The 60,206-nt window shown below is 36.2% G+C and overlaps 5 protein-coding genes, 2 non-coding genes and 1 pseudogene across 7 annotated transcripts; 4 read left to right on the top strand and 4 right to left on the bottom strand.

Annotated features, from left to right (window-relative positions):
* The first annotated feature begins 25,364 nt into the window (after nucleotides 1–25,364).
* Nucleotides 25,365–27,692, top strand: LOC110635129 (CBS domain-containing protein CBSX5). The gene is made up of 2 exons (XM_021784344.2): nucleotides 25,365–25,908; nucleotides 26,583–27,692. Exons 1-2 carry the CDS (start codon nucleotides 25,562–25,564, stop codon nucleotides 27,412–27,414), a joined length of 1,179 nt encoding a protein of 392 aa, XP_021640036.2. The 5' UTR covers nucleotides 25,365–25,561; the 3' UTR covers nucleotides 27,415–27,692.
* A 309-nt stretch (nucleotides 27,693–28,001) lies between these two features.
* LOC110635103 (uncharacterized) lies at nucleotides 28,002–32,286 on the bottom strand. Its single transcript, XM_021784315.2, has 4 exons — nucleotides 31,871–32,286; nucleotides 30,120–31,699; nucleotides 29,806–29,896; nucleotides 28,002–28,672 (listed from the first exon to the last, which is right to left on the bottom strand). The coding sequence occupies exons 1-4, from the start codon at nucleotides 32,178–32,180 to the stop codon at nucleotides 28,482–28,484; spliced, it is 2,172 nt and encodes a 723-aa protein (XP_021640007.2). The 5' UTR covers nucleotides 32,181–32,286; the 3' UTR covers nucleotides 28,002–28,481.
* Nucleotides 32,287–34,442: 2,156 nt separating this feature from the next.
* LOC110635134 (E3 ubiquitin-protein ligase AIRP2) lies at nucleotides 34,443–38,765 on the top strand. The gene is made up of 5 exons (XM_021784352.2): nucleotides 34,443–34,704; nucleotides 36,229–36,379; nucleotides 36,487–36,553; nucleotides 36,650–36,884; nucleotides 38,270–38,765. The coding sequence occupies exons 1-5, from the start codon at nucleotides 34,625–34,627 to the stop codon at nucleotides 38,478–38,480; spliced, it is 744 nt and encodes a 247-aa protein (XP_021640044.1). The 5' UTR covers nucleotides 34,443–34,624; the 3' UTR covers nucleotides 38,481–38,765.
* Nucleotides 38,766–40,139: 1,374 nt separating this feature from the next.
* LOC110635114 (sphingolipid delta(4)-desaturase DES1-like) lies at nucleotides 40,140–42,902 on the top strand. The gene is made up of 2 exons (XM_021784328.2): nucleotides 40,140–40,542; nucleotides 41,934–42,902. Exons 1-2 carry the CDS (start codon nucleotides 40,363–40,365, stop codon nucleotides 42,762–42,764), a joined length of 1,011 nt encoding a protein of 336 aa, XP_021640020.1. The 5' UTR covers nucleotides 40,140–40,362; the 3' UTR covers nucleotides 42,765–42,902.
* Nucleotides 42,903–43,150: 248 nt separating this feature from the next.
* LOC110635128 (uncharacterized) lies at nucleotides 43,151–45,231 on the bottom strand. Its single transcript, XR_009146074.1, has 4 exons — nucleotides 44,073–45,231; nucleotides 43,908–43,989; nucleotides 43,630–43,823; nucleotides 43,151–43,432 (listed from the first exon to the last, which is right to left on the bottom strand). It is a non-coding gene; the product is annotated as an uncharacterized LOC110635128 (transcript).
* Nucleotides 45,232–45,337: 106 nt separating this feature from the next.
* On the top strand, nucleotides 45,338–45,410 carry TRNAV-UAC (transfer RNA valine (anticodon UAC)). The gene has a single exon. It is a non-coding gene; the product is annotated as a tRNA-Val (tRNA).
* A 402-nt stretch (nucleotides 45,411–45,812) lies between these two features.
* Nucleotides 45,813–51,867, bottom strand: LOC110635124 (general transcription and DNA repair factor IIH subunit TFB2-like; annotated as a pseudogene).
* A 1,071-nt stretch (nucleotides 51,868–52,938) lies between these two features.
* Nucleotides 52,939–58,355, bottom strand: LOC110635130 (uncharacterized). Its single transcript, XM_021784345.2, has 5 exons — nucleotides 58,280–58,355; nucleotides 57,590–57,643; nucleotides 53,733–53,836; nucleotides 53,501–53,539; nucleotides 52,939–53,246 (listed from the first exon to the last, which is right to left on the bottom strand). Exons 1-5 carry the CDS (start codon nucleotides 58,353–58,355, stop codon nucleotides 53,094–53,096), a joined length of 426 nt encoding a protein of 141 aa, XP_021640037.2. The 3' UTR covers nucleotides 52,939–53,093.
* Nucleotides 58,356–60,206: the final 1,851 nt, after the last annotated feature.

The raw sequence follows: 60,206 nt of genomic DNA, 5'->3' as shown, positions 1-60,206 counted from the left end.
CCCTGAAGAAGGCGCATGCCTTGATGATGTCACTTGTTCTCGAGCTGGGACGGAGACTCTAGGAGGTTCAGGTCGCGCCCTTGGCCCGACCACCTCTACTTCATCAGATGACCACGAGAACTGGATGGAAGGAGGACTCGCCGCTCTCTGACCTTCGGCGCCGCTCATTTTCAAAGGAAATAAAGAATTTAAACTAAAAGAAGGATCAAAACCCTTACCGGAGCTTGATCGGAGTCGGAAGAGCTTGAGAAAACGAGAGAATTTTGAAGTTGTTCACAAGAAGCTGAAAATGACACAAGAGAGCAAATGGCTAACCCCCACCCCTATTTATACTCGTCCGAGCATTTAATGCTCACGGCATCCCAGGCGGTGCATCGGTCAGCGAGATCTGCCAGCTGTTTCTGACACGTCTCATGAATATTCCGGAAATTCCATAAAGAGATCGGCTAACTAGAGATCGGCAGATTAAGATGAATCTTTTGAATTACGGATCGGTTTAGGGTCATTTAAATTAAAGGTCAGATTGGATAAATACTTCAGAGATCGGAAAATAATTAATGCAATAATAATAAGATGATAATTGACAAATAAAATCTTTATTTCCAAAAGATCGGATTACATCATTTGGGCGATCTCTAGGGATCGGATTACATTAAAATTGGACTACGTCATTCGGGCGATCTCTAGGGATCAGATTATATTGAAATTGGACTACATCATTTGGGCGATCTCAGAGACTGGTGGAACATCCCATCTAAAAGGGGGCCTATGTCAAAGTCAACATTGTGACTAATCCAAAGGATGTCATCGACCGGAACCGAGCCGCTGTCGGAACACCCAATGTGAAGGAAAGCCGCTGTCGGAACACCCAATGTGGTGAGAAGCCGAATAAACTTGGAAGAACAACCGCTAAGGGTCGACAGAACATTAGTAGTCTTCTCGGCTGAAATCGGTTCACCGATTATATCGATCGAACGACTCGAGATCGGCACGATCAAGGTCCGCAATCCAGATTGGTTAATTGATCCAATTCTCTCACCATCATTAGATAAGGTTATTCGAGCACCGGGGTCGTAAATTTTCAGTCGGGGAATAAAGAGGTCCATCAGAAAGGGATCAACAGCCAACAATCATGGCCGGAACATCTGCCGGAGCAGCTAGAACTGGAAAGTAAGAAGGAAGAGAGGGAAATCGAATGAAGAAAGTCTCCTCTGTCAGGGGGTATATATAGGGAAAATTGGACATTTATTGCTAAGCAGAAAACGAAGCGGACGCTTTGGGAATCGAGGGGAATTAATGCTTTGACCGGACCGGGCCTGATTAAGGGAAATATCGGAATAACAGAGATCGGAAGATGGGAGAACGGTATGCAAGATCGGAGAACGACCTCATTAAAAAGACCGAAAAAGAGGGGAGATCGGGAGACAAAGAGAATAAGACGGCTCCTGGCAAGTATCGTCATAATCAGAGCCAAGGTAGTTAAAGCGTTGCAGGAGAAATCTCAATCGCACGCCCCAGAATCGCCCGCATTTCTGACATGCGTCGCCGAGACAATTGTACATCCTAATCTCCACCATTGATCTTACTTGTAAGGACGAGCTCGGAGCCCTCGGATCGAAGAAGAAAACGACAAAATCAGCGCCCTTCACTCCCAGCCCTCGGATCGCCCTGGACAAGAAAATTTAGGACCGTCAGATTAGAAGAAGAAAATGACAAAATTACGAAGGATCTCGGTAGTCGCTCGATCCTCTTTAATTCCTGAGCCTCAGATCATGTCCTTCGAAATCCTGACCCTCCATCTCCCTCAAAATAGATCCTGACCCTTCATGGGGAGCACCCGGTTCCTATAAATACCTGCATGAAAACTGGACGAAAAAAGAAAAAAAGGAGGAAGTTACTATAGCGGAAGAACTCTGAAACTTAATTCAGATCGTTACTCTGCTTTCATAAGAAGAACTTTTGGAACCAGTTTTCTGAAGTGTTTTCTTAAAAGATTTTGAACACTGAAACTCTCCATTTTCAGCTCGTTCATTATCCCGTAGCGTTTACATTTTTCAGTTCCTTGTTATCTTTATTTTCACTTCCATCGCCCATGCTCAATCTCATTTAAACTCGGGTATAATTCTGACTCGATTGCATTTAGTGAAGCACTCTTTGTTCAAAGGCGAACCTTAGTCTCCCGGCTATCAACTTGCAATCTTATTGCGTTTTGTGATTCTCGGTTAGTTCACTAGAATCGACTCCTTACAGGTCAGTATTCATGTTGCCATTTTATTAAGTTTAGTTCTTGTTTTACGCATTTCCATTTTTCTTTCTTTACGTATGTTATTTTCTTTAAGTTAATATCACGCTAGAAAGATACAGAGAAAGGTTGTGCTCTAGTTTATTTCCGTGTCGATACCTTTGTTAATCTTTATTATTTCTGAGCGTAAGTCATCTAGTTCCAAGTGATACATAAGTGGTTGGATGAGATGTGGGTAACGACAACTTAAGAGTCCTTTTGAAATAATGAAAGGTCTGAATAATAAGCCTGGAAAATGGTAAAGCTGAGTCACTAGAATGACTCAGTAGGTCATAGGGCAAGACATCATAAGACAGAGTAAAACCAAACCCTGGATAACTAAATGGAATAGATCGGCTATCAAAAATGCTGGTGAGGCGACCATATAGGAAGGTCGGAGGATTCGGTTTGGAATCTCCTGCCCAGTCCTAAGGTACCAATAAGTTAAAGAAGTCTTGCGCTGACCCCCTGACATCTTTGAACGTCAGAACCCTTAGCCTTAGGCCCTCTCGATAGGTAAAATTTAGAGAGATCGAAAAAATCCTTATCCGACTACCATTTAATTAAAAGAGGTCGGAGGAGAGTTCTTATCCGATTCTCAATCTAAAATTTTAACAAATAAATATTAAAAGAGATCGGAGGAGGGTTCTTATCCGGTTCTTAAACTTAAAAATTTTAATAAATATTAAAAGAGATCGGAGGAGAGTTCTTATCCGATTCTCTATCCAAAAATTTTAATAAATATTAAAAGAGATCGGAGGAGAGTTCTTATCCGATTCTCAATCTAAAATTTTAACAAATAAATATTAAAAAAGATCGGAGGAGGGTTCTTATCTGGTTCTCAAACTTAAAAATTTTAATAAATATTAAAAGAGATCGGAGGAGAGTTCTTATCCGATTCTCTATCCAAAAATTTTAATAAATATTAAAAGAGATCGGAGGAGAATTCTTATTCGATTCTCTATCCAAAAATTTTAATAAATATTAAAAGAGATCGGAGGAGGGTTCTTATCCGGTTCTCAAGCTTAAAAATTTTAATAAATATTAAAAGAGATCGGAGGAGAGTTCTTATCCGGTTCTCAATCTAAAATTTAAATAAATATTTAAAAGAGATCAGAGGAGAGTTCTCATCCAATTTCAAAAATTGGATTCTAATAAAATAGCCCTTCAAACAAAACTAACATACAACAGTAACTCACTAAGGTTGTCTCATTTACTTATGTATCTGGGTAATCCGAATTAGTGAAAAATCAAATATTCCTTTTGTCAAAAGAATTAACATTTCCATTCAAGTCCTCCTAACTAATTTATAAAGAGTGCGAAGTTAAATCTACTTACCCTAATTAAGGGACGAGGTGGGGTGCCTAACACCTTCCCCACCCGTTTACGGACCCCGAACTTAGAATCTCTGTTTTGAAGTGGTTTTATTTCAATTTATCTTCATAAATGGTTTTCTTTAGTTTCCCTCAAAACTAAAGTGGCGACTCCTCATTCTTTTCCACTTCGGTGAGGGTTCGTTCAGGCGACCGCAAAACCCCTTGCGACAGCTTGGCGATTCCACTGGGGAAGTATTTTTACTTAACCCCGGTCTAGAGGTCCAAAAGTAGATCTAATTTCTCAATCAAATTATAGTTAGGTGGGCTCACCCGGTAATATTTTTATGTGTTGTTTATTCCTACTAACTGTTCCGCTTGTTTTGCTTGTTTTACTCCTTGCAGTGCTCTTCGTTTAAAAAAAAAAGAAAATAAAATAAAATAAAATCCCCCTGAATTGGGAAGAGGTAAAGGTGTCCCTTCACACACTGAACACTCACACGATGTCCTCACACACTTCAGCCCTATACTCAGGCTTTCTTACCCTTTTAGGAAAGTAGGAGGGGGTCATGTAGCGGTACCCGTGGGTTCTACCCCGTTAGTATCCATGAAGGCTTCTGCTCAAATTGAAACTCGTTCTATTCACTGTGATATCCGTGGAATTTTCCCGACAATATCATAGGGATAGGATGAGGCTCTACTGTTTACAGTAGGGGCAATTTGGGGACCTGTGGCTCTTAGAAAACTAGATTCTGAGCTAAACTATCACGATAGCTGAAAGCCGTAGTAAGCTACCTTATAAGATAAAACTATCCAATTAGGTATCACTCATCCGGTATCAGGAGTCTCCCTATCCTAGGACAAAAGGGGCATACTTACTCTTAACCTATTCTGTTTATTTTATCTTGTTCTTATTTTTAAAGGTAGTCTTGAATCATATTGTTAAGAAAACCTACACATTTTCCTACTTTGATAAATGTGTAGGTACCACTCTGCCAACAATATAATACAAGATTACCTTAGTTTATCCTGCTAACGAGTTTTTCCGCTGGCATCGCCAAACCAAAAGTCTGTAAAAAGGATAGACATCATTTTTATCATGGCATCCTCGAGTCAGTCGGCAGAAGAAGTTCAGAATGCTAAACTTTGGTCCAAATCAGCTCATACTCCAGTACCCCCACAAAATTATGTTTCCAAGGCACATGCTAGCTTGCTACCTTCATTGGATCTGAATAAAATTGAGGTCAGAATGAACAGCTTCGAGGGTCTGTCTAATGGTTGGAGGTCGCTTCCCGATCAGGTCAAGGCACGTTTTGAGAAGAAGTACGGGAGGATTGCGACCCTAATGCGAGTCAAGGTCCAAATCGCGGCATTAAAGGCCATGCTGTCGGTTTGGAGTCCTAAGTACGGAGTATTCTCTTTCAATGATATTGATACAGTTCCCACTATGGAAGAATATCAGACATTACTAGAGATTCCTTACCTGACCCAAAATCGGATCTACCTTCATCTCGAGCATAGGCAGGCTTGGAAACGATTGACACATATGATTGGTATTTCCCCAGAAGAAGTAAAGTCAAAAGAAATCGTCAAAGGAAACACGCATGGTTGGTATTGGACACATCTCAAGAAATGGTTAGATCAATACATCCAAGAGAAACAGTGGGATCGAGCTTCAATGACACTCGCCTTGGGAATCTATGGTCTGATTTTGTTCCCGGGACCATCGGGAATCATAACCCACAGCACGGTGGAAGTATTCTGGGTGGTAGAAAAGTAGGAGGTCAATCCAATACCGGCAATTCTTGCGGAGACCTTATTAACCCTTACCTACTGCAGACAACAGGGCAAAGGGTCCATTAAGTGTTGTTCTCAATTGTTGTACCTTTGGATTATCATTCACATGTGTCCTATGGAGACAAAAGGATTGACTTGGTACCTTGACCAGCCTCCCATCGAGAAGATGACCCGGTTGGTAATCAGTCCGAAGAATGAACAGCAGTGGCAGGAACAGATTTTGAGTTTCAATAGCCATGATTACTGTTGGAGGAAACTGTGGGCGTCAGGCCAATCCGTTTTGATCAGCACGGGAGGTAATCAGTCGGTATCCCTAATCAGAGTGACTGGATACACAAGTTACACTCCGGCATTGGTAATGAGGCAGTTTGGCTCAACACAGTCCAGAATCAACATTGAAGAATATCACCAAGGTCATTTCTACCACGAGCTCAAGGAAGAGGAAGGGTTGAAAATGGCTCGCAAATCTTGGGAAAACATCTCTCTGATGGAAAGGTCGCCTAAAGGTCCAAGTGCCACACGCGATTATCTTGAATGGAGGGCTGACAGGGATCGAGAACACTCAACTACAGAATTCGAAGACAGCGACCCTCGCCGAAACATCCTATTAGAAGAAGCTGATAATCGTCTGGCTGACTCACTACAAAAGGCAAATACCGAGAACTCACAATTGCAAGAACAAGTGAAACAGCTGGAAAACCAACGGCAAAACATTAAAAGGAAAGTGAGAAGGCTCAGGGAAGAGGCAAGGGCCGAAAAGATAGGGTTCGAAGAGCAAGAGGAACAATGGGAAAAGGAAAAAGACTCTCTCCAAGTTATGGTAAAAGAAGTAGAAATACAAAATAGTAAGCTTCAGGAAAAAATAAAATACCAAGAAATACTCGTTGAGGAGTATAAACAAGAAAACAAAAAGAAGAAGCTCGAATTGAAAGAACAAGCACTACTCATCAATGATATCTTGAAAGAATGCGCTAAGAAAAGGAAGGAGAAAGAAAGATAAGCTGCTCTTTATCAAGAACTGAAAGAGAATGTTGACCAGCTGGAGAGAACGATAGCACAGGGAAAACAAGAACTATTACCTGAATCCGAGTATGCTCTGAAAGCATTCGACCCTGCCAAACAAGAAGAAAGGTTATATGAGTATCTCAAAAAATGTCATCTCATTATAAAAAACCTCCCAGAGCCTAGGCTGATGTAAAGAACACGGTGTACAAATTATTCGGTTAATGAAATGATTTTTGGACCATTGTTTAGCAAATTTGTGAATGAATAATATGACTCCCGTAGGAACTCCCTCGCTAGGGTTATGTGAAAAATTGAATGCGCTACATAGACAAGTATCATAAATGCGCATTCAATCCAGTCATTCACAGTCAGACTATCGAATGATGCCATGATAAAGTTGATGCAATTATCCTTTTATATTCTGGCTCCCGAATGCCACTGTATCCTTCGTCCAGACCAGGGCTTTTAGTTTTTTTTTACGAAATTCGAAATTCATTAAAAATTTTTTACTCCTTACAGAAAGTCAACATTGCTGCAAACAAGGCAAGCCTGACCAAGCACACGGTTCAACCTAAAAGAGTGTACTTAACAAGATCTCGAACAAAGAAGATAATGGAAGATCAGGAACAAGTACAGAACCTACAAGGGCAGGTTTCCGAATTGAAGGATCAGGTCTCGGAACTTATGAGACTAATGAGAGAAATGTCCCAGAATAAGCCTGCTTCAGAACCTAACTTACCACTACCTCCTCCACCTCCTACAACAATGGATCCTCACCAGGCTTCAACTTCTTTTACCTTTCAGTCGCCTATTCCGGACCCGACAATCACTGTCAATCCGGCTACCATGAATAATGACCTACCTTACTCTCATTACCCAACCGTTTCAAACACCGACCCATACCCTTCAATTCTAATCCCTCCAGTCCACTCTACCCCTCACCTCCCAATTGGGGGAGCATTTCATGCAGTGGGAGGAGAAAATAAGACGAGAGAAAACGAAAAACTATTTGCTCTAGAAGAGAGATTGAGAGCAATCGAAGGACTGAATATGTATGGTTCAGTCGATGTGGCATCACTTAGATTGGTTCCTGATGTGGTAGTGCCACCTAAATTCAAGGTCCCGGATTTCGACAAGTACACCGGGAACTCAGATCCCCGCATTCACCTGGCAACCTACATTGCCAAAATGTCTGCCTTGACAGAAGATGACAGGCTTCTCATCCACTTCTTTCATGAGAGCCTCTCAGGAGCAGCCCTGAGATGGTGCATACAATTGGACAGGAGCAAACTGCGCTCCTGGAAGGATTTAGCTGACGCCTTCTTAAAACAGTATAAGTTCAACTGTGACGTGGCCCCCACAAGGAGAGATCTCCAAAATTTGGTGCAAAGGGACAGGGAAAGCTTCAAAGAGTATGCCCAGAGATGGAGAGAAAAGGCTGCAGAAGTATATCCTCCGGTGACCGACAATGAACTCTGCTCCCTATTCATCGAAACACTGAAGGCTCCTTACTTCAACTTAATGATTGGGAATACTTCCAACAGCTTCTCTGACATCATTCAGGCCGGTGAAAGAATAGAGGCCAATTTAAGAATGGGACGACTGCAGGAGTTGGCTGAGAACCCTGCAAAGAAGGCTGCCAATTTTGGCAAGAAAAAGGAGGGTGATGTGCATTCCATCACTCGGCAGAATAATTACTCCCCACTTCCCCAAAATAACTATCGACCATACTCTTCTCCTCCTGGCCAAACCATCGCAAACATTCCGCCTCCTTTCCCGAATTATCCACACCCGCGCCCACAGTATCCCCCACCTACAAATTACCAACCTAGACCACCTCCTCCTCCCGCTCAACCAAGACCACCACAAAACAACCCAAGACCCCCGAGAACCCTGATCCACCTCTTCCCCTCCCACTCAGTGAAATATACCGATACCTTGTCGGTATAAACCAGATTGTACCAGTTCCCCTAGACCCAATTCAGCCTCCATATCCTAGGTGGTATGATACCACTGCCCGTTGTGAGTATCATGGAGGGGCACAAGGGCATTCAACTGACAATTGCGGAGCACTTAGGGGGAGAGTGCACGCTTTAATCCGAAACGGATGGCTGAAAATTGAGGGAAATGGTTCCCTCCCTAATGTTACCTCAAACCCATTGCCCAACCATAATGCAGGCAATGGTGTAAATATGATAGAGTCGGACGGAGAGAGGTCAACACCGGAGGTAGACAAGATGATTCCTCACTTTGGGGATATTTTTGCCGTGGCAATAAAGGAAGGCTACCTTTGCCCTCGGGCATCAAAATCAGTAAAGGATGCGGGATGTCCTTACCATGGAGGGGCAGCTGATCATGAGCTGCAGAACTGTGAGGAATTCAAGCAAGAGGTTCAGAACTTATTATCCCTCAAAGTTCTGAGGTGCCGGACAAGGTCGAAAACAGAAGGGGGAGTGAACACAACTAGATACAGCCAGAATGCTTCTACCTCTAAACCCAAAATCACCTTCTCACCCCCAGTAGCCTCACCGCCAGTGACGGTTATCCGAACTCCTCCTCAGCTCCCTGTCACCAATACTCACGCTATTCCTTGGAACTATAATTTCCAAGTTTTCACTCAAGGAGCGTCAAGCAGTACATCAGCTCCTAATCTTGCCTCACCTCTGGCGCCACCAAAACCATGTTTTACTCCTCATGAGCATTTTAAAATGACTTATGCCGGACCTACCGTCAGTACTACTCCCCAGGTTAATCTTCAGCCCGTTGCTGCCACAAAATCCTCCCCACCTGAGCAAGAAGTCGAGTTTATAACTCGAAGTGGGAGATGTTACGGGAACGAAGAGAAAGAAAAGAAGAAGGGGAAAGTAAAAATGGGAGAGTCACCGAAGGATACAGAAGAGGAGGATGAGAAGACAGGGGAAGTGGAGCCTGCCGGACATAAAGAAGAAGAGGAGCTGCTGCTCCAAATAATGAAACAAAGTGAGTATGATGTGGTGGAGCAGTTGAGAAAGACACCTGCCCGAATTTCACTGTTATCATTGATCCTGAGTTCAGAAGTGCACCGACAAGCCTTGCAGAGAATCCTGGGTCAGGCCTTTGTAAACCCCGACATCACTCCGGGGCAATTTGAGAAGATAGTGGGACAAATCCAGGCATCCAGTTTTGTTACTTTCTCGGAAGACGAGATAGATCCTGCAGGCCTGACACATACTAAAGCCTTACACGTGACAGTGAAATGTAAGGGTTGTATAGTAGCCAAGGTACTGATTGATAACGGATCGGCTCTCAATGTACTCCCTAGTGCTACCTTGGCTAGGTTGCCAGTTGATCAATCAGATATGCGTCAAAGTGCTATGGTGGTAAGAGCCTTTGACGGTACCAGAAGAGAAGTGTTGGGAGATATTGATTTACCACTCCAAATTGGCGCATGTACCTTCAACGTCACATTCCAGGTGATGAATATTGAGCCGGCCTACACTATGTTGATGGGGAGGCCTTGGATCCATTCTACGAATGCCGTTCCCTCAACTCTGCACCAGAAGATAAAATACATTATGGACGGCAAAATCATCACCGTAAGAGGTGAAGAAGCCATTTTGGTCACCAAGCCACAATCACTCCCTTATGCGGAAGCGGCCGAGGAGTCGTTAGAAAGCTCCTTCCAAGCCCTTGAGTTACAAGAAACCAGAAATGAAGGGGCTCTGGCTATGGTAGCCAAGATAATGTCGAGGAGTGGGTACAAAGAAGGCAAAGGCTTAGGCGCCACATTACACGGAATCGTTGAACCCATACCAACTATCCAGAAGATAGGCCGCTGCGGTTTGGGAAATGAGGAAGATGCCCTTATGAATGGATAATTCTGGATGAGGAAAATGCTTCGGGATCAAAGATATGATCAGAAAATGGGAAAAGGGAAGGTAGTCCCGAGAATCGCGGAGATCTTCACCGAACCGGTCATTGAAAATCCGACAGAGGTTGAAGAATCACCTGATGAACCATCCATTGACGTCATCCACCTAGATTCCTTGTATGAGGCTCTGGTCTTGCCGATAGCTGAGGGGCAAGAGTTGGACAACTGGACAGTGGAGGACATCCCTGTACTTAATTTCGAGTAAAGTACCTTTGGTTATCTGCACTTGATCATTTTGTCCATGATGACAAGTGTAACATTGTAAATGGAACCTTTTCTTATGTCATAAATTTTTAATGAATTAATAGTGCATTTATTTCCAATTCTTTTCTCCATTTGAATTCCATCCTTATAATATATTCTATTTTCGTTTATTCAGGACCGTTCATCAATTAACACCTAATAATTCAATAGACTCGGAAATTCTTCTGGTTAATTTTGAAACCCCTATAACTGCCATTACTTCAAGTGATTCTGAGGTGGAGCTCACAAAAGAAAACGATGAAAGGATGAACCTTCCCTAGTGCCTTGTGGCGATGAAACACGCACCATAAATCTAGGCACGGAAGAAGTAAAGAGGGAACTTAAGGTTATGAAGAGTGAAGAAGTGGGAGATATGATCAGTTTGCTTAAGGAATTCCTGGACGTATTTTCCTGGAGCTATGATGATATGGTTGGTTTGGACCCCCAGATAGTGGCACACAAAATTCCCCTTATTCCGGGGACAATCCCGGTGAAACAGAAACTAAGAAGAATGAATCCTGACACACTGCTCAAAGTTCGGGATGAAGTCAAGAAACGATCGATCTTTGGGTTCCTGGAAGTAGTCAAATACCCCCAATGGATAGCTAACGTCGTCCCAGTAATGAAAAAGGACGGGAGAGTTAGGGTGTGCGTTGACTACAGGGATCTTAATAGAGCAAGCTTAAAGGATGACTTCCCTCTCCCCCACATCGATGTGTTAGTAGACAATGCGGTGGGATTGGGCAGATGTTCATGCATTGATGGGGCATCTGGGTACAATCAAATCCCAATGGATAAGGAAGACAAAGAGAAAACCGCTTTTATCACTCAATGGGGAGTATTTTGCTATCGGGTCATGCCTTTCGGGCTGAAGAATGCCGGTGCTACCTATCAACGCGCTATGGTCACATTATTCCACGATATGATGCATAAAGAAGTGGAGGTATACGTGGATGATATGATCATCAAATCTAGGGGAGAAGAGAGCCACGTGCAGGTGGTGAGGAAAGTATTTGAGAGACTCAGGAAATATCAGTTGAAACTAAATCCCGCCAAATGCATATTCGGAGCTAGGTCAGGGAAATTGTTGAGATTCATAGTGAGCGAGAATGGAATAGAGGTAGATCCCGATAAAGTTCGAGCTATTCAAGAGATGTCATCCCCAAGAACAGAAAGGGAGGTACGCAGTTTCCTGGGAAAATTGAACTATATATCAAGGTTTATTTCCAATCTCACCGCTAAGGCTGAGTCTATTTTTAAACTGCTCCGAAAGAACAATACCACTCAATGGGATTCAGTTTGTCAAGAGGCTTTCGAGACAATCAAGCAGTATTTGTCAAGCCCAGCAGTATTGGTTCCACCCATGGTGGGGAGGCCTCTGATCCTGTATATGGCAGTCCAACAGAACTCGATGGGATGTGTTTTGGGACAACATGATGACATTGGCCGAAAAGAGAGGGCTATCTATTACCTAAGTAAAAAGTTCAATGATTGTGAGTCGAGGTACTCTTTCTTAGAGAAGACTTGTTGTGCACTAGCTTGGACGGCGAACCGCCTCAAGCACTACATGTTGAATCACAAGACATGGCTCATCTCCAGGATGGATCCTATCAAATACGTATTCAAAAGCCCATTCGTGCCAGGCAGGATAGCCAAGTGGCAGGTCATACTCTCCCAATATGACATAGTCTACATGACCCAGAAGGCGGTGAAAGGTAGCGTGATCGCTGACCTCCTAGCAGAAAATCCTATCCAGGATTATGAAGCCCTGGATTTTGAGTTCCCTGATGAGCATATTAATGAAGTAGACTGCGAGGAAAAAGGGCCAGCCGATGTATGGGAAATGTATTTCGACGGAGCTGTCAATTTGTCCGGTAATGGAATTGGAGCTGTGTTGATATCCCCGGATGGAAAACACTTTCCGATAGCTATCAAGTTGAGATTTGAGTGCACCAATAATGTCGCGGAATACGAAGCTTGTGTGATGGGTCTACAGGCTGCCATCGAAATGAAAATCAGAAAGTTGAAGGTGTATGGAGACTCAGCTCTGATCATTTATCAGGTTAAGGGAGAATGGCAAACTAAGGATCCTAAGCTAATCCCGTATCAGAAATACTTACTGAAACTGACTAAGAAATTCGAAGAAATCTCTTTCACTCACCTTAGTAGAGACAAGAATCAATTTGCTGATGCCTTAGCTACTCTAGCTGTTATGGCTCAAATCGAAGAAGGGCAGATGACTCAGATACTGAAGATTAAGACAAGGAATGAGCCAGCTTATTGCTTCGTGATTGAACCTGATGATGAACCTTGGTATCATGACATCCTGGTCTACTGCAAAACCAGAGAATTCCCTTCGGGGGCAAGCAAAAACGAAAAGAGGATGATTCGGAGATTAGCATTGGGATACTTCCCCAGTGGAGAGACCCTATACAAGAGGAGCTCCAACGGCGAATTGTTGAGATGTGTGGATGCAAAAGAGGCGAAGAGAATCCTTTTTGAGACTCATGAGGGAAACTGTGCCACCCATACTAATGGACATATGATGGCTAAGCAAATCATACGACGGGGATATTTCTGGACCACCATGGAAAAGAACTGCATCGAATATTTCCAAAAATGCCATAAGTGTCAGATCTACGCAGATCCGATAAATGTTCCACCTCACAAATTGTTCAACCTCGTTTCGCCATGGCCTTTCGCAATGTGGGGCATCGACGTGATTGGCCCCATCAACCCTAAGGCATCCAACGGATACAGGTTTATCCTGGTAGCAATCGACTATTTTTCCAAATGGGTCGAAGCAACATCATACGCCCATATTAAACAGAACACGTTTCTCAAATTCCTCAGAAGCAACATCATTTGCCGGCATGGTCTCCCCAACAAAATCATCACTGATAACGCCAAGAATCTGAATGGTCCTAAGATTCAGAAATTGTGTGATCAATACAAGATCCGACACCTCAATTCCTCCCCATACCGTCCCCAGATGAATGGAGCGGTGGAAGCCGCAAACAAAAATCTCAAAAGAATAATCCGGAAAATGAAAGTCACATATAGGGATTGGTATGATATGCTTCCCTATGCTCTTCACGCATATCGGACTTCTGTAAGAACCTCAACCGGGGCAACTCCATACTCACTGGTTTACGGGATGGAAGCAGTATTACCTATTGAAATTGAAATTCCTTCCTTAAGGATTCTGAAGGAGTCAGGTATCGATGAGTCAGAATGGATCCAGTCAATATTGGATCAATTAAACTTGCTGGACGAGAAAAGGTTAGCAGCAGCATGTCATGGGCAGTTGTACCAGAGGAGAATGGCTAGGGCATTTGACAAAAGCGTTCGCCTACGCGAATTCCAACCCGGGGACCTGATTCTGAAGAAAGTACTGTCGAATCAAAACGATCCCCGGGGTAAATGGTCACCAACCTACGAGGGACCCTATGTGGTTAAAAAGGCATTTTCCGGGGGAGCCTTGATCTTGACTCACATGGACGGTGAAGAATTGCCAAGACCTGTGAATGCTGACACCGTCAAGAGATACTATGCCTAAAAAAAAAAAAAAAAAAAAAGGATAGGAGTGAAAACCCGAAAGGGCGCTCCTAGCAAAATGTGTGAAAGAAGACGAAAACCCCGAAGGGGCGCTTTCTGTAAAATGAGTGAAGGATGAAAACCTGGAAGGGCGTCCTGAAAAAGTGAGAAAAAAAAAGTGAAAAAAAAAGGGGGAGTCCCAAGAACCAAAATGGAGAAATAAGGAATGCGGTATGAAATCGAGGATGGAGAAGAAACCGTCACGACATGAGGCTTTAGAAGACTTGAAATAATGGCAGTTAAGGGATTTCAAAGCCAGCCACAAGGAATATGTGAGATCTATCCTTGTACCCTTTTTCTTTGAAACTCTATCTTTGTTTTTATTAAAGCTATAATAAAGTCACATTTCGTTCCCTATGCTTTTATCTTCCCTTTATACCCACTCTTTAGCATTATCTTTCTGCAATCTCGTTATTTAATGCGCTATTAATCGGTTAAAATTTTGCCATAAGACTACGATTTGACAATTGATAACCTCACATACTTTACTATGAGATTTGCAGGAAATGACCTGGAAGAAAAGGGGTAGGAGTAAAAACCCGAAAGGGCGCTCCTAGCAAAATGTGTGAAAGAAGGCGAAAACCCCGAAGGGGCGCTTTCTGTAAAATGAGTGAAGGATGAAAACCCGAAAGGGCGTCCTGAAAAAGTGAGAAAAAAAAAAAACTAGAGGTGAAAACCCGGAAGGGCGCTTCTAGTCATATAGACGAAAGGGAAGTGAAAACCCGCAAGGGTACTTTTCGGGAGAAAGTCGAAAAAACAGAAATGGGGCATTAGAAGAAATGAGGCCATAGGTCAAGTCTTGCAACTCGTCCTCCATTCATCATTGGCCTTCGGGATTCTGTTAAGTACACTTCATTGGGGAGAAATTTCTTGTGTCCGGATTAGGCTTGCTTTGTAAGTGCAATTTAAATTTCCTGTTATCAACCTCTGGTTCCTTGAGCTAAGTTGATTTTAATTTCATGCATTTAAATTTCCTGTTATCAACCTCTGGTTCCTTGATCTAAGTTGATTTTAATTTCCTGCAATTTACATTTCCTGTTATCAACCTCTGGTTCCTTGATCTAAGTTGATTTTAATTTCATGCATTTAAATTTCCTGTTATCAACCTCTGGTTCCTTGATCTAAGTTGATTTTAATTTCCTGCAATTTACATTTCCTGTTATCAACCTCTGGTTCTTTGATCTAAGTTGATTTTAATTTCATGCATTTAAATTTCCTGTTATCAACCTCTGGTTCCTTGATCTAAGTTGATTTTAATTTCCTGCAATTCACATTTCCTGTTATCAACCTCTGGTTCCTTGATCTAAGTTGATTTTAATTTCATGCATTTAAATCAACCTCTAGTTCCTTGATCTAAGTTGATTTTAATTTCCTGCAATTTACATTTCCTGTTATCAACCTCTGGTTCCTTGATCTAAGTTGATTTTAATTTCCTGCAATTTACATTTCCTGTTATCAACCTCTGGTTCCTTGATCTAAGTTGATTTTAATTTCATGCATTTAAATTTCCTGTTATCAACCTCTGGTTCCTTGATCTAAGTTGATTTTAATTTCCTGCAATTTACATTTCCTGTTATCAACCTCTGGTTCCTTGATCTAAGTTAATTTTAATTTCATGCATTTAAATTTCCTGTTATCAACCTCTGGTTCCTTCATCTAAGTTGATTTTCGTTTCATGCAATTTAAATTTCCTGTTATCAACCTCTGGTTCCTTGACCCAAGTTGATTTTAATTTTCTAGTGTTTTAACTTCTGTTGCCGATCTCTAGGTCACTAACTTAGGTATGCCTTAGTTCCCTAACTTCGAACACCTAATCGTCCAAAATATGGGTCTGAATCTTTACATAATTCCTACACGGGAAAATTTTTCCCTTTAATAGAAATTATGTAAAGAGGGGCAGCTGTCGATACCATATTTTGGCCGATCCCCAGAATTAATAAACTTTGAAACCGATCCCCAGTACTAAATCTCTCTGTGTTAGATAACCACATTTCCGATCTCTCCTCACAAGGAATTGAATCAATGCTAAGTCCTCACATCAGTCAAAGCCTTACCGGTCTATTAAATCACTCACCGATCTCTCAAACCCATTGTCGAATCTCCTGACCAGTCAAGTATATTCCTGATTTCTGTTGACAAATGGAATTGAACTGACACTAGATCTTTGTTACCATTTTTGTTGCCGATCTCCCTTTCAAAAGTTTAAGAATAATCAAAGGTTCCGTTCCGGTTTAATGATGATCCCGATCTTAAATGTTCAAACCCAAATTTCTAATTTTAATCAAGTCCCGTTTAGCGTTGGTTCCCTACCGATCTCATGCTCATTGTGTTTTCCGATCTCTCACACTTAGGTTAATAATCACTTTCAGTTATTTCAACATACTCAGACAATCAAGTGTTTAAATAATTTAGAAATTTTCCGATCACAACCATTCATCGAACAAAAAAGGCATCCCATTTCATTTCATATCAAGAATTTGTATAAGTTATTCAGCTGGAGGATCACCCCCAACCTGATCTACATCTTGTCCGTCCCCTCTCTCGCCCTCAGCCTCCTCCTTACTCTCCTCACCTTCATCATCGGGAGCCAAGTTGGCCATCCAGGAGAAGTCCTCCTCAGGGTAACGCTTCTTGAGCTCAGCCAGGAGATCTCTGTGGGCATTTACATAAGCGCCGGCCACTCTAGTCACCATCTCTTCCTCTTTCGCCTTGAGCTCCTCAGCAAGGTGAGCAAGTTGAGCAGCTTCATCGGCCCGGAGCGCTTGCACTTCTTCAAGAGCATGATCCCGCTCAGCCAAAACATGAGCTTGCTCGGCCAGCTTGTCCTCATAATACTTCGATCGCCCCTCAAGTTGAGATATGTAGCCCTGAGCGGATGAAAGTTGAGATCGGAGGGAAGCTGCCTCATGACCCATCCTCTCGACCTCTTTACCCAGGCGATGCGCCTTCTCCCGTATGATGTGCTGGTTCACCAGGCACTCGAGGATACTTCACACAGGCCATGACTTATCCAGAAAGATTGTATTAATGTTTTTTCCCAATGTATTTATATGATATATAAATAAGATGAAATTGTGAGTCTCATGCCATATAACAAACCTGATAGGCACTTATGCATGATAAGTAGGTCGAACTAGTGACATTTATGACAAGCACATAGAGTTTACTCTTGTCAATGCATTGTCATAAATCATATTAGTGCATATAATCTTTAGACCTAAGATAGCAAAGTTATCTTGTATATAGGTGGTTTGAGTTTGATACTGCTTTCATACTTATACTGTGTATGGGTATATGGGCATGTGTTGGCTCCTACTAGTTATATATAGACGTAGGTGTTGATCAAGATGGAATCTGTTACCCTAAGTAAATAAGGATAAAATCCTATATTCATTTAATTGTTCTTGAAGTTTCAAGTTCCTGGTCAGGACAGATAGATTTAATCAGAAAAGAGCTTCTGATGAGAAAATTTTTTAATCAATAACTGGAATTAAAAGAGAACAAAATATTCATAGCAAATGGGGTTTGACATAAATCATGACTCCAGCTCGAATTGGGATTTTATAACAGAGAGATTCTAGTGTATGGTAACATATGATTATAGGTTTATTTAAGGAAAACCTTATTACTAATTGGGTGGCCATGGTATGCTATGCTAGGTGTTAACCATGGTCTATGAGGTGCATAAAATGATTTAGAGAAATCATTTATGGTAAGAAAGAGTTCTAATGATAATAAGAGTTAATATCATTTCTCATTGCTAATTAGTGATGAGCCTAGTGAGTCACACACATATACAAGTAATCACCAAGTTAAATATGATTTAATTAATTAATTAAAGAGTTTAATTGATTAATTAAATATGTTTGATTTACAATTAGATTACAAAGTCCCTAGCATGACTTGAAACCAAATCTAGGTTATTGGATGTATAATATAAGTTAAATTTATATTTAAAGTATTTAAATATGAATTTAATTATGAGAAATTAATTAATAGAGATTAATTAATTAATTTATATTTGATATAAATTGATTAGAAGAAAAGAAATAATTATTTTGGGTTGAGAACTCGACACAAGGGTATTTTGGTCATTTCACAGGGTGACATGTGGCACCATGAGATGGTGACACATGGCACTACATATAAACTTGCCAATTGTCTTTTAATCATGTAAAATGATCAAAGTCAAGATTAAATCTAAATTTGACACTTGGCACAATGTGATTGGGTCAATTAAACTAAGAACCAATCAGAAGGTGACATGTGGCAAGGGTTTTAAGTGGTGACCTAGCTATATAATGTGTTGTTATGAAAGAGTAAAATGATAAGTTGCTGTTCTTCATAGGTGCCACCACCCTTGGAGTGCTCTTCCTCTCTTCTTCTTCATCTCTCATCAATTCAAAGAGAATAACTAACATTCTCTTGAATTAAAATTACTAGAAATCGTTTCTAGTGTCCTGTATGCATCTATAACATCTCTAAAGGCAAAACCTAATTAATTGGAAAGGCTTGAGAAGCTTTTCAAGAGGCTGCCATTGGTGATCTTGGTGTGGACAAGCTAGAGGGACAACATCTGGTGTCCTAGGTGCATCTCAAAGGTGCCAAACACAACTGCAGTGCATCAAAAGGTTAGTGCACTTGTTCTTGATCTAATCTAGGGTTTTAATGAATTAATCTGTTAATTCTAAAATCTTAAATGGCAAATATAGATCCAAAATATATTAAAAGTGTTTTAGTATGTTGTTTATCATTGAAATCAAATAGATAAAAATGAATCTTGCATAATGCATGTGACCCTAGAAGAAAAATTTTTGAATTCAATGATTTAAACTTATGTTTTTCATACTTCCGCTCCTACAACAATCTGACCATTTCTCAAACATAGAGCTTGGCGTATTGTGTAACAGAATAGATGGTTCACACAGGCAAGAAATAAGCTATTTTAGTTAGACGATCTACAATTACCTATATCGAATCATATCCCCACGTGGTATGAGGCAACCCAGTTACAAAATCCATAGTGATCATTTCCCACTTCCATTCTGGGATAGGGAGCTCTTACAGCTTTCCTGACGGCCTCTGGTGTTCAAACTTCACCTTCTAACAAGTCAAGCACTTGGACACAAAGTCTGCTTTGTCTCTCTTCATGCCATTTCACCAGTAGCTATCTTTCACATCATGGTACATCTAGGTGGAGCCTGGGTGGATATTATACAGTGTATAGTGTGTCTCTTGCATGATTTCATTCCTGAGATTGTCCACGTTGGGCACACATATTCTGGAACCTTGCATAAGAGCATCATTATTGGAAAATCCAAACTCATCACCTTCACCCTGCTATACTCTTTCTATAATCTTCATCAATTGCGGGTCCCTGTGTTGGGAAACTCTGATTTTGTCTCACAGGTCTGGTCTCACTGAAAAATGGGCCAATAATATGCCCTCATCTGAAATATCTAAGATTAGACCTTGATCCATCAACTCATGTACTTCTTGAATCAACGGTCTCTTTTTCGCTGATATGTTCGTCAAACTGCCAGAAGATTTTATGTTAAGAGCACCTGCTACTACATTGGCCTTCCCAAGATGATACTGGATGGTATAATCATAGTCCTTCAGAAGTTCCATCCATCTACTCTGCCTCAAGTTTAAATCCCTCTATTGGAAGATGTATTTCAAACTCTTGTAGTTAGTGTATATCTCACATACTTCACCATACAGGTAGTGTCTCTAGATCTTTAATGCAAAGACTATAGCCGCTATTTTCAAGTCATGGGTGGGGTAGTTTTGCTCATGCCTCTTTAGCTGTCTTGAAGCATAAGCTACTACTTTCCCATGTTGCATCAAAACACATCTCAAAATAACTCTGGAGGCATCACAGTACACGGTATATCCTTCACCACTCATCGGTAATGTCAACACAGGGACTGTAGTTAGATATTCCTTAAGCTTTTGGAAGCTCTCCTCACAATCATTTGTCCAAATGAACAGAACATTCTTTCGAGTTAACTTAGTTAGAGGAGCTGCTACCCTGGAGAAATTCTATATAAAACGCCCATAGTAGCCAGCTAAGCTCAGAAAACTTCATACCTCAGTGACTGTTGTAGGCCTAAGCCAATAATTTACCGTCTCAATTTTCTTGGAATCAATTCGAATGCCTTTACTAGAAACCACGTGCCCCAAGAATGAGATGCTTTCTAGCCAAAATTCACATTTTGAAAATTTGGCATATAGCTGATGGTCCCTCAAAGTCTGCAACACCATCCTCAAATGCCACACATGTTCTTCCTCGGTCTGAACATATTTATAAGTGATGCACGGGCATGCTTGAACATATAATAATATTAAAATTATAATTATAATTAATATTTTACTCACAAACTTGAATAGAAGTCACTATGGTGGCTGAACGGAGGAGGAAGGCTATTCCGACTCACTTAACAAATTTGATTGCAATTATTTAATATATTTGACTCAATACAAGTTTGGAAAGGACCAAAGACACCCTAAGTCATGCTGAAAATTCGACAGAGTCTTCCTTATACCTAGGACCTACCCAACCTACAAAAGGGCTCAAAATGGACTTTTATATCCACAAGTCATACATCCACAACTCAATCACATCACATGGCCCTTCCTAGGCCCATCCAAATAGTCAACAACCACAATTTGGAAAATTAAAGTTTAGTCCGTATAACTAATCCTTTTACAAAAATTGCCCAAATGAGCTCTAAAAATTCTAAAACTCTGCCCTGCGGTTCTTAAAAATATTATTAAGCTAATGCAAAAAGAATTATATTTTTCTAACTTACCACGAATATTTTATAGATTTTTAATCGAAATTAGACACTAGATAATTAAGAAAAGGAAGGGTTCGGGTTTACCTATACCAATTCCGACCCTGGAGACGCGTCTGGGACGTCTGAAAATGGTGGAGTAGCCTATACTCTCACCGATTACGAAGCTTTTCGATGATGCACTGCTGGCTCGAAATTGCGGCGAAACAGCGTCAAATTTTCGTGAATTGAATATACCTACGCGAAGCCCACAATACGGGGGTTAGTATATAATTTTTACAAAATTTTCTAAACTCATTTAATGCTCGAAAAATCATTGCGAAGTTTCGATGGATCCACCAGAAAACGGTGTTGGAAAAATTTGAAATGGGTATTGCCGCGAAATTCTAGTCGAGTGGAGCACTTCGGTACTCTCGAATTTTTGGTAGGATTTACGATTTTCGAGAAATCTAGCCTAAAAATCAAAATGGGCTAAAACTTTCCGAGCAAAAATTGGACAAACCGCTCAATAGATTTTTGTGTTTTTGGTGTCTATGAAAAGCTCTCGAGGTGTAGATATGTTTTGGGATAAGACCCGATCTGATTGGTGGTCGGATTGGCCGGAATCGGCCCGGGAAGATGAAGAGTCGGGCGTGTGAAGGGGGGACTTTGGCATGACTTTTCGACCAGCTGGGGCGTCGGCCGGCAGCGGGGAGATGTCCTAGAGGTGCGCCGGCAACCGGGGAAGGCTGGGGCAGTGGCTGGCCAGCGAGGGGAGGAGGGAGGAGAGAGAAAACAGAGAGAGAGGAGAGAGTGTCGAGCGCGCGAGGGAGGAGAGGAAAGAAAAAAGAAAAGGCCGGTTCGATTCGGCTAGTTCGACCCGGTTCAGTTTGATTCGGCTAGTTCGATTCAGGATACCCGAAATTAAATTTTTACTCTGCCTTGAGATTGAAAACGAGGCCCAAAAATTCTGAAAAAATTTTAGAAAACTCAGAAAAATTCGTAGGGTCTAAATATATTTTTAATTTTGCCACGTGATCGTTAAAAAAATTTTTAAAAATATCAAATTTTATATTTAAAAAAAAATTGAACCTGATTTCAAAAATTCGAAAAAATTTAAATTATTTTTTAAATTTAAATAAAATAAAATATTAATAGCTTCATATAAAATAATTAATTTAAAAATTAAGGGTACTACAATTTATTTTAATTTTATAGAGTCAAAATTTTTAGTTACTATTTATTATTGTAATTATAAATTATTATTTAAGACTATAATTAATTTAAAAATACTTCTGTACACACCTAAACTTTTAAAACCTATACTATGACATTTTCAATGATGTGTTTGACTCCCAATTTCTTGAATAATAAGTTTAATAATCATATAACATAATTACTTATTCTTAGTATAATTTTAAATCAAAGGAAACGTGTGCATCATTTAGAATTAAATAACATTTTCTAATTGACGATAAATTCATCTCTTACTAATTATTGTATATATTAAAAAAATTCTAAAAAAATTACTATAAATTCAATTATAGATAATTTTTATTACATAATATGCTTTTTTTTTAATAAACTGCATATGATAGTGAAAATAAATTGATATTTAAATCTTGATGCCCTTCTTCCAGTGAAATTTAAAATGTTCCTAAATTAAAATATCATTTTCATAGAAACAAGCAAAGAGTTCATATTTTAATCATTTGGAGGATACATGCCTTAATTAATATCACAGTTCAACTTTCATTTTTCCATATTGATACGGCATAAGAAAATTTCCACCATTACATTGCTTTAAAAAATGACAATATCAAAATGTGACAGACACATGGCAGGTAGGACTAATACTTAATTATATGCCAATTTGATATAATTAAAAAATAGTCAATTTTGGACCACCTAATAAATATTTACATTTACCAAAATAAAAATAAAAATTGAACAACATACGTACCAAAATTACAGATTAATTAGAATAAATTGTATTTATTAAAATTATACCATTGAAACGTGTACAGTGCGGTGACAACGCGCAGTGATGAAGATATGTGGAAAATTCATGGTGGGCATTGGGAACTTGGGACCTCATTGCATTTATGAGGAGAATGACATATCGTTCGAGTAAATATATTAGGCCAACTTCATCAATTTGTGGCTGAAGTTTGTTGATAAAGCATTTTGTGGCCATAAGCAATATGCTCCATAACAAATAGCTAAATGCTATATATATATATATATATATTTTAAAATTTAAATATATGATTTCTCACATTCATATCATAAATGATATTACAGTGATATTACAGTGATGACACTAAGATTCGAATCTTTAACTTATAAATATATATTAATTTTTCTTGATTATAAAATCATGCCATTTCATTTTCCCTTCAAAATTGAAAAAGAAGGCACATTCAATTTCACGTTTATTATTATTATTATTATTATTATTATTATTATTATTATTATTATTATTTAATAATGATGTTTCTTTCCTTGAATGAATGGAGTACTATATATTATGCATAATTTAATTAATTTGATCTAATAAAGAAATGAGACCATCTTAATTATTCAGTTAATTATAATTTGTAGTATTTTTTTTAATTAAGATTAATTTTTAAAATAATTTTAATAAATAAAAAAATGTAACTTTCATCGTTATTAATTTTGGCAGTAAATGAGGACCATGTCTTGTTCGAAAATATCTCCTGCAAAGGGCGGTACTAGTAGTAGTAGTAGGCCATGGATAGGGGTGTGTAAATAGTCGGTTCGGTTTCGAACTGAATCGAACTGATAAAATTAAAAATTAAAAATTAAAAATTTTAAAAATTGAGTCAAATTGATTAATAAGAGAAAATTGAATCGAATCGAAGCGATAAATATCAGTTGGGTTCGATTTTAAAGCGATCAAACTGAAATTTATAAAATTTCATATTTTTAATTTTAAATCTAAATAATAAAATATAAAAACAAAAAAAAATTAGAAATCAAAACTCAAAAATCTTAAGGTTCGGTTCTGTTTTCTTTGATTTCAATTTGATTCTGTTCGATTTTATTTGATTTCCTATATATATTAATAATTTTAGTTCGGTTCGGTTTTTTAATTTTTTATGAAAATAACCGAACCGAACCGATTAACCAAAATTATCAAAATTATAAACCGAATCGAATTGATTGAATTTTAAAATCAAATCGATTGAACCGAATTGAATCTATTCGATTCGATTTTTTGATTTAAACTGAAAACTGCTCTCCCCTAGGACATCTTTTTTTTTTTTTTTTTCCTCCCAAGAGAAGAAATCTGATGTAGCTTGGTGTAGACTTGCTTGTAGTTTGTTCATCATATATAATTTGGCACAATTTGCTTTAAAACTATTGAAATATGCAAGGACAAATTAATAGGCTTTTTCATGAGTGAAAAAGACGCATAATGCAAGATTTTTACAGAAAAAAAAGAGCCTAAATTTAAGCTGGAATATTTAATTTAGAGAAAATAGGCTTTTTCTTTTTTTTTTTATGGGGAAAATAGGTATCTTTCATACTTACCAAAAATATCAAAAATTTATTTCAATAATATTGTAATTACCTTAAAATTATTGAATTTTTAATTTGAGTATATGAATCAAAATTAAATGTGGATTAAAACTTATGTATTTTTTGCAATATTACTCACCTATATTATTTTAAATGCTTTTTAAGATTTTTATACAAAAATTAAGAAAATAATTAAATATTTTAATTTTTATGAAAAGAAATTAATAATTCACTAAAATGTATTTATAATATTTTTGAAATATAAAAAGATAATAAAAAGAGATAAATGCATTTGAAATAATAATAAATAAAGAAAAAATTAAAAAAAATTAATCCTTTTATAATTTTCTAAAATATTAAACAAAATGAGATAAAAAAAAATTAAAACATCATTCAAAATTGAACGAAGAAAATACCTTTTTAAGGTCAATCATTCGTTGGTTTATAATTATTATTTTATTTTTAAATTTTATTATTATAAATATTTTTATTTTTTAATAATAATAATTATTATTAACATTTTGATATTTTATTAATCACCTTTTAATCTATTAATTAAAGTATAAATTAATAAAAAACCGAAAATTAAAAATATTTTTTCACTTATTTTTTAAAATATAAAAATTCAAATATTAATTATAACAAGACAAAAAAATTATTTCACTATAAAAAAAAGTGGAGAATCAAATCTTAATCTTTAAAAAAAAAAAATGCAATTGTTAATTTATTAATAGATGTTAATTTAAAAAATAAATAGAAATGAAATTAAAAAAATCCTAGTAGGTCCCACTAGCATAATACCAAATATATAAAAATAAAATTCGCATGGTGACCCAGTCTATAAATTGTCAGAAAAATCAATCCTTTCGTCAAAATTCTCCAACTGTCGCGTCCTCCTCCTCCTACAAAATTCCCCCATTTCCTCCACCACCACCAATTACAAGCCCACCTCAATATCTCTCTCTCTCCTCCTAGCTCTTTCTCTCGAAAACCATCCCCCTCTCTCTCTCTCTCTCTCTCCTCCTAGCTCTTTCTCTCGAAAACCATCCCCCTCTCTCTCTCTCTCTCTCTCTCTCTGATATTTCTGTGCATGGCAGTGAGTTTGTTGGCTCGCGAGGTATCTGACCTATGCCTTGGAAAGCCTGCGCTCTGGTCTCTCTCCGTCTCTGCAACCGTGGGTGAGGCGCTGTCGGCTCTCAGGAGATCCAGTGACCCGTATTTGAGTGTATGGAGCTGTGATCATTACCGTAACGCTTCAAGATCTAAGCTTGATGTAAATGAATGCCGTTGCATTGGTAAGGTTTGCATGGTGGATGTCATTTGCTTCTTGTGTAAAGAAGAGAATCTGAAAAATCCAGGTAGAGCTCTGGGGGAGCCCGTCTCTGTTCTCCTTCCCAAGGTTCCTGGCCTTGTTAGGCACTTGGAGCCGAACGCGAGGTTTGTTAATTAATTCTTTGATACCTGTTTTTTTGTGATTTAGAATTTGGGCTTTAGAAGTTGGGATTGCAATTTGTTTGGTTAAATTTACAAACAGCTAAATTGCATTAATTATTTCGGAAAAAAAATTTGCATTAATTATGTTCCTAACTAATGTTTAATTTAGGTGGAAAAAAACTAATTTTGATCGTAATTTTCAAAGTTATACATTCCCTGGGCTACAATTATTTCAATTTCTATGTGTGAATCAGTTAAAAAAAAAATAAAACAGACCCTTGATTTACATGGATTTTATTTTATTTTTTTTTAATTTTTATTTCATTTCAGTTGTTAGTGGAATATGAGCCGTTGCTTTTCCTAATTCTTAGATTGTATGTTCATAAACGTTTCGAGAATTGTAGCTCTGGAATCTAATCTTGCAGTTAGAATTTTAATTGCTTAACTAATGATGCTTAAGCAGTTGAGCGAAATTAAATCCAGAGAAAAACAAAACTGTACTTTGCATCAAAAGAATTGTTATTGTGATTTTAAGAACTGGTTTTAATTGCTCAAAAAAAAGGTTTTAATTATAATAACGTTTGTGAATTTTCATAAATGTAACATAGTCAAATCATAATTGTAGTTTATTTCCAAGATAATCATATCTAATTGATCTCAATTTTCTCTTGTTTCAGCTTGTTGGAGGCTATAGATCTCATCCTTGAAGGTGCACAGAACCTTGTGGTACCAATTCACAGCCCCTTGTCAAGAAAAAAGTTGATACCTAAACCTTCCTCCAACTCCACCCTCCACAACAATCGCGAGTACTGCTGGCTAACACAAGAAGACATAATTCGCTATCTTCTTAACTGCATTGGTCTCTTCTGCCCCATTCCTAACCACACTCTTGAGTCTCTCAACATCATAGACACCAAATCCATCTTGGCTCTCTGCTATGATGAGCCTGCCTCCGCTGCATTACCCTTAATATCTGAATCCCTTGTCAAGCAAACATCTGTTGCTATTGTTGACAAAGACGGCAAGTTGATTGGTGAGATCTCACCATACATACTTAATTCTTGCGACGTGTCTGTGGCTGCTGCAATTGCTACGCTCTCTGCTGGGGATTTTATGGCTTATATAGACTGTGGTGACCCACCAGAGGACCTGATACGTTTGGTTAAGGAAAGACTGGAAGAAAGGAATTTAGGTGAAGCTCTGGAGTTGCTGGAAGAAGAATCAGGAATTTCGCCATCCTCATCTTGTTCATCATATTCATCTTCATCTGATGAGGAGTTTGGACTGGGAAGGAGTGGGAGGTTTGGTGGGCATTCATCAAGATTGGTGAGGAGTACTGATGCAACTGTGTGCTTCCCATGGAGCTCTTTAGTGGCAGTAATGATTCAGGCACTTTCTCATCGTGTGAGTTATGTATGGGTTGTTGAAGAGGATGGCACTTTGGTTGGAGTTGTTACCTTCTCAGGAATGATGAAAGTTTTTCGGGAACGTTTGAAGTCAATGATATAGAGATTCAAAACAATACCAGAGAAGAACTGCCAAAAACATGTTGAAAACCAACATTCCTTTATTAGAAGGATTCTTATTTTCGGTTTTTTTAGTTTCTTTTGTAAGAGAGGATTATATTTTCTTCATTTTTAGTTCTACGAGTAACTGTTAGGTTTGAAGTAATTATGAAAATGATGGAGCTTGTATCGTATGGCTTTTGATGATCATACCTTTATGAAGTTTTATTTAGATCTAACCTATAAATTAATTGAAACAGGGTCCCATACAAGGATTACTAACATGACGAGTCCAGTTCTCTTTTGCTGCCCGTTGTGAAAAAACACAAATATATATATATATATATATATTTTTTTTTTTGGCTCCGATCCTCTACTCTCTAACATGCATTTAGCTAGATAATATGATTTTTCTATTTGAAATGTTCAACTCCAGAACTCGTTAAACTGCGTTGGTCAGGCAGATTCCATGATGAAGCAAATATCAACTGGTGAAATTGCTTAGTTAACTATAGGACATTCTTTGAAAGAAAGCAAACAATAGTTGCAGAAAGTGCTTATTTGCCAAATGAATATGGAAAAGGCTCGGACTCAATAGAACACATTATTTTCATTCATATCGTGTGGAGAAAATACAAAATAGCATAAATGCACAACTGAAATGTCTATCAATGGACCATTATGATTCTAGTCACACAGAGTTACCACCCTGAAAATTTTCCCCATCTTCCTAACCTACCTTCTTTGCACAAAATTGTAATTCATAAATATCCATTCCTCATTATTTATAAGAAAAAAACCAACAAAACCAATTTTCAATGACAATAATCATTTGTGGTCTAAGTTGAACATGCCCTGAAAAGGAAGGGTGTGAGGAGTGAGAGGAAAGAGAACTGATAGACATTGGTTCCATGGATTTGATGATGGCTAATTGTTGTGTAGAACAGCAAGATTGGTTTCTGTACATAGAATATAAGATTGGCCAGTGAATAAAAACTCCTAACAATGAAAACCAAGAGGGCCAAGGAGAGGATAAAATTGAGGGGTTGTTGAGCGCATTACTTCTAGCAATTAAAGGAGCCTGCGATTAAGCTCAGCTACACATGATAATAAAGCTTCTCTTACTTGGAGATTGTTAGAGTCCATATTGAGTGCATCTTCATAGAGTCGCTTTGCTTGCATTAGCAACTTAACCTTCTCTTTACTATTCCGTGGCCGTAATCGAGATCTTTGCTGCAGGACCACGCCCCATCTAAGCAAAGCTGCGATCCAGGAAATAAAGAATCAGTACTTAAATACATAAACTGCATTCTTACTTCTATAACCATTTTGGCACTGCAGGAAACTATTAGTTTTTACCAAGCATTTAATGAATACTTTACTCTTGCAATCCAACACGCATTTTGAAAGATAGTACAAATCTACTTAAATGAGTTGAAAATAAGCATGTTTGCAACTTCTACATTGCAGTGCTCCTTGGGACCCAGGTAAGACAGGAGTCTACTTATATCCAACTGAGTTGATGAACATAGGCTATGGTAATAAGAAATTAACAGAATGAGAAACATTATGAAAAGTAAAGGCCAATCCATTTTGAAAATAAAATTGAAGTAATGTTGAGTTTATCTGGTAGTGTTGGTAAAGAGGTGGCAGTGACAGCAAAGTGGTGGGGGTAAGCAGCAAGATGATGGGAGCGTAAGTAAAAAAAAAGTTAAAGTGAGTGAACTATTACACAAGGCTTTGTATGGAATTGAAATGAGCATTGCATTAGCTAAAGTAACAATAAAACAATGGGCATTATATTACACTAGATATTCTCCTAGTAACCCCAAAAGCAAAAAAGAATAGTAATATAATCATAGATATGTTACATCATTTTTTATGTTCTACCAAACAATGGTATAACACTTGATATAAACTTTAAAAAAAATGGGCCGGACCTAACTCTTCCCTAAAAGCTAGCTCAAAGAGGAGGAGTGCCCAAAGCAAAAGGACACATTACGCATATCCCAAACCAATGTGGGATATTAACACACCCCCTCCCCCTCACATCCAGAATTAACACTAGGAGCATAAAACATTTATGGGAAGCCCAAACATAATATCTTAAGAAAAATGGACTGGACTTCACTCACCTCCAAAGCTAACTCAAGGGGAGAGGAGCGTCCGAGGCCTTATGAAGGGCACATTATCCTATCTCAAATCGATATGAGATATTAATACATCCCTTTCGCAGATTGTTAGTGCCACTCACACAGTTCGCGCTAAAGATTCTTCAGCATAAATTGCATTTGAAAATATTGAAATTAGATTAATTAATTTACAGTTGTATTAATATCAACACCCCACACAGGATCTTTAGCCAAGAAAAAAAAAAAAAAAACATTCTACTTACCATCTGGTGCATAAACATTGCCTTTGGACATCATCGCATCAAATTTATCAATTGCAGCCAAGAACACTTTGTCAGCATCAAAAGCAGCTTCCTGAAATTCAACAACATACAGATTGCAACTTATAAGACTCAGCACAAAATGTTAATTGCTTAGGAGCAAGCTGCCTAGCTGAGCTAATTCTAAGAACACACACACAACCAAGGGTAAACCAAGCTCACCTAAAGGCTAATAGGATGAGAGTTGCTTTTTATCAATGGTTATGGTTGTAAAAAAAGCTACTACAAATGCTGATAATGTCATGGTTAACACTTACTGGTCCGATATCGGCAATCAATTGAGCACGAAAAGAGAGAGCAAGCCCCCAATTATATAGTGCCCTTACATCATTCCCATCAATTGATAATGCCATCCTATATTTTCTGCCTGCCTCCACAAGAAGTTCTTCACATTCTTCACACACATTAACAAGAGCAGATGCAATTTTATCTTTATTTGTTACTCGCTCATCTAAGCCTTTCACTATTCTATGTTGGTTTTCAAACAATAAGGGATCCCTTCTTGAGAGGACAGTTCTCAATTCACGGCTGATCTTTAATTTTAGTTCTCCATGAAGGAGATATGTATTGCCCAATTGGCCAATGGCCAACAAACTCATAGGCTTCATCGCCAGGGCTTTAGAGAGTAACTTGGCAGACTTATATAGTATAATCTCCACATGCTCTTCATCATGTTTTCCCCTTATACATTCCTTGGCTTGTTTCAGAAGGTTGTTTGCTTCAGTAAGATAACTGTCAAACATCACATCATCTGAAACCATTGAAGATGAAGAGGAACCAATTTCACTTTCTGATACTGAATGATGATCAGCCAACCAGGAATCATCATTTAGCTCCTCTTCTCTGAATTGAGATCTATAAGTTTCATCTTCATTAATTTTCCTGCTGTGAGAAGACTTGTAACCTGCACTAGATTGCTTCAACATCTGCTCTTGTACAAAGGAAGATTCTGTTTCCATATGTTTGTAACTGAAATCAAGATCCATAGAGTTACGGAGATTGTCATGGGATTTCCATGTTTCATTTTCTTTATTTTGGTTCATCTTCCAAGAGACAGATTGATTATCTACAAACCGCAATCTGCTACTTTGGTAAGAAAACTCTTCAGCATCAATATATCTTTTTCCATTCCCGGCTTTTTCTCCTCTGTTCATTTTGGCATTTTCTGATATTATTCTGATTCTTCTTTCACTGTCCCAATCTAAAGCAGACTTATTTGTTAAACCTTGAGAAAACATGGAAGGCCTATTTCCTTTGTCATTATCAACAGAATTAAGAATCCCTCCTTCCATCACCATAGTCGAGCTGTTTCCTTGAGCTTGATCATTTGCTAAACCGTGGCTGTTGCCTTGACTTTGATCATTTGCTAAACCTTGCACAGCCACTTGCTTAACATTGTCTTTGTCTTTCACTTTATTAGGCTTTGAGTCAACCAGTTTCTCACCAAACAAACCCCCAACAAATTGCAAGATCTCAAACCCAACTTCTCCAATCTCTTTCTTTTTTCTACCGGATGACTTCTGGTTTTCCAACACACTGACAGAATTTCCTAGACCATCAATGGTGGCCTCGACAACATTTTTGGAATTCAATGCCGATGCCTGTATTGATTCAATGACACTGATATAATTTTCCAAATCAACTACGTCAATCTCTTTAGTATCAATAGCTCTTTGTATAGCATTCTTCAAATCATTAAATTTAGCACCAAACCCGTCAAAAACCCCAACCAAACTCCTCAATCTCTCAGCATACAACCTAAAGTTTTCATCTTTTGCCCTCTTCTTACTTGCATTCACACTAAATTCATTGAAACTCCCACCACGGAAAAACCCAACTGAAAACCCAATAGCAAAAATCAATACAGAAGCAGGAAATACGACAATTGACGAAACCCTAACCCTAGAAATGGCAAAAGCGCAGAAAATCCCCAATATAAACATAAAAACATGTTTTTTCTCATCAATTCCTCCAGAAACCAGAAAATCACGAAGCAGGGTTGACTCACCCGAGCTGACCAAATCACCGCCGAGTCTCAGATCGTCCCAACCACCATAATTGACTGAATTAGAGGTGACAGGCGAATTGATGGAGGAGCAGTTGGTGGGTTTGGGAATGAAGAGAGATTTTGCCTGGGAAACATGAATGGATTTTTTACTTCCCCGTGAAAGTGATGGAAAGTGAAAAATAAAATTTGAAGGGGATGATTGGAAATTTGTGTAGCTAATTGGATCTGCCAAAATTAGAGTTTTCATTGGAGATTTATTCGGTGATGGAGCGGAGTTTCCTTTCTGCGTTACATTAGCAGCAGAGAGCATTCCCCTCTCAGGTGGGTTAAGCTCAATGCTCACTGCTCGCAGTGAGGCCTTTGACCTGGAAGTTGACACTGCAAGGGTGTTTTCGGTCAGTAGAAAATGAAGCTTTTGGCTGTTCGCTCCCAATCAACAAAACGGTGTGTCGTTTCAAGTAACCGAATCTCCCTAGAAGAGAGTCCGAGTCCATCAGAAACAATTGAATGAGTCTGCAACTGCTTTGAAGCTAAGTCCACTAGATGAATCAGGAGCCCAATACTGTTAATGGACAGGCCTACATTGAATTTGAGTTTAAATCCATTAGATGGATCACCCAATGCTTCAATAATTTAGATATCATCTTTATCAGTGACGATGGCATCTGTTCAGTGGTGTTAAATCAATGAATTACTGACTTAATGATATATGATTAATGCCATGATGAAAACGTTAAAAGCTTAAATTACGGTAATTTATTTTGCATTGGGAATATTTTTTTTAGAAATAAAAAAAATTCTTTAGGGATTAAATGTGAATTATGATAATGTTTAATTAACAATTTTTTTTTCCTATTATCATCCTCAATTCATGAGGATTTTAACTAGTTATTTATTTGACTCGTAAATAAATAAATAAAAGACCAAGTAGGATATATTTCAAGCATTCGTATGCTTGAGGTTAAACTAAATAAATGATGAATTACGTCTAACTCTCTATTATTGCATTGCAAGTTTAATTCTCTAAGTTTCATCATAAGGAATATTAATTATTTTTTTTTAATTTTACTCTTTATTTTTATTAAATGCAATATGTAAGATAAAAATTTACTAATATGTTTTTTTATAAAAATAAAATTATTTAATTAATTTTAATTATTATATAAAATTTAAATACAATAAATAAAAATGATTAGAGAGGGTAATTATTATCTTTATCAACGAAATATGATATTAGTCTTAGGAAATTATATTAAAAAAATCTTTATTTAAAAAATATAATTTCAGTGTGATAAAATCTTCTGCTTATGTTTATATTTAAAGTAAATATCACATGTAATTATTTAATTTTTTTAAATTATTTTATTAAAATTATATTGAATTTTATTTTTTTATAAAATTTATTAAATTTTAATTTAATTTTATAAAAATTATTATAATTAAAAATTAAATATATTTAAATTAAGCAATTTATCTATTAATTATTTTATATTATTTAAAAAAATACATAAACGCATCCAGTTAATTTTATCCTTAAGTCTTTTTTTTTTAATAATTATTAATTAAGTAATTATTTTAATTTTTATAAAATTAAATTAAAATTAAATTAATTTTATAAAAAAAATTAAAATTTAATATCTTTTATAAAGATATTTATAAATTTGCGTGTAAAATTACCTTTATATCCATGGCTCCATCCATAACCATAAGCATGACGAGAATATTCATGGAGTTTATTTTGGTATTTTACGAAATTTCGGTGAATATATTAAAAGGGAGGCACGTAACGATCATGGAAGTGCGTGGAGGGAAAGCTAAAATAAAACCGAAAGTGTAGAGGTAATAAAGTAAAAGTGGCAGACAAGGGCACGTGCCACACAGAAAAAATGGCCACGCTCCGCTGTGGGAATGGATAAGGCGCGGAGATACACTCACGGGCAGCCATGTGCCTCCTCTTGTTTTTTTTTTTTTTTTTTTTTTTTTTTATGGAAGTGCCTCCTCTTGTTTTTTTTTTTTTTTTTTTTTTTTTATGGAAGTGCCTCCTCTTGTTTTTTTTTTTTTTTTTTTTTTTTGATGGAAGTGCCTCCTCTTGCTTCATGCGGTCTTGTTACACGTGGGAGGTGAGTTAAAGTTTGATTTCAAATTGAATTAAATATTTTCCTTTGTCAAACTGAGTTAAAATTGAAGAATGAAATTGAGAAAATTAAAAAATTTAATTAAAATTAAAAATTATAAAAATTTAATATTTTATTAAAAGTTTTTTAATTATTATTAAAAAAAGTAAATTAAAATATTTTGTCGTTATTTTAAAATTTTTATAATGAAAATATATTAAATTTAATTTAAAAATATTTTATAAGTAATAAATTTTAAAAAATATTTTAATAATAATTTTAAAAATAATATAAAATGATCATTGATCTTAAAATTAATTTAAAATTGTATGAAATTTATTAATGAATACTTCTTATATTTTATTTCTACTTTTGACAACCATGAGTTTTATTATTATTACCTATTATAGTATTATTATTATTTTAATGATTATTTATTTTCAACGCTCCACGACTCCTTCTGTATCGGCTTCGCTTTCAAGAACAGAATAGAACGAGCGCCTTCTAGAAGAAACCCACCCCAGAAGAGAGAAAATATCCACTATAGATAGAGGGGGTTTTGGTGGGGTGGGAGAGAGAGAGAGAGAGAGAGAGAGACGGCAGAATCTGATCGTTTTGGTTTTGAGTGTTGTTGGAGGAGATGCACATGGCTTCTATGAGAAAGTCCTTCAAAGACTCTCTCAAAGTGCTCGAAGCTGATATCCAACATGCTAATACTCTGTAAGTGTCAATTATTTGGGCTTTTTGGGTTTTTGAGCTTTGTTGTTATCATGGGTTTTATTTTATTTTATTTTTTTTAGGGGAATGAAATTTTTATTTTTTTTTTTGAGGTTTTTTTAATCGCAATTAGTATTAGGTGCTTGAATGTGAATGCTAAAGTATTGTTTTTTTTTATTCTTCTCTTTTTGTTGCTGTTTTGGTTTGTTTGATTACTCAAGTATTTTTTTTTCTTCCTTATTTTTGGTCTTAGATTACGATTTATGCTCAGTTACCATGTGAAACTCCTGCAGGTCGTCACTAAAATTCCCAAAACAACTTCTGATCTCTCTCTCTCTCTCTCTTACTCACTCACTCGCTCGCACATACACACACAGGGCTAAGTGTGTTGTAATAATTTTCGTTCCTGCAATGTATTCTTTTGGGATTTGGGTGGCTTTTATAAGGGGATGGTGTTCTGGTGAAAATTTAAGTTTAAAGTTTAACATTTGTACATTTCGTGAATCATGATGGAGGTATCAATGCTTGTGTTAATTCATGGATTCATAAATTAATTTATACCCCTGTACTTACTTTAAATTGCATTCAAATATTTTCCAATTGGTATTCCTCCGGTGGTTTGCATTTGCTTTAGCAATCTGCAGCATTCGCTCTTTGTATTTCCCCTCTCTCTGTCTTGTTGGGATGGTGGTGGGGAAAGGGGTTGGGGCGCGGGGCATTGCCAATATCTATTTCTTGATAAGTTGTTCACTTCATTTCACGTGGCTGTGTATTCCACTTGGATGTGCTTTATGACGTTTTCTTGAATGATTAACCTACATGATTAATATCAAGGCTTCTTTTTGGAAACGTAGAATGCTTAATGAAAGAGAAAGGAAAAAAAAGGTCATCATCCAAATGTTTAGTATAGCATTATTATTATTATTATTATTATTATTATTATTATTATTTTCTGTGGTTAGACGTTTGCCCTTTAAATTTCTTGGTAAATTGTGACTCAGGGGCTGTAAAGGTAGATAAGAAGGGATGTATTGTAGACTTTTGTTCTTTACTTCTTTTAGTCTCAATAATACTATCTGCAGTTTATGCTCTAGTGTTTATATTTGATGATGCCATGAAAGCTTTCCTTGCTTTTTTAACTTGAGTATAAGGCTAGATTTTTGCCTTTGTTTACATTCTAATTGTAATAAACCCAAAAATTTGGGACATTTTAATAAAATAAAAATTGGAATTTTCTTGAATTTTTGGATTTGCTTTGTGTGTGATAAACAAGGTGGAGAATTAGAAATATTTGTTTAATTATTTGTTGGTAAAACTAATGAGTTTTATGTTGTGGAGAAGCTGCAAAAAAAAAATGAGAACTCTACTGGTATTTTATTTTAAGTATTATCAGATGAAAGTATATTCTTTGGAAAAATTGTGCAATTGGTATTTAAGTGTTTAGCTTATTATGGGTTTTAGGAGTTTTAAGCTTACCCAATTACAATCCAAATTTAGTCGTGACTTATTCTGCAATCTCATGTTCAGGGCGTCGGATTTTCCAAGGGAGTATGACGGTGCCTGCCTTCAGATGAGAATGTCATATAGCCCAGCTGCTCATCTGTTTCTTTTTCTAGTTCAGTGGACAGACTGCCACCTCGCAGGCACTCTTGGATTGTTAAGAATACTAATTTATAAGGTTTATTTTTGTTTGTATGCATAGGACATGAGCATATACGCTTAATCCTTTTATGATGTCCCTAAACAAATGATGAATAAGGCTTATTGATTTGTATCATGCCTTAGGTTTATGTGGATGGCACGACCACCATGTCTACTCATGAAAGAAAAGCAAGCATTAGGGAGTTCTATGGTGCATAGCCATCTTCTAAATATGTTTATTGTCTATTTATTTACCCAATTTTTGTTCTCAACTCTAACTAAATATCTGCATCCCTTTTGTGGCCAGCGGTTATTTTTCCCTCTTTATTACAACTTCAGAGAGGGGTCACTGATACAGAGGATAAGAAACAGAAGGCAGCATGCATGGAAAGGTTCCGAAAAAGAGATGATGAAGAACATAGGCAACATACTGATGTCGACATTGAAAGGGAAGACGAGTGTGGAATATGTATGGACATGAATAGTAAGATTGTATTGCCTAACTGCAACCATGCCATGTGCTTGAAATGTTACCGGGAATGGTACTCTCTCTCTCTCTCTCTCTCTCTCTCTCTCTCTCTCTCTGCCACAATCTCCTTTTTGTTATTGGAATGCAGACGATTCTTGGTTTTTTTTTAGGTTGCACATATTTTTCAATGTAATCCATGTCATAATGAATCCGTGGCCAATGGAAAAGGTGTCTTTGGAAATTAGGTGGCAATGAATTTCTTTCTTGAGCTACTGCTCCTCAGTCATTATGTTGTTGATGGCCCAAGTGGTACATCTTCAGATAAAGTCATTGAGTTTCTATTGCTTGCCCAAACACACCTTAAGGGTTATTTCACTAGTGAGCAATCTAATTATTATTAACATGTGGAACTGTGTATGAAATTAGTGTGATGTGTATATTTACTTGAATTTGTTGATTTTGTATTAAGCTCTACCCTTTAAAGAATTTCCTATTGATATGGACATGTATGATGAATGTATGCTGATGTTTGAGATGATAGGCATTAGTCAATATGAGGAGACAAGTGATATCATGGTTAGTTTTTTCCAAATTTATTGTATAGTTATGGCTACTTGACATTAGTTGTATGAGTATGGCGTATTTTTCAAATGTGGTATATATAACGTCGTGAGTAGAGAACTTTGTTTATTCAATTTTGGAATTACATTGCTTCTGTAGTTTTTACTACTTGTGTTCTTTTTGGGTAAACATTTTGAATCCATTCTAAACTTTTTGTTGCCCCTAAAGATGGATACTACATCCTTGATGTGTGATCTGATCTGTTTTACATCTCCAGACATTGGCTGTAGTTTCTCCAATGGAAGTGTGGAATAGATTTGTCAGGTTGCTGTGGTCCCACATTTTAGGAAATTTGGGAGAGTTTGTTTCAAAGGTTTGCTTTGTTATCTAACCCTGTAGATTGTGGCATCCAGTTAAGCTTATTCGAGCTGCTTTTTTTTTTTTTGGGTTGGGGGTGGTGGCGGAGAGGGAGGGTTTGACGTTGATTTTTCTGTGCAGGCATGGAATTTAAGATTTAGTTGAGTACAATGATGGAAATTCCTAGATTTTATAACCAATTCATTTAAGATGGATTTCAGTTTGGTATTTGAGGAACACATACAATTGAGCCTTAAGCTGCATCATCTGCTTCCATCTCTGCAACTTTTCATTTTGAGTCTTGTCTTTGGCTTGGTCATATTCAATTTTCCCTTGGCATTAAAAGACATGATAAGACGGAATGCTTTGTTTTATGGGGCTTTCTACAGGCTGAGCTTTATCAATCCAAGAGTGTCTGGGCTTCATGTCTCACTTGAATTCTCAAATGTTGAAACATTGTTTTTGCTGATTTCTGTGTGGTTTTCTAAAATATTTTTCTTTCTTATTGATGATGGTACATATTTGTTGCTATGATTGCAGGTGGTCAAGGTCACAGTCATGCCCCTTCTGCCGAGATAGTCTGAAGAGAGTGAATTCTGGAGATCTCTGGGTGTTTACTGATAGAAGGGATATAGTGGACATGGCGACAGTGACCAGGGAGAACCGCAGAAGGCTTTTCATGTACATAGATAAGTTGCCGCTGATTGTTCCGGATTCGCTTTTGGACAATTACGATTCTCACCTTAGATAGGCGCCATCTCCCAGTAGTACTGAAATTAATCCCAAATTAACAAAAGGAAAAAGGAAGTGCTCTGGATGAGTAGTTTTCCTCTCTTTTGTTTCCATTACATAAAATTCTGCTGAACTCGATTTGCATATTGCAATTTCAGCGCTTTCTTCCCTTCTTCTGGTCAGAAGAATCTGACTTAAGTAGTTGGTGAAGTTGAGGTATGGATAGAGATGGGATTCGTAAATTGTATCTAAAGCAAAATTGTACATTCTTGTATAGAAAGCATTTCAATTTCTCCTCTCACAACATCGTGATCCCAGCAAATGCAGTGATAGCCATCTTAAGCTGTCGATCACTTTCATTTTATTTTCCCTTTTTCGGAGGAATTAAAGAGTCCTCAGATCCTCCTGAAGGAAAGGCATAGGAACTAATCACCATCGTCCATGAAATTGCATCTGAGCTCTAAATTAATAAAAAGACGAGAAGTGGGGCCTCATTTCACGTTCGGCCTGTGGGATAAACAAACTGAAACTGCTGGAAAACAAACGAATTGAAGCTGTTGGTCACTACGCTTCGTTTCCAACCTTTAAAACCTGGCAGGCTGGCGCAGGGTTCCACACTCTCAGCTTCTCTTTTAGCGCGTACAAGTCAATTGCTACAGTAGGCAAGAATAGCTCGAAAAATATTGAAAATTAATTTAATTAAATTGAGATGAATTTAAATAATTTATTAAGTTAAAATTCAGTATTATAATATTAAAATAGAACAATTTTTAAATATAGTAGACCGACTGTTAGATTTAATTAAGCTTATTTAAAGTATATTTTTATTATTTTATAATTAAAACAATTAATTGATTTTTATTTCCCGTTTCATTAATTTTTTTGAATTATAGTTGAAATTTAAAATTATATTTATCGAATTGAGTTTAAATGTTTTATTTATTTTAGTTAAATTCTATTTAAAAAAAATTAAATTCATTTAAATCAGATTAAATTTTAAATTGTGTAATGAAATTGGGACTCATTATTTAAATTAAGAGGATATTTATTTTAATTTATAAATTAACCAAATTGACTTATAAGTTTTAAAAAAATTTATTTATTTATTTATAATAATTTTTAAAATTTTAAGTTGAGTTTACAAGTAAAAAAAAAAAGTTGGGACAATGACGGAAACAAGAAATAAATTTTAGTGGCCAAAGTGAAATTTAATATGACCAACTTTTTATTTTAATATTTGTAAATTTTATATTTATAAAGTAGACTAAATATTTTACTAAGTATTTTTTTAATTTTTAAAATTATCTCATATAATATTCTTTTTAATAATTTTAATATTAAGTGTAATTATAAATTATTTTTTATTAAATATATTAATTACTTATAAATTACTTATTAACACTTTAATTAAATTTATAATTAGGACACCATCTCACTCTTTCATGTATGAGCCGAAACCAATATGGTCACAAATTTTTTATTCAGATTTAAAAAACCGCAACAACATTACTCCTATTAGCTCTAGACCTGACCCTAAATTTTTTGTAGGGAGTGGATTGTACGACGTCGTGTTTTACGAATTAACTACCACTCCAAACTCCACAACCGCATGGAATGGAAGGTGATTAAAGCGATTAAATTGATTAAATTGCACATGTTCAGGTGCGCGTCGCGACACTGAATTACAGTCTTTTTTTTTTTTTTTTTGAATAATTTTGCCTCATGGCTGAAGCCTGTCTCCCCCATCCTCCTGGTTTTAAGCCGCTACCGAAGGGAAGGAAACGCCAGAAGAGAGGGGAGGGAAATAAATAATATCTTTCTGCGAGAAGAAAAACGAGAAAAATAGACGCGTAACGAGAGAGAGGTAGAGGAATTGGAAGCAGAAGAGGGAGACGGGGAAAATGGGCAGAGGGGGAGAGATGAGAGAGGACAAGCATGAGCACCAGGAGGAGGGAGTAATGGCTACAGACTTCTTCTGGTCATACACGGATGAACCTCATGCTTCGAGGAGAAGACAGATCCTCTCTCAATACCCTCAAATCAAGGAACTCTTTGGCCCTGACCCCTTGGCTTTCCTCAAGGTTTGTTTCTCTCTCTCTTTCCCTATCTCCATTGTCTGCCTTTTTTATTTTATTTTGTTTTATTTTTATTTTTTTTTTTGGTTTGGATCTGAGATAATGTACGTGGGATTCCTCGCTTGATTTGGGTGGTTCATGTGAATTGTTCACTTCTTTGGTGAATTGTTTACCTCCATAAAGCTGTGAATTTTGTTCTCTGTCATGTTATTTGATTGTATACTCCAATTCATTTTACCCTTTCCTTCCTTTATAGCTTTTCATGGAGATTCTGCCTTTTGCTGATTGTATAGAGACGTTTGTTGTTTGGTTTAGATTTGTGTAACGTTTTTTTTTTTCTTGTATTGTGCCTCAATTTTTTTTTTTTTTTGTTCATTTGCCAATATCTCCTGATGAATGTCTAGTGAGTTAAGAACAAACATTACTTATTTGTCAATTGTCAATTCCTATTAGCGAGCATTAAGCCAATTTCATTGTTTGAATTATAGACCTTGCAGTAGTTCATTCTGCAATCTCTCTCTTTTGCCCCATGTTGTAAATGTTCAATTGAAATTTATATCAGTTTCTTGATAAAGAGTCAAGTTATTTTATATGTTTGGTTAAGAGTAAATCTTATTTTGTAACTTTTCTTTGGCGCCTGATATTAATTTGACTTGTTTTCTAATGCAGTTAGGAGCATGAGAAAATTGACTCCTTTTTCTTTTCAAATTACTTGTTCTGCATGCAAGATTAATCTTGTTATTGTAACTAACTAAGAAGGGTGCAATAATGTGCAGAAGACCTAGATTGTTTCTGATTGGACTAGAATTTGTTTTCCGTAACATAGAAAATTAGAAATGCATCACATTACCTTCAGTTTGACATTGGAAATTCAAGCTAAAATTTTTGTTGACATTTGTTAAGTAATTCAGATATTTCTACATGTGCTTACTGCTTTTCACCTTCTTTAGTTTCAACCAAACAAGAGTATTACTTTGACCAAATTTATGCACTTTTCTCATGTTTTATGAGATATCAAAATGGATATATTAAAGCACTTATTTTGTTCCTTTTTCCTCATGAGGACAAGAAAAGGTTTCTGGTTTAGACCTTACACTGCCTTCCACTCATTTCCTTGTGTAGGTTGGTTTAACAGGTTGTAGGCCCAAATTTTACCAAGTAAATGAATAGGTATTGCTATTATTGTTTAGCAATATCTCTGAATGATTTCAATTTTTTGTTGTGCAAAAAGAACTTTAAAACAAATGAGAAATCATAATTAATGATGAGCGCTGCTTATGCTGAAATTTAGGCAATTTGTTGTATTTGAATTATTGTTGTATTGAAATTGTGCATATTGATTATTCCTTTCTTTTTTCATAATATGGTTCATGGTCTCAAACTTTTGGGTGTTTCAGGTTACAGTGGTTGTTTTGCTTCAACTTTGGACGGCCACATTACTTCATGATGCTGGCTGGCTTAAGATATTGGCAATAGCCTACTTCTTTGGCTCTTTTCTCAACCACAATCTTTTCTTAGCCATACATGAGCTCAGTCACAATCTTGCTTTCTCAACTCCTGTTTACAACCGTTGGCTTGGGATTTTTGCTAACCTACCAATTGGTATACCCATGTCTGTAACCTTCCAGAAGTATCATCTTGAACACCATCGCTTCCAAGGAGTAGATGGGATTGATATGGACGTCCCCAGCCATGTTGAAGGCCATCTTGTGACGAATGTTGTCACAAAATCTATATGGGTTATCTTCCAACTCTTCTTCTATGCTCTGAGGCCTCTGTTTCTCAAACCTAAGCCCCCTGGTTATTGGGAATTCATCAACCTTTTTATTCAGATAGCTCTGGATGTGGCCATGGTTTATTTTTGGGGCAGGAGGTCTTTTGCTTATTTGATCCTTTCCACATTTGTTGGAGGTGGGATGCACCCCATGGCTGGTCATTTCATCTCAGAACATTATGTCTTCAAGCCAGAGCAAGAAACGTATTCCTATTATGGCCCCCTGAATTTTCTAACTTGGCATGTGGGGTACCATAATGAGCATCATGATTTCCCAAGGATCCCTGGTAGCAAGCTTCACAAGGTGAAGGAAATTGCACCAGAATATTATGAAGGTTTAGACTCGTACAAATCTTGGAGCCAAGTCATATATATGTATATTATGGACCGGACAGTTGGGCCCTACAGCCGAATGAAGAGAAAGGTGTCAACTACTACAAAGAAATCTGAGTAGTTGCTCCCCATCTTTGTCAGTTCTTTTTAGTTTTTCCCCTCCTCTTGTTGGCAATGGGATACTAAAAACAATCTATAGTCTGTAACAAATTTGAAATTTTGCTGTAGTCTGGGGCTGAAAATTTGAGTTTATTATTTATTCTTCGTTTGCAAATAGCTTTATAATGCGTGTTATGTCCCCAAAACATAAAAGATGCCACTATGCTCTGTACTTGTGTATACATAAAAGCATGCTTGTACTAATTATTGTAGAGTGAAAGGCCTTATTTCTTGGTCATGCTGCAAGCTTGGGGACATAGGGAATAAAAATTTTATAATTTTATACTTAAAAACTTGTGTATAAAAATTATTAATTTTCAAATAACTAACATGAACCAAACTCTGGTGTGGGCCTGGTTCTGGGCTGAAGCAAGTCATTCCAAAACAAAGCTTTGAAAAACAGTTGGTGTGGGCTTATAAGTTCGGTCCATCAAACTGTAATTGGAAAGTGTGTGGTGGTCGGAAACAAATAAATCCCACTCCTTAATACAACAGTGGCCAGCATTTACTTCAACAAAATTCTGCAATCTTCATCAATTCCATTTTCGTGTCTAATATTTGATTTTCTAAGTGAATCCTTCATCTCAACGACAGCATGCTGTTCTCCAGTTTTTTTGCTCACTTGTCTGTCTACATGGGATTAAAAGAAATGTATTTAAGTTAAACAGGCTAACGTGGGAAGTGCACCTTAAAGATATCTGAGTAAGATATTTAGTCTCACATAAGCTAACACAAGAATACTTGACCATAAATACCCAAAAAAAAAGAGAAAGCAACATATATGTCTACCAAAATAAGCTATGCATTTGAAAAGCCTTGCAAGTGACCTGAGAATGAATCCCTACATTCCATGCATCATTCTTGGTGACGAAGTGTGAATCTCCAACAACAAATGAAGGTGGCTGTAAATGGTGATTAATTAGTGGAAGCCTGGTTGGAGGGTATTCATCATCATATCATAGTTGGATCCATAATTTAGTCCAAGAGCTCTCAAAGCCATTGCCAATAAGTTGCAAGATCCCTGCAGTTGGAAACCCTGATCAGATTGACAAGAAAATTAACTAAAACAAGAACACAAACTACCCAAGTAAGACTATTAACAAACCTATGCATTTGAAGATATCAAAATTTGAGTCCACAAGTTTTTTGGAATCATGGAATCTTCCCGTTGGATCCTCAGGTAAATCCTGATAGATCAACATTGAGTCAAATTGGATATTTAGTGGAAGAAAAATAGAGGGGATCAAGCTCAATGAGGTAAGTGATGTACCTTTTCCCACTCAGAATTAAGGAGTATATCAGCTGCAACTGCTGTTTCCAACAAGAGAAGCACAGAGATAATAACTGTATACTGCATCTTCTATTAAGGTAATTAGAAAAAGAAAAAATTTTTAACATGGGCATGATTTTGTTTAATATATGTTGTTTGAATTGCATCAATCTAATTGAATAGAGTCAATACAATGTAAAGTTCAAGCTCGACTCGATTCTAAAATTTAAAACTCAGACTCTTAATTCAAATCTCTTCTAATTACTTCAACTCAAAAAAATTTCAAGTATTTTTTGAGCCGAACTCAAGTAGCTCACAATTGGCTCAACTCATTTCACACCCTATGAAGGGTGAAAAAGGATACGCAAGAGAGGTATAAACCATTTGAGCTATCTGCAGAAATATGGACTATGCAAGTTACAACGCACAAAGTAATGCCAACGCTAAGAAAAGTGTATATAAACCTGGAATTTATGGGAGTATATATATATATATGCTAGTGAGTTCCAGCTTCAGAAAGAGAAAAATGAACAGAACAAGAAGCATAAGTGAAAAACTTGCTGAAGATAAAGAGGTAACATGGAGCAGTAGAGTCATAACCATCAATAGATGAGCCTTCCATATCTGTTTGCCAGACTCTAGCCATCCAAAGACCATATAGAATCATTGCAATCCCAACTATTTCCATTACTGAATTTACCATTTTCAGTATTGACCTCAGCAAAGTCTTTGCAATGCTTGCCATTTCTCTTAAATACTCCAATACACTTGCAGAAGTCATTTCATGTAAGCAAATTTGAATTTGAGATGAGTATTGGTTGATCAAAGATAAAGCAGTAAAAGTAATTAACTAAAGAAAATTTCTATTATAAAGTTATATGACAAAAAATTCTAATGGAACCAAATGATTAAGATTTCATTTTCATAGACCCAAAGAACATTATAAAGTTAAGCTATAATTTGATGATGGTGAGTTGAGGTGGTCTAGTTCAGAATTTTCCCTTCAAAAAAAAAAATTTATTAAATTTAATTAAAATTAAATCTAAAGACCCTCGATCCGGTTCTAGTCCTTTGGCCTAGTGCTGGTGAGCTAGGAAATTTCTTGAAAACTCCTGTATACTTCCCAATTCTTAGCTTGGCTCACTTTCCACTCCGCAGAGTACCGATAGCGAATCCTCATTGTGTTTGTCGTTTGCCGAAGCAGTGGGACGAATCCTAATAAAAAAAATATATATAAAGCAGTTGTAACAGAAAATTAGCGCAGGGTTGCTGTGGTGTAGTGGTTATCACGTCAGTCTTACACACTGAAGGTCCCCAGTTCGATCCTGGGCAGCAACATTTCTAATCTCATATTTTGAGTTTTGAAGGACTTGCAGATATTATAAGTAAATTCTGATTCGTCAAATAAAAATATATTTGCCAAAATTATTATTTAATTCTTACATTGCAATGAAATTAATTACCCGGTCCCTTTATTTTGAAAATATTTTATTTTTAGTCCGTGAATTATTCTTCCCTCCTAATAATTTTTTTGTCAATCAAGCAAGTTGAAAGAGAATAATTATAACGAGAGACTGAATAGTTAATGAGTTTAAAATTATAATGACTAAATAATTATCTTATTTAAATTACAGATATCAAATAATTAAACTGAAAAAAAAAATCTTTAAAATAACACAAAGGATTAAATAGTTTAACGCCTAAAAAGATAAAAAGACTAAATAATATATTTTTAAAAAATAGAGCGACTAATTCATTAGTTTCATTAAAATAAGGACCAAATATTAATTTTCCCAATATGTTTTGATGCAATTTTTTTCCCCCTAATTTAGTCAAAACTCACATGACTGAATGATTTTGAAGGATAAATAAGAGAAGACACTGACAAGACCATATCAACCTTTTGAAGTATGTTTGACTAAATGTAATAAAAACTTTTAAGTTGGTTTTGGGGGCTTCCCAAGATTCTGAACGTGTATGATATTTGATTCTTTCCTTTTCTTCTCTTCTCCTCTTTCTTGGTAATACATTTTGGTGACTCCTGAAAAATTTGATGTAAAACTCATCTGATCAGTTCAATATTCACATTTAACTTCCTACTTTTGTCCACGAAGAAACTCTCTCATGTGCATGTGAATTTCTGCCTTAACTACCATGCGCATTTTCTTTGAATCCTCCCAGAGTAAGCCACTCCACTCTTGAGCAAAGTCACAAGCAGCCTCCAACACGTCCTGGTGGATAATGAGATATAACATGAGAACATAAAGAGGCATGAGCAAATTAACAGCCAAAATAAGATGCTTCACTTACCCTAGAGGGGAATTCATCATAGAAATGTGCTGGGGTCATCTCAGCCCTGTTCAGATCTGATTCCCAGTGTCTTATCTGCACAAAAAGAACGCATTTTGAAATATTAGGAAATATACAATAAGAAAGAATAAGATATTATATATCATTGCATATTTAAACTTGAATGCAATGACAGGAGAAAAAATATTTCAGTTGACAAGTATTTGAAGATAGAAAATCATTATGACCTGGTCTGTGACATTTTCAGGAACAGAAGTATTCTCTCTGCAACACGAGGATGAGCATTCTGCTGAAGAAAAGAAATTATCTGCAAACAAAGAGGTTTAAGTGAAAATTGAAACATGATACTTTTCAAAATGGCAAATCAGAAACAAACAAGAGAACAAAATGTTAGATTCACAATATTTCAGGACCTATAAGCACCCTCAAAGGCCTTTTGCCTAACATAATTCTCGGTTTGTAATAGTAGTAAAGATAAAACTGCTATCTGCAAGCCTGACACTTTTCATGAGTTTGGCCTTATTTATAAGTTCTTGATCCGGGTTATATTCTTCAGCCAAATAATCTACTATTGACCTGCTGGGCCCATCCATTCTAAATAAAAGCTCACCTGCTCTGCTGTGATCCCATTTTCAAAAGCATTATACAAGCTTTCTTTAGTTATTGCTCCAACAATAAGGTTTGGAAGTTGATACTCTACCCTGCATATAGAAGCAGAAAGCATAAATTTTTAACTTCACAAGCTAATAACAGACAAAACATGAGCAGTGAGATTAGTACAAGGAAGTAAATATTAACAAAGTTTACTTACCAGAGTGATAAGTAAATTCAAATAAGTAGCATTTTCTATTAGAGGTGGGTACACATCATTGCCACATCATCAACCTTGCCGGTCAGCAATTTTCAATTGTACCCTACTTTGCTAAGTTGACGTTTTGCATCTGATTTTGTAGCCCGTTTTCTGCAAAAATAACACTTAAAGGCTGAATTTTGAGTTTTATCTTCAAGGAAGGTTTTTTTTTTTTTTTTTAAACTTTGAATACCACGGAAACTTATATTGAGAGGTTAGAAGAGTATATCAATTCCTACAAAAATGTTATCGAAGAAATTAATTATGACATTGGATTTTATAAAAGTCAATTACTATCTCTATGTCATTGGATAGACAATTATAGCTATAAACATGATTGTGAAACGTGTTCTTTCTTACGTGGTGAATACACAACTCAACTCAACTAAGCCTTTATCCCAAAAATTTGGGGTCGGCAATATGGACTCGCTTTCTCTACTCTAAACGATTTTGGGTTAGAGTGGTGAATATGGAGAGATAAAACAGATTTTAATAGATAAAAAAAGGGAATATGAAGATTTATAACAATTCTTACAAGTTAAAGAAAGATAGCTTGAAGAATGCAGAAAAGAACTTGTAATTTCAAGTGTGAAAAAATTGAAAGCATAGCTTGATAAGTTATCAAAAGTAGAAATACTATAAAAAAATAAAGCTTAATAAGTTATCGATAGTTGTTTGAGAACTTAAAGAAGAAATTCAAATTGTAAATCAAGGAAAGAAGCTTGATGTTGAAGATGAACAAGAAAAAGAATTCGAAGAGCAGCTTGAAGATGAAAATGAGGAACATAAAGAGTAACTTGGAGACATTAAGCTTGAAGAGTATGAGATTGAAGAATTTGAAGATTTGAGTCTTGAACATTTACATGTTGAAGAGCCTATTCCAGAGCAAGAAGTTGATAAAACTCCAAAAGCAAAGCTAGAGGAAGTTATATTTGGGAATGAAGAAGATGCTATGGAGACATTAATGAAAATTGATGATTCTGTTGAGATAAAGGACATTTCAACTATTGTTCTAATTGATATTATCTATATGGATGTTTCTAAGAATACAAAAGAGAGTGCAAACTTCTTCAAGTCAATCTTGCTGCTACCATACATGAAGATAGTATTGTGTTCTCCGCATTTGATTTGTGAACCTTTAGCACTTCAAGACTCGAGGACGAGTTTTCTCCAACCAGGGGAGAATAATGTAAAATAGAAAGTTTACAATTCTATTTAAAAATTTTAATTATTATAGAATTAAGAAATTTAAAGAGTTTTTATTATTAGGGAATTTTATTATTATTGGTTCATTATTTCCTAATTTATCTTATTTAGTATTCCTAATTAAAGTTTATTAGGGTTTCCATTCCTAAATTGATTAGGGTTATAAACTCTATAAATAGAGCTAATTTTATATTATTCAGTAGTTTTAGACAATGATTGTTATTGAGATTAACAAAATTATTGGGAATTAGTTCTCTTTTCATGGATTGGTCCTAGATTTCTTGGTTCTTTCCCTTTGTTCTACATCACTTAGCTTAGTTTAAGTTCAATCTAAAGTCAGGTTGAGCTTGGCTTATTCATTGTCATACAAGTTTCTGGCAACTTGAGATCACTGACATAATCCAGAAGGCTGAGAAAGGCATGGGTGAGCACCAAGTGGTTGAGTGCTAACTAGATTCCCCATTCTCATTACAATTATAATCACCATCATTACAACAAGTTCAAAAAGGACATTAAATATTCAAGTAGCGTGCATCAATTCTTAGTTTTTTTACTACAACATAAACAATCCAACATAGGAATATTCACAATTCATTTGAAGCTTTGTCAACAACAGATGAACAAGTGGACATTTCTTTGCAAATTAAACTTAGTGATGTAGTCAAGGAAAACTAGATTTAGGAATTAAGATCTTTAATTCAGATTTTCTAGTATAATTAGGAATTAGCAATTCTATTGTTATTAGGAATATTTAAAAAGTTATAGTAGGTTTAGAATTTCCTAGTATTGGTAGGATTAGTTATTATTCCATAAATAGATATGTAATTTAGGGTTTTTTCCCCTAGAGTTTCACTATATGAGCATTGGGAATTAATACATTTGAGAGCTTTGTTTCTTCTTTGAGTGTGTTTGTGGGTTCTACATCACTTAGTTGTGTGGAATATATTTTATTTCATGTACCGAGGGTTAAAAAAAAAGGATAGTGATGTCAAATAGTCATCTTTAAAAAGCTAATAATGTGATTACCATGCAAACCATCCTCACACTAGGGTATGAGGCTTGATAGAACATCTAACAATATAATCACCATTCCTGAAGCTTAAGTAGTGCATAGGTTCGCAAGCCCCACAAGTTGAAGTCAGGTGGATGTTAACTTAGCCCATATTATTAACATCTCAGAGATTACTTGGTCTATATTGCCCAAGAAAGCAGCTCAAGACACACTTTAGTTGTGTAATTCCAAGAGCTTGGATCAACAATTGTCATTGACAGTTGAAGAAATGGTTATGGTATGAAAATTAAGGACAAAATCCAAAAAGACATTAAAATACATCTTACAAAAGATAGATATATTTGTTAATAACATGAAAGTCCAGGTTCTATCTAAATGATCAAATGTCACAAACATAAGATTTATGCATAGAAATTTTTATTTTAAACCTCATTTTTAAGAGTTCTTCAAACATCATCTTGAGTGTTCAACTTTTCATAAAGATATGGATATACAAGTAACAGTCACACTTATGATAGAAGTTATCACAATTCAGTAGTCCACTGCCACTTGGGCAAAAAGTCAGAAGAGAAAACCACCTAAAAAACTTAATTGGTCCATACCTCACAGTTAGAAATATATTCTCTGATGATGTACCACAATTGTGCATTTGTATCCATCAGCTGTGCTCACAGATTCAACATAAATTTCAAATTCCAGTAACCAAAACTAAAATTGCAAATTGCTTAAGAATATGATGCACAACAAAAACTGGAAACCGCTCTCAGTTAATCGCGGCGCCTCTTTATCCCTAAAGAATAGGCAGAACACGGCATGTCACAGATATGAGGTTCAAAATTAAAGTTGTATATTTACAATAAGAAATAATACCTTTGACTCAAAAGACCCCTCTGGAAAATTTTCATCATAGAGGAGCTGAAGTTAGTTGGCCTTTCTGCTTGGGTCGAGTTTATAAGTTGCAGCAGGAAACACTGGTTTAACACAATTATAATCCATAAGAGAGTAGTCTAATCATAAAATTAATCAATTGCCATGAGGAAAATGTGGTGATATCATTTCACGCCATAGTGGTTGCCATAGTAAATAAGAACTAGTGAACAGTTTCCATAAATGCAAAGGCGCAAATGAGACCAATAACAAAAATACATAGATGAAGTTCATACCTCCCATTGTCCAAGGGCATATGCCTCAAGTTCGTCCAAGCTTGGGAGTCTTGCAACAATATTTGAAGGCATTGGTTCCCTTGGCAAAACTTCACTGCAGTATTCAACGTTTATATTTTAAACACCATTGATAATATAAGATTATGAATGAAAACACAAAATCTACAAAATCCCAAGCAATATGATGCCACCAATCAAAGGAGTATACATGTAAGATAGTTTTCTATGTCTATTTACTAGATTGCTATTAGATTGCTATCAGATTGCCATCTGATTTCAGTCGACTTTCTATGCATAAAATATAACTAACAGATAACCTTCCACATTAGTGTATCAATGGAATACATAAAGCAAGGCAGATTGATCCTATTTTTCTTTCGTTTCTTTGACAACCCGTACCAGGGAGCTAAATTCATTCCAGCTAAAGGTACAACAGAAAAATCCATAAATGCGAATATAAAAACTTACCGATTTATTAAATGCTTCCGGAGGCTAATCTGAAATGTTGGATTTAATTTCTAATTGGCTTCCTTTTTCCTTCAAATTTAATAGTATGAACCAAAAATTCAGAAAAGAGCTGAGAATATAGTCCCATTTCCTATCGGCTCCTATCTCAGAAACGAATAGGTTACTAATCGAGAGATGCATAGACAAGCAGTTACCTATCAACGGTTTCAGAAAAAATTCTCAACTGAATCAAGCGATCAACAGCGACCCTGTGCTTGGAGGATGCATCAGGAAGCACCCATTCCTCAAGCATTTTCGCTGATACTGGACCATCGATATACAGCATTTGCAGGACATACTTCTTCGATAATGGCGGTAATGACCTGAAAGCAAACTCAATAAAAAATCTTCAGCGACTAAACCAATAAAAAACAGAAAATAATTGCTATGTAAGGAGAAAAGAACCTGAGAATGGCTTGGCAAATGAAGGGATTAGCGTAGAGCTTATCGAGTTTCATGGCGGGCAGAGACGCCACCATGTGCATGAAATTCTTTGCAATGATTCTCACTGGCGGCATTTTTTTCCCTGGGAATTTCAAGTCCTATATTACCTGAAATTTGATTTTTCAGTTTTTTGCTAGGGTTTTTGATTGATGAAGCTTTAAATTACTGGTTGTTAAATTGCTGTGAAACTGAGAGTGAGTTGTGACTGTGTGAGGTTCATAACTGTGACGTCGTTTTAGAGTTCTGGTTCCGCTGCTGGTTGTCTGGTTTGATCAACGTAGGGCTTGGAGCAAGATGCCTGATTTTATTTTTTTTATGCGTTTTGCTTTTATTCATGGACTTTCTTCAAATATAATAATTAGAGGCTATTGAAAATTAATTTAAAATTAAATTTTATATATTTTAATATAATAATTCTAAAATAATAAAATATTTTTTTTAAAATTGTTTTTTAAATAATATCCAAAATATTATTTTTCTGAAAAATAAGATTAAATTATAACTCCAAATAGGCTCGTCACTTGTTTGCTTTACCTGCCCAATCGATTAGTTTAGTGTAATGCATTTTCATTGTCCGTGAAAAACGTTCAGGTGGCTTCGCTTTGGCATTGGTTTTCAAATCCCTCTGCAGCAGTCTATACATGCACCTTCAGAGAAACTGATAGATTGTTAGAGGAGTGCCCCAGACCTCTAAATGAGTATGGGATATTAATACACCCGTTCACGTTTAGGATAAAATATCTGAAGCGAGAAATATATATGGAGGTCTAAATATTAATTGAAAAGGTTTTAATATCATCTTAAATAATAAATTATATCTAACTTAATTCCATAAATTAGTTTAAAAAGAGAAATGTCAAACACAAAAATATATTATTTTTATCTCAAACTAATGTGAGATATTAATGCATAATAAAATAAAAATATAAGTGATTGCAATCATGAGCTTTAGTTCAATAATATTAGGCTATATTCAAGTTTCACTCGTTTTATATATATATATATATATATATATATATATATATAAGCAGTTGCATAATTGGCTATTAATTAATACTTCACCATAGCTGCTAAACTCACCATGAAATATTTTTGCCAATTTCATCAAAATTGAGAGAATTCCAGTACAGTTTCTTCTCAAAGTCAGAGAACACATTTCTGAACTAAGTTACTTCTGAAGCCATCTGTGTTGGCATGTATCATCACTAATCAACCAAAAATGAAAAGGGATTGACTTTACATTTCAGTTGTCCAAGGTTATGCTAGCAAATCTGGAAAACCAGATGTCAATTGCCATGAAGCTTCTGCAACCCATATAAGAGGCAAAACAACGATAAAACGTAAGCTACTGCTGACTGAAAAGGGCCCAAAACTATAAATATCCATAAGTGGAATTAAGCAGCATTAAGAATCTTCCAAGATTACACAGCTAACAAAATTGTATATCTTCTGGTCAGTACCTTCTTTTCTCGTGCTACCTATTTTTCTTTCTTTCTTTCTTTCTTTCTTTTTTTAATCCCTCTTTCCTTCTATGCAGAAGTGCAAGGTATGTCTTCAGTAGGTTCACCAGGCTTAGTAGTTAGTGGAGGAGGCTTCTGAACAGGGGCCGGCTTCACCCAAGGGGAAGGCTTACATGGCCTGTTTGGACGCACCTGATCAACTTTCTCCTCTTCAATTTCAAACTGCAACCAGGAAACAAGCAGCATTGCATCAATGAAATAAGAGAAATGGAACATGGACATGTGAATTATTAACAAAAAGAAATTTCCAGATAATACACAATAATTCCATCAAAATGGTTCAGTCCCATAAATTACTAATATTCAAAGAATCACAATCAGGAATCTTGCAAGTGCCTTCTCATATATATAATTTTTACCTCAAGACAACAAATGACATAATGCAACAAAAAGTTTAACCATGAGAACAAACTGACCTTGTGACCACAACCGGCTACACAGGCATGGAAGCATTCCTGTATAAAGAGGAAGAGAGAGTAATTTTAATTACTTAACATAAGAAGAATTGAACAAGTCAGGACCAAAGAAGGTCAAGTATTGTCCCCAAAAGGATTTTATCATAAAGACTCCAATGATCAAAATGGATCATTAAAAAGTGCAAGAGCAAATGGAAAATAAAAAAAGGAATATGTTAAAACGATAAAATACCTCAGAATAACTTGCAGCTCCAGGAGATCGATCAATGTAAGCACTCCACTGCTGATCCTTCAATACAGGGTCCTTATAGCATATGTCATCACACTCTCCCAAACCTGAAGGTTTAAGAACATAAAAGTTAAAACTCAGTTAGTCATGGCACTATGCTTTGATATGTTCTTCCTTTAGATTATGGTAGGTTAATTTTTCAAACTAGTGATTTCTAAGAATGAGATTTGAACACACTGTTGTCCAAAGCATAAGCTAAGTCTGGCCAAAATCCCCCCTTGTTCCTCATAAATTGAAATTGATAAGAATTTGAATTCCAATTTTCCTATAGAAACACTATCTTGAAGTCCGAGTTAATCTATTGAGGTATCAGTTCCCTTGGAAAATAATCTTGATGCATTGGAAGTTTGAAAGGAAAGTTAAGCATAAAACTCTAACGATATTCTAGTCCAGAACATAAAACAGAAAGCTCAACTACAGGTCCCAAACTCAACTCAACTCAACTCAACTAAGCCTTTATCCCAAAAATTTGGGGTCGGCTATATGGATTCGCTTTTTCCACTCTGAACGATTTTGGGTTAAATCCTCAGAAATGTGTAATGCTTCTAAGTCATGTTGTACTACTCTACTCCAAGTCAATTTAGGTCTACCCCTTTTTTTCTTTCTATCCTCTAACCTAATGTGCTCTACTTGTCTAACTGGAGCCTCCGTATGTCTACGCTTCACATGACCAAACCATCTCAATCTCCATTCTCTCAACTTATCTTCAATTGGCATCACTCCTACCTTTTCTCTAATACTTTCATTACGGACTTTATCTAGTCTAGTATGGTCACTCATCCACCTTAACATTCTCATCTCTGCAACTCTTATCTTAGATGCATAGGACTCTTTCAGTGCCCAACACTCACTACCATATAACATAGCCGGTCGTATGGCTGTACGGTAAAATTTTCTTTTTAATTTATTGGGAATCTTATGATCACATAAAACTCTCGTGGCACGTCTCCACTTCAACCATCCGGCTTTAATCCTATGATTAGCATCCTCCTCACATCCCCCATCTACTTGAAGGACTGAGCCTAGATATTTAAAGTGATTACTTTGGGACAGTACCACTCCATTCAAACTAACTCCTTCCCTATCACCAGTTTGGCCTTCACTGAACTTGCAATGCATGTATTCTGTTTTCGTTCTACTTAACTTAAAACCCTCTGACTCTAGAGTACTTCTCCAAAGTTCTAGCTTCCTATTGACTCCTTCTTGTGTCTCATTTATCAGAACAATATCATCCGCAAACATCATGCACCAAGGAATACTCTCTTGTATATGTTTCGTCAGTTCATCTAAAACTAATGTGAAAAGGTAAGGGCTTATGGCTAATCCTTGGTGTAATCTAATTGAGATCGGAAAATCTCTTGTGTCCCCTCCCACTGTGCGCACAATAGTAGTTGCTCCTTCATACATATCTTTCAATACTTGTATGTACCTAATAGATACCCTCTTTTGTTCTAACACATTCCATAAGACCTCTCTTGGAACACTATCATAAGCCTTCTCCAAATCAATAAAAACCATGTGTAGATCTTTCTTCCCATCTTTATATTTCTCCATCAAGCTTCTAATGAGAAAGATCGCTTCCATAGTTGAACGACCGGGCATGAAACCAAATTGATTGAGAGAGATAGAAGAATCATGACGTAGTCGATGCTCCACAACTCTCTCCCACAACTTCATAGTATGGCTCATGAGTTTAATTCCCCTATAGTTTGAGCAACTCTGTATGTCTCCCTTATTTTTAAAAATTGGTACTAAAATACTCTTCCTCCATTCATCAGGCATTTTCTTTGAGTTTAGAATCTTATTAAATAATTTAGTTAACCATGCCACTCCCATATCTCCCAAATACTTCCACACTTCAATTGGTATTTCATCTGGTCCACAGGCTTTACCCACTTTCATTCTCTTAAGTGCTTCCTTTACTTCTAAAGATCTAATCCTTCTAGTATAATTTACATTCTTTTCTATTGTTCTATAATCTATATTCACGCTATTTCCATTTTGACTATTATTAAAGAGATCATTAAAATAATTTCTCCATCTTTCTTTAATGTCCTCATCTTTCACCAACACTTTTCCTTCTTTATCCTTAATGCACCTAACTTGATTGAGATCTTGACATTTTCTTTCTCTACTCCTTACTAATCTATAAATATCTTTCTCCCCTTCTTTAGTTACAAGTTTCTCATATAACTTTTCAAAGGCCTGTGCTCTTGCTTGACTAACTGCCTTTTTTGTCTCTTTCTTTGCTATCTAGTACTGTTCATATGCCTCATTATTATCACATTTAGGTAATTTCTTATACCATTCCCTTTTTCTCTTCACTGCCTTTTGTACTTTCTCATTCCACCACCATCTCTCTTTTGAGGGTGGTCCATGTCCTTTAGACTCTCCAAGTACTTTTCTAGCTACTTCTCTAATCTTTGATGCCATCTGTATCCACATATCATTGGCCTCCATATCTAGCTTCCATACTTCGGACTCGAGAAGCTCATTTTTGAACTTCACTTGCTTTACTCCTTTGAACTCCACCACTTTGTTCGAGCTACACTATTTCTTCTGACCTTACTTGAATTGTTCCTAAACTTGACATCCAAGACCACCAACCTATGTTGACTTGTTAAAGCCTCTCCTTGAATGACCTTGCAATCCTTGCATAGAGCTCTATTTGTCTTCCTGGTTAAGAGAAAGTCGATTTGGCTTCTATGTTGCCCACTTTTGAAAGTCACTAAATGTGACTCTTTTTTTATAAAGTAGGTATTTGCTAGTATTAGGTCGTATGCCATAGCAAAATCCAGGATGCTTTTTCCCTCCTCATTTCAGCTGCCAAAACCAAAACCTCCATGAATATTCTCATAACCTTGCCTATCACTTCCTACATGTCCATTCAAATCTCCACCAATGAAAACATTCTCTTCATTCGGTATGCTTTGCATTAAATTATCCATATCTTCCCAAAACTTTTGTTTACTCTCACTGTCTAGTCCTATTTGTGGGGCATAAGTACTAACTATATTTATTGTTTCTCCTTCTAGTACTAGCTTTACTAGTATAATTTTATCTCCTACTCTTTTCACAGCTACTACTGCGTCTTTCAATGTTCTGTCTATGATTATACCCACTCCGTTCTTGTTTCTCTCCTTTCCGGTAAACCACAGTTTGTACCCTGAATTACCCACTTCCTTACTTTTCTCTCCTACCCATTTAGTCTCTTGAATGCAAGCAATGTTCACCCTTCTCCTTTCCAAGGTATCCACAAAGCTCCATTAATTTTTCTGTAAGTGATCCAACATTCCAAGTACCAACCCTGATCCTCCTCCTATCCTGCTCCTTCCTAATTGGTCTCCTTCTATGATATCTTCTATTGTTTTCTATGTCTATCTTGTGTTCTGTTTCACTATTTGTTCTACTATCTGTCCTATGGACTAACTTCTTTACCCACACCCGTCCATAATGTGGGAAACCTTGCTCACTTAACACCACACCCGGGCGCCGGCATGGCGCGTCGCTTTCGATGAACGCCCTACATCCTTGCATATTTATCACTACACCCGGGCTCTGATGTAGCGCGTCGTTAGTAGAGGACGCCCCAACGTTTATATAATTTGAATCCATATCATAGGGTGTGACAAAATTTTTACGCTGGTTGTCACCTACCGCAACCCTCCTCCTTTATCCGGGCTTGGGACCGGCTAAGCACAAACTACTTAGGCGGAGTTAACTACAGGTCCCAAACAAGAAAGCAAAATATTTATCTATAATCTGTAGACAAAATGATATTAGAGTAGGTCAACACTCACATTCTTCCCATGTTTCTCCATCTGCACCACATCCCTTCTTGCAAAACACTCTCCCTGAAAAAAATCCATGCCACTGATTAGACAGATATAACCGATAATTTGATTTCAAACCCATGTCCATGCCAATTGTGAGATATGCATAACAATATCAAAGATCATTCCATGTTCTCAGTAGGCACACTTCTAACAGTTCATAGGAGGGGACAAATAATCTCCATAAGGAACATTTAAATAAATAATCATTTTCCAAAGAAAAATCCTGGTAATCAAAGAGTGTGCATCAAAGAGAGCATTGCTTCTTTAAACTAAATAACCCAAAACATGAAAGGCTTATATCAATTTTCACTTCTTATTCTCTTAAGCCATTGTTTGCTCCATAATGCATGATTCAATCTAATGTTTGCACAGGAAAAAATAACACAAAGATTACCAGAATATAATATACACACACTTGCATAATCAAGTTCCTTCTTCCCCATTTCCCCTCCAAAAACGCACATATAATAAGAAAAACAAGCAAATAAATGAAAAGAATGCATGTTTAACAGACAAGAAATACAAAATCTGCGATCTAATAGACAAAAGTTAGCAGATAATTAACAAGAAAAACGAGAGGGAAAGTTGCTAAAAAAGAAAGGTTTTTTGAAGGAAAAAGGAAGAAGGATGAAGATGTAGAGGAAGGTTACATACATGGAATCCGTATGAGAGCGGCATATTTGTGGGTGCATTGACTGCCACAAGGTTGAGCCCATTGCTGGGGTATCATTTCTCTTCCTTGCAGTCTCGCAGGCTTACATAAGCTAAATGAACAGTAGACAGATGTTGATCATATAGTTGGGATAATTTGGTCTTTTAGTAACATCTGTCAGTCCAAGCTCAAGGGCTGCGATTAATCTTCCTGGACCATCCGGCACATTGGTTCGGGCCAATGACATGAAACCAAACCAAGGATTTGTTTCTCTACTTCCTATTTATAGCATTGGTTTGAAATGGATAGTTTGAGTTATTTTAAAAAAAAAAAACAAAATGGATGGTGTAAATCAAATAAAATGTGTATAAATCAATTAAATTGATAAAACAAAATAGATAGTGAAAAATAAACTTTACTCATCAAATGAGCTAACTTTTTAAATTAACTATGCAACACTCTTTATATTTATGACTTAAATGGCTTTTAGCTTAATTTATGAAATTCACCTTAAGAATATATGTTTATAAGCGAATTTAAACTTCTAAGTAATTAAAATTTTAAGCAATTACATATTTAATTAAAGTACTTATAATAATAAACAGTTGATAAGTTTAATAAAAAATAACATATAAATATATTTATTATTAAAATAATTAAAAATAATATTAAATAAGACTTGTAGTTAAATTTTAAAAATTAAATTAGGATAATATGATAAAATATTTTATCAAACTAACTTATAGGTATATGACTTATAAGTACCAAAATAAAAAGTTAGTCTCTCCTAACTTATTTTTTAGAGTTTATAAACTTAAAAAATGTTATAAATAAACAGGTTAATTTATTTTTAAAGTTTATAAGCTGATTTGTTAAGGCAAAAATCCTCCTAATAAAAAATTATTTGATTTAAACGAATTAAAACATATAAATCAATTAATTAATTTTCTAAAATAAAGAAATCATTCTATAAACAATGACAATGCTTAGTACTTAAATATTAATTCTCTTTTTTATAATTTATAAAATTTCTAAACAAAATTCAGTTAAAAAAAATTTGTAAACAAAATGACTGTTTTTCTTAATTGGAAAAAACAAAATTTCAGTGGACTGGCTGCTCGTCCGCACGGCATACTACTATTGGCTCAATGGCTTTCAAGGGAATCTCACCGAATCCCACTAGACTTTCTCATTTCACCGATCACTGGTATTGTTCACTGATATCGACAATTGTTCTTTCTTAGTAGGGGGAGTTGCAGGATTCGCATTTGATTTGAGTTTGCCAAGTGAGTGGTGATTTTAAACTAAATCAAATTAGATTAGATTAATTGTTAATCTATAATTATACAGGTTTATAAGCTTAATTTTATGTGAAAATAAATTTGTATTTAGATTTTTAAACTTGTATTTAGATTTTTGCGCTGTACACTGAATGATCCGCTCTCCAACCAAACTGAGTCACTGCAATTAAAGTTGCATGGGGGCCATTGAAGTTGGAAAGCGTGCAGAGATTTTTGTATGGGAACCAAACACAGATTTTGATCTTAATGATGCTCTTCCTATATAACTTGAACATCCCGTATGCCTTTTGAACTCCCTATCCAGTTTTCTTGATAGACTTGACTCAACTAATTCTGCTTGCTTTGAATGCTTTTTCTTCGCGTCCACAAGACAGAGTCAACATTTTATGAATGTTAAAGAAGTGGTTGAAGAGAATATGATGGGCTTTATTTTCACATCACTACTGCATCTCAGTTTAATATTGAGGTAGAGTCTATAACTTCCAAAACCCAGTATATATATAAGGAAGATAAAATGCAGGCATAATTTTAGGTTATTATATTTTTCCAAGTTAGAATTTGTGAGAAGAACAATATTTTTGAGGATTTTGATTTCTTTAATCAAGAGAAGAATATTTGAAATTGATCA

Source organism: Hevea brasiliensis, chromosome 18 (assembly GCF_030052815.1).
Source record: "Hevea brasiliensis isolate MT/VB/25A 57/8 chromosome 18, ASM3005281v1, whole genome shotgun sequence".
NCBI classification, from domain to species: Eukaryota; Viridiplantae; Streptophyta; class Magnoliopsida; order Malpighiales; family Euphorbiaceae; genus Hevea; species Hevea brasiliensis.
The sequence above is the reverse complement of the archived record's forward strand: the minus strand, read 5'-3'. Positions and strand labels throughout refer to the sequence as shown.

Bases quoted from the DNA above. Each gene is read 5' to 3' on its own strand.
- LOC110635130 (XM_021784345.2), bottom strand. From the start codon at position 58,355: ATGATACCCCAGCAATGGGCTCAACCTTGTGGCAGTCAATGCACCCAC. The intron at 53,837-57,589 runs GTGAGTGTTGAC...TTAAACCTTCAG, and splicing joins TGGAGAAACATGGGAAGAAT to GTTTGGGAGAGTGTGATGAC. The intron at 53,540-53,732 runs GTATTTTATCGT...CTCTTTATACAG, and splicing joins GAGCTGCAAGTTATTCTGAG to GAATGCTTCCATGCCTGTGT.
- LOC110635134 (XM_021784352.2), top strand. From the start codon at position 34,625: ATGCACATGGCTTCTATGAGAAAGTCCTTCAAAGACTCTCTCAAAGTG. The intron at 36,554-36,649 runs GTGCATAGCCAT...TTTTGTGGCCAG, and splicing joins AAGCATTAGGGAGTTCTATG to CGGTTATTTTTCCCTCTTTA. The intron at 36,885-38,269 runs GTACTCTCTCTC...CTATGATTGCAG, and splicing joins TTGAAATGTTACCGGGAATG to GTGGTCAAGGTCACAGTCAT.
- LOC110635114 (XM_021784328.2), top strand. From the start codon at position 40,363: ATGGGCAGAGGGGGAGAGATGAGAGAGGACAAGCATGAGCACCAGGAG. The intron at 40,543-41,933 runs GTTTGTTTCTCT...TGGGTGTTTCAG, and splicing joins ACCCCTTGGCTTTCCTCAAG to GTTACAGTGGTTGTTTTGCT.
- LOC110635103 (XM_021784315.2), bottom strand. From the start codon at position 32,180: ATGCTCTCTGCTGCTAATGTAACGCAGAAAGGAAACTCCGCTCCATCA. The intron at 29,897-30,119 runs GTAAGTGTTAAC...GTTGAATTTCAG, and splicing joins TGATTGCCGATATCGGACCA to GAAGCTGCTTTTGATGCTGA. The intron at 28,673-29,805 runs GTAAGTAGAATG...CCTGGATCGCAG, and splicing joins CAATGTTTATGCACCAGATG to CTTTGCTTAGATGGGGCGTG.
- LOC110635129 (XM_021784344.2), top strand. From the start codon at position 25,562: ATGGCAGTGAGTTTGTTGGCTCGCGAGGTATCTGACCTATGCCTTGGA. The intron at 25,909-26,582 runs GTTTGTTAATTA...CTCTTGTTTCAG, and splicing joins CACTTGGAGCCGAACGCGAG to CTTGTTGGAGGCTATAGATC.